Below are 55,519 nucleotides of genomic sequence, written 5' to 3'. Positions count from 1 at the left end.
GAGGGGAGGGGGGTGGGGGGATGGGTTAGCCTGGTGATGGGTATTAAAGAGGGCACGTTCTACGTGGAGCACTGGGTGTTATGCACAAACAATGAATCATGGAACACTACATCCAAAACTAATGATGTAATGTATGGTGATTAACATAACAATAAAAAATTTTAAAAAAAAAGCTTGCACTTTTCAAACTTACAGCTTCACTCAATTTTCCACAATAGAAGTTGTAGAATTTTGAATGAATGTGATCCTTTATCATTTAAATTGGAATAAAATTGATATACCATATAATAAACAATGTCAAGATGTTTGTAGTAACTAGTCTAATATTTTCAGTACAGTTAGGAGGTAAGAAAGTGATTTTATTCTTTTTAAATTGTCAGCATTGGGGTGCCTGGGTGGCTCAGTCCTTAAGCGTCTGCCTTCAGCTCAGGTCATGATCCCAGGATCCTGGGATGGAGCCCCGCATCGGGCTCCCTGCTCGGCGGGAAGCCTGCTTCTCCCTCTCCCACTCCCCCTGCTTCTGTTCCCTCTCTTGTTGTGTCTCTCTCTGTCAAATAAATAAAATCTTAAAAAAAAAAATTGCCAGCATCAAGATGCTTGGAAAGATATATTTTTGTCTATAGTGAAAAATATTGTATTTTAACTCTGTTTCTTAATTGGAGGGGTGGTGGATTTTTTCCTCCAGAAGACACTTTGGCAATATCTGGAGACATTTTTGGTTGTCATGAATTGGGGAGGGGTGCTACTGACATCTACTGAGTAGAGGCCAGAGATGTTGGTAAACATCCTGCAAACTTTAGAAACATCATTTAGGCCTTCATCTAGTAACTTTTTTTCTCCTTGTATTTGGGTTAATGGAAGTAACTCACAAAAGGAAGCATAAGAGATATAAGGGAATCAAATGTGTGCGCCTGTGTGTATGTGTAAAATCAATCATAAGATGTTAATATCTTTTGTTCCATATTCTGAAACTATTATTAAAATAAACTAATTTATCTTTTTATTAAGATGGCTAATGAGAAAGAATAATTGCCTTGTTGCTGGAGCACTGGGTGCATATGGGCTGCCAATCCAACAGCCCATGGTTAGTAAGTATAGGCACATTTTTTTTTTAAAAGGTTTTATTTATCTATTTGACAGAGAGCGAGCACAAACAGGGCAGAGGGAGAGGGAGAAGCGGGCTCTCCACCAAGCAGGGAGCCAGACTCGGGGCTTGACCCCAGGAGTCTGGGATCATGACCTAAGCTGAAGGCAGCCTCTCAATCACCTGAGCCACCCAGGCATTCCAGTACAGGAACATTTAAAACTCACTGTCGCTGCACGATGTTTCAGCCTTCCATTGCCTTTGTTCTCGTTATCATTAACACCGAAGCCATTCCCACTTGAAATCTTCTCAGCACCCCAGGGCCTATGTCAGGGAATCCAAATTCTTTGGCCTCTAAGATCTGAATCTAACCTGGTTTTTCAGATGCATCTACACCGATGCCTCCCCCATCCCCCTCTGAACTGCTAGTCCCCGCAAGTGGGCCTCATTCCACCTCTGTCCTTTGTGTGTGTTTCTTTTCACACTGCTTTCTTAAGTTCAATATAGTGAATTTTCATTTTTTACCTTTAAACGTCTTAGCCATTGTTCCAGGTCTATCTCAATTATCATCTCCTTTGAGAAACCTTTGTTTTGGGACGCCTGGGTGCCTCAGTCGGTTAAGTATCTGCTTTCTGCTCAGGTCGTGATCTCAGGCTCCTTGCTCAGCGGGGGCCTGCTGCTCCCCCTACTTGTGCTGACAAATAAATAAAATCTTTAAAAAGGAGAAAGAGAGAAACCTTTCTTTTGTTTTGTTTTTGTTACAGGTTTTAATTTGTTATTACTTGTTTTACACTTGTCCAATCCACTAACTTTTTATTCTCTCCTTCTCCTGGGTTCCCATAGCATTTTGTTCACATTTGTACATGCATCTATTGCCAACATGATTTACTTTTGTGTCCTACAAATTTTAAGTTTCTGGGGAGTAAGGGCTATATTTGGTTTAATTTTGCATTTCTCATGGCCCATGAGTATTTGATAAGAGAACTGAATTTACTTATTTGAATCATAAACTGACATTTGAAGAAGCTCAAGAATGCAGAAATAAAAAGTCATGAGGTACACTGCAATTTTTTTTTTTTTTTGCATTCCTAGTCAGAGAAAAGCAACTTCTAGTATCTGCTAAAGAAGGGACACTGGGCTTTGGAATATTTTTGTCTCCACTTCCATACCTCTGCCCTTTTTAAGATGAAAAGAAATCTGAAGCTACAGCATTCGGAAGGCTCATCAAATTTTGTAGGTTAATCAACAGCCATAACCATTACAAACTTAGTCTTTTTATTCACAGGGTAACATTTTTCTAGTTCAGAGAAAGTTAATCACTACTGCATAGAAATAAAGATTAATTTAGACAAGCTGAGTGAGTGTAATTCTGCCAACTTTATATTCTTAAATTAAAAACTTAAAGGACAGAGAGTATGTGCTATGGTGAGCGCTGTAAATTTTATAAGACTGATGAATCACAGACCTGTATCCCTGAAACAAATAATACATTATATGTTAATTTAAAAAATTAATTAAAAAATTTTAGTGCAAAAAAAAGAATTTAAAGGACAGTTTCTTAAATGGAATGCATGTGTGCTTGTGTGTCTCATCTCGTGCATGAAGGCCAACACATTAGGGGTGCCTGGGTGGCTCAGTACCAACACATTAGGGGTGCCTGGGTGGCTCAGTACCATCACATTAGGGGCGCCTTCGGCTCAGGTCATGATCCCAGCATCCTGGGATCAAGCCCCGCATCAGACTCCCTCTCCCACTCCCCCGGCTTGTGTTCCCTCTCTCGCTATGTCTCTCTGTGTCAAATAAATAAAATCTTTAAAAAAAAAAAAAAGACCAACACATTAAAATGAGTCTCAGGTAGTAAAAGCAAGATCTTACTGATATTTCTTCTTAGATGTAACTCTTTCCAATGTTGTTTGGGTGTTATATTAAGAGTTTTCTCATGGTTTAGGCAAGTTATAATTTTTTCCAAAATTATTACGGCCATACTCTATGAAGCAGTATTTTCCACCTTCTATGTGGCGAACAGTTAGTGGCACCCAGTCACATTTAGCCCTGACTATAGCTACTTATTTTGCCAACCTATATAAAAAGGTGGAGGGGCCCACTGGGCCATGTACCTTTCAGGTTAGATGCTCTCATTTTCCTAACAGAATCTTAAAATACCCTCATTCTAATGGATATACAAATCATATGAATTAATCAACATATCAAAGTTTCTGCCCTTAAATTATGACCAGCAACAATGATTCTGACCCTTCTACTGTCTGAAAATCCTCAACAGCTTATAGTAAGAACTGTTGTTTGTGAGGACTGCCTTAAAGGCATGCATGCAATACCTCTATCACTACAAATCAGAGATGCTAGATAGGTTGTTGCAGCCACTCATCCATCCTGGGCCCACAACAAACATTGTTTATCTACTACAGAACTTTTTCCTTTTCAGTGTGGACTCAACCACAAAGCTTCCCAACAGTTACTCAGTCAATTGACAAGTTGAAACTTATTTGCCATCATGGGGAATAATGATCTAAATGCTGCCCTGAATAAAGCCATACCACCGAAGGCCTGTGATCTCAAACGAACAAAAAAGTTTGGGTGGTTCATAGGATTGATTCAATACTTTGGGATCGTTGGCAACAGAATACATTGAGGGGATCTATATAAAAGTCCTTTTGGCACTTGTCTCCTACTTAATTCCCAGTGTCATCAAGATGAGGAATCAGGACTTCCCTTGGGACTAAAAATCAAGAAAACCTGCTTCTCAAAAACAACAAAAAACTAAACAAACGGATGGACCTGGAGGGCATTATGCCAAGTGAAATAAGTCAGACAAAGAAAGACAAATAACATAAGATCTCACTTACATACGAAATCTAAAAAACAAAAACAAAAAACTGAACTCATACACGTAACAGATTGTTGGTTGTCTAAGGCAGGGAATGGGGGAAGGGCAAAATGGGTGAAGACGGTCAAAAGGTACAAACTTCCAGTTATAAAATAAGTCATGGAATGTAATGTACATAATGGTAACTATAATTAATAATACTGTATTCTATATTTGAAATTTGCTAAGAGTAAATCTTAAAAAGTTCTCATCACAGGAAAAAATTATAGCTATGTATGGTGTTGGATATTTATTGTGATCGTTTCACAATACAAATACTAAATCATTATGTTGTATACTTGAAACTAATATGTCAATTATACCTCAATTAAAAAAACAGACCAGCACTTACCAAGCCCTTTTCTACCTATTCCAACCCCCTTACCACACCTTACTTTTCTCATCAATTCTTGTCTCAGCCAAACCCAGGTTGGAAAACTTCAGGCTGTAAGGTCCTTGAGATTTGTCTTGTCACTGGAACTTAGTACTCCATAAATACAATTTAAATGAATGAATAACTGAAAGGCTAATGGTCAGTGCCCTTCCCCCAGAAGTGCCCCGTTCAGAGATTTCTGGACAGGAAAAAAAAAAGTGGTAACCCCCTTCACTTTTTTCTTGTGGACGCAGAATTATAAACGGAGGGAGTAAACCTCTTTTCTTTAATCCCAGAACAGGGCGTCTACAGATGTCTAAGTGTTGTGTTGTCCGGACAGCCTCTAGACAGCAGGAGGGTACTAGGTGCTTAGAAAAAGTCTTCTGAAGAGGTCAGGAGGTAGAAGAATGTGCTTATTACTCCGTGCATCTGCCTAGCATTTAAGGTTGGCTGAAGGACTCATAAGAACACAGTCCCAGTCAGTGCCCAGTTATGTTTCCTATCCGGTTTCTGCTCGTGGAGTTGTGGTGTTTGGAACTGGAAAGAAATATGGATAAAGTCTATTTTTAGACGAGTATCAGGAATCCAAAGTCTCCTTCCACTTTATAAATGCCACTGACGTCTAGCTCTGAGGCGTGGGCGGCTTTCTCCGGAAACACAAAGGGCCCGGCCCGCTCCCGAGCAACTTCCCAGTACCGAGTTCCGCCAGCAGAGGGAGAGCATGACGCGTACACTGGTGAGAGCGGACCCAAAAGTGGGAGTCCTGAGAACCCAGGGAGTGGCCATGACGGAACGCCAGAAAATGCTCAAACGGGCTTGAGCGTGGCCAATGCAGATCGTAGGGTCGTGCCGTGTGGCGCTGGGATTGGCCATGACGTAGGACCCTGCGGAAAGCAGGGAAGGAACGTGACCCGGCGTGAGGGGCGGGGCCTGGACACCGTGGGAAGGAACGCCTGCGACGTTCTAGGCGGGAAGGGCGTGGCCTAGGCATAGCCCAGGGGCGTAACCTGAGAAAGCTGGACTTAGTGCGTGAAGGGCGTGGCGTGGCCGCTACAAGGGCACGACAAAGCTGGTCGAGACAGCGGAAGAGGTGAGCGCAGGCAAAGGGCAGAGGAATTGCCAGAGTGGAAAGGACGGACGTAGACACAAGGGAGGGATATGGGGTCAGAGGAATGAGCGTGATCCAGGGGATAACAGGGATGTGAAAAAGACCTGTGGAAAGGCGGGGCCTCAGAGTAGCATCCGGGACACATATTACGTAAGAGGAAGAAGGGCCGTGGTGTAGGCGGAGCGCGAGGGCGTGACGCATACGTGAGGGCGTGGCGAAGATGGTCCGGCTCGAAGGAGGGGTGACCCAGGCGGAAGGCAGAGGCGGGACCAAGTTAGTGCGCAGGCGCGTGGTTGCGGCTGCAGGCTCCGAGCGACGGCAGCAGAGGTGTAGCCGGGGCAGAGACGGGGTGCGGACCCAGGCTCTGGGTGGACGGAGAGAGATTCGGGCTCCGACGCGGTGAGTAAGCCCAAGATGGGACACTGTTTTGTCGGAGACTTGGGCTGGGGCGACGGGGACGTGATGTGCTTAAGCGAGATGACGTACCCGGCATGAGGGGCGGGGCGAGGCGTAACGGGACGTAGCCAAGATGGCCGCGCGCATGAGTCTCTCCCGGTTATGGAGCGGAGGGGTCCGCGCTCAGGGAAACATTCGGGTAAGGTCGGGCGGTGATTGGAGCATGAGGAGTAGGGGGGTACGCGTAGCCCTTTCAGAGAGGACAGGTACCGTTCTGCTCATGACCACGCTGTGCGATGGGCCCGGGAGCTGGGGCGGTTCCGCGAGGATGGCCGCAGTGTCGGCCGGGCTTTTCTGTAGAATGAAGACGAAGAGGCAGGGAATCGCTTTTTCCCTACTCTATCCCTTTTACTCCACTGTGTGGGTCACCAGACAGCTACATCTCCTTAGGGTCTTGTCCATTTAACGGTAGAATAGCTGTCTCAGAGACTTGGGGAGGTGGGGGAATTGCAGTTGCAGAAACCGAGGCGCAGCAGGCTGGGACTCACTCACATCTGCATTGTTGCTCTTCCCCCACTGACCATGCCAAAAGCTATGGATAGATTCACAACCACCCCCAGGGCAGGGGATCAGCAGCATAACTCTGTCCTGTGGACGTATCTGAGTTTTCTCTGTTCAGTTATTTCCTTTTTCATTTGTGCTCTGCCCCAGATCTGGAGGGAAAGAACCCACAAAATATGAACGTTGTTGGTAGCCCTGCTTCTTTGTGGCATGAGTTAAAAGCTACTGTTTGGAGGCAGCCGAAAACTCGTTATTATCAGTGTAATTCCTTCTCATTTATTTTTGCTGATAAAGCTTGAAAATTGTGGGATGATAACGAAGATGTGTACACTTTAATTTGGGTGGAATTAATTTCCTGTCAGCCCCCTGAAAGTCACATTATTTTCTGCTTTCCCTTCGTCCTTTACTGCGAATCTGGCCATCTCCACTCTGTTGAAAAGTCTTCTGGAATAAGGAGAGAAGTCTGATATCTCTGGTGAGAGAAACTGCCCCACACTCTACCCAAAACCTGCTCCTGCACGTCCCTGAGAACTGTCACTATTCTCAGCCTGCTTTGGAGTTTACACTGAACCAAAGTTCACCACACCCACCCTCCCTTCTGAGTCTTGGTAAAGAGCTGCACTATTCTTGAATATTTTGGGAACAAAAATATTCTTTTTAGCCTCATGGCCTCTGCTGAGCACCATAGCTGCCCTGGCAACTATCTGCTAGACTTTTCCTCTCGCTGTCCCCTTGGGCCTCAAATCCATAGGATTAGCAGGAAGACTGCCCTCTTTCCCTTCCCACCTGCTCCTTTTGCCGGCTTGTTTCTCTCTTCAGGCATTCATCCTCATTCTACCACCAGCATCATCCAGCCATAAAATCACGGGGCCTTCTTCAGCAACTACTTCCCTTCTCTGTCCTCCAGTTGAGTGCCAAATCCTACGTTTTTTTACCAAAATGGCAATCTCCTGAATACAAAGAACTTTGGTCCATCGCTACTGTCACTCTCTGGTTCAGTGTTTCATATTGTCTCACTTGGATTACTGGAATTTCATTTAAAACTCATATGCCCAAATCTGAGCTACTGATGTCCCACCCAAAACCTGTTCTGCACACTGTGGTCCTAATCTCAGTTCATGACAACGCCATCTTTCCAGATTAGGCCAAGAATCTTCTAGCCATCCTTAACTCCTTTCTTTCACATCTTATGGGCAGTCTCTCCAAGATGTAGCCAACGCCCAACCCCTTCTCACCACTTCCACCATGACATCTTTTCTTCCACAACCCTGGATTATCCTGAATGATCTCCCTGCTGCTTTCTTGCTTCCCATCCCAGTTGATTTTCAGTAGGGCAGCCTGAGTGATCTTTTAAGACTATAAATCAGTTGGTGTCCCTCCTGTGCTGCCAAAACTCCATTGTGCCCCCATTTCGCTTAGAGCAGTGGTTTCCAATCAGAGGTGATTCCCCTTTTCCAAGGCACATCTCCGGCATCTGGAGACATTTTTGGTTGTCACAGTTAGAGGGAGGTGCCATGGGCATCTAATGGGTAGAGGCCAGGGATGCTGCTAAACATCCTACAGCGTATAGGACAGCCCCCAAACAGAGTTATCTGGTCAAATGCCAATAATGTCAAGGTTGAGGAACCCTGAGTTGGAGAAAAAAGCTTTACAAAGTAGCCTAGAAATCTACATGATCTGGCATCCATGATCTCTCCACCTTCTCCCCTACTACCCTGCTCCTAGTGCGTTCTATTCCTGCCATGCTGGCCTCCTTACTATCCCCTTGTATGTGCCAGACATGCTCCCACCGCAGGGTCTTTGCACAGGCAGTTCCCTCTTCCTGGGCAATACCCTTCCTCCTGCTAGTCCTATTACTAATTCCTTCATTTCCTTCAATCTTTTGCTCAAATCTCACCTTCTCAGTAAGGCCTCCTTTGAGCAACTTACTTTAAATGCAACACTCCTTTCCCAGTGGCACTCCAAATTTACTTATCCTGCTCTGCTTTTCACTGAGTATATTTTAATTTAATTGTCTGTACAACTGACTTACGTATTACACTGCTGTTTATTGTCTGTCTCCCCCTACTAGAACGTAAGTTTCACAAGGGCAGGGACTTTGTTTTATTCCCCCAATGATCCTAGAACAGTGTCTGGCGTTTAATAGATGTTTGGTTGCTATCCTGATGAATGAAAGGATAACAGAGTGATGGATTGAATGAAGGATGGTTGAAGGAATCTCCTTGTCACTGACCTTTCCGGCTCCACTCTGCCCACTGCATTCCATCCTGTGCTTTGCACACGGAGTCATCGGAAACCGTCCTGTATGTACGGAATAATACCTAAGGGTCTTCCAGTCTCTGGGAAATGGATATTTTTCAAGTTAGTCTCAAATCCCCATCCAGCTCCACCTTCAACTGTGTCACCTGCATCTCTTGGCCAGATTGACACATAGAATTAACCATCCCAAGTAGAAAGGCCTGGAACAGATTCTCCCTCACAGCCCTCACAAAGAACGAACCCTACTAACTCCTTGATCTCGGACTTCCAGCCTCCAGGACTGTGAGACGATAAATTCTGTTGTAAAATTTCTGTTGTTTAAGCCACCCAGGTCGTGGTTCTTTGTTACAAACTAATACACTGGCCCTAAGACCCCACGTAGGGATTTAGGCCTGGAGGCGAGGCACCTATATGGGATTCTAAACTTTATACTAGACCCCTTTAAAGTGGTGGCCGTGTGTCATGGACTGAATGTTTCTGCTCTCCCTACCCCCATCCATATGTTGAAGCCCTAATACCCAATGGAACGGTATTAGGAGATGGAACCTTGTGAAATAATTACGGTTTGATTAGGTCATGAGGGTTGTCTTCCATGATGGGATTAGTATCCTTAGAAGAAAAAGGAGAGTCCAGAGCTTGCTGTCTGTTCCTAATATGAAGGCATAGTGAGAAGGTAGCTGTGTGCAAGCTATGATGTAGATGACCAGGAACCAATTGGCTAGAAAATTGGTCTTGGATTTCTAGCCTTTAAAACTGTGGGAAATAAGTGTCTGTTGTTTAAGCCATTCAGTCTGTGGTATTTTGGTCTACAGCCCAAGCTGGCTAACACGCTGTGCATTTTCACTCACTGCCTTGAGAGTGTTCATTGGCAAAGTGATGCATACAACAGAGTGTGTGGCAGCAGGTTGCAAGACTGGCTGTTTGCCACAGTTCACTTTACAATATTTGTCCAGACACATGGCTTATTGCTGGTTATAAAGGGATCTGCCTGGAGCCCGCATTTGTTCCTTTCAAGGCAGCAATAGGAAGTAACTCTGCTTCCTGCTTTTACTGGACACAGCTCAGGTGTGATTTTTTTTGTTCTCTCCTTTCCCTTGGGTGTAGCCTTCTCCTCTCTAGCTCCGATCTAGTGGGGTCAAGGGCAGCAGTACAGGGGAGAAGAGCTCTTTCACAGCCAATTAAAAGCAGTGAAGTACATGAAGAGAGGGAAGGGTGAAATGAGAACATTTGCCTCTTTGCTTAGCATTGGTAGGGATCCGCCACCGTTGCCAGACTTCTGAGTGCCTCCTTGAGCAGGCTTAAGGAATAATAGACCACTGGCTACCTCATTTCAGAATCTATGTCCTTTTTTCCCTTAATTTTTTATTTTGGCAAACTTCAAATTTGAACAAGCAGTGGAAATATTATAATAAAACCACCTATGTACCCAACACTTTATTTCTTTTTGTGACTTTGGGCCCCTCTCCTCCCCGCCACCATTGCCAGACTTTTGAGTGCCCTCTGATAGGCCAAAGGCAGAATCTGAGGAGTCGCGGATGGTTTTCCTTGCCATATGATGTGCATTTCCAGAGGCTCCAAGGGGGAGAGATTCATTGCACACCTGGAAGGTGGAGTTCATGCCTTGTTCCACTTTGCATCCCAGCAGCCAACATGGTTCCTGGAACAAAGGAAATGACCATAACTGTTGAAATGCAAACGTTTAGTGGCAGAATTCCCATCCCTGTGAGACTAGCTTCGATTTGTCTCTGGACATGGTCCTCCTTCAGATGGGCAGAGCTTCGGGGGTCCTTCAGATCTTATCGGTAGGGATACGAGGCCCTCCTCTTAAATGGCAAGCATTTAAAAGTGTTTCAGAAGTATAGATAACCACACAACGGGGTGATGGCGGCATCTAGGAAAAGCCCTTCCTACTGTGCAAGAACATGCCGGCAGTCACTTCACAGTGTGCGGTTCTTGGAATCGGGATCAACATCTCCCTCACCAAGGAAGTGTGCCCAGGTCACCGAGCTGCCCTCGCGGGCCAGGCACCGTGTCCCTGAGAGATGCAGCTGTGCCAGAGACAGACAGGGTCCTTACCGCCGCGGGGCTCGTGGCTGGGGAGGTGGCGTCCTAAAGTCCATTCTCGATGAGGTGTGCAACTGCACGCAGCACCACGAGGGAGACGAGGGCGCCAGGCTCGCCCGGTGAGCGCAGGGTCAGGGGAGGCTTCTGGGAGGTGGTGCAGGAGAGGAAGGCCTGCAGAGAGGGGAGGAATTGACCAGGCGGCGGGTGGAGGAGGAGCATCTGCACCAGCCCTGAGGCGGGAGGGAGCTTCTTCGGGAGCGAGCGGGAAGAACCCGAGTCCACGGGGCTGGTGTGCAGGCAGGAGTGGGAAGTGGACGGCACAGCAGAAGAGTCTGTCCTCCTGGGGTAGCCAGTGAGTTTCCGGAAGAGGAGCGGATTAACCACCGACTCATCCCCCCCTCCTCCCCTCCCCCTCCCCACCCCCAGCCCTGCCATGTGTACTCATAGTCTGAATGCTGTGGTCCTGCTTACAGGTTTCCACTTGATGGGCAGTCTCCGTTGTTTATAGCTTTGCCTCCTCTGTCCTCCTGCCTCTAGGTTATTAGGTTCCTGCAAGTTATTTGGGGCCCGGTCAAGATTTCAAGCTAAACATGGTGGCGATGAGTAGCCTGAGGGTCATTCTTCAAGCCTCTCCATGCAAGTCACTGTGGAGAAGATTGCAGACCGCCAGGTTCGTGCCAGCGAGGCCCTGCAGCCTCTACACCTGCACGTACAAAAGCCGGAACCGAGCCTGTGAGTACACTGCTGCCTTAAAGAGAGCGGAGGTGGGGGTGCCTGGGGGGCACGGTCGCTTAAGCGGCCGACTCTCGGTTTCGGCTCAGGTTGTGGTCTCAGGGTCACGAGATCGAGCCCCGCGTCGGGCTCCACACTCAGCTTCAAGTCTGTTTGAGATTCTCTCTCCCCCTCCCTCTGCCCTCTCCCCCCCCACCTCCCCCGCTGGCCCATGCTCTCTCTCTCAAATAAATAAATGAAACTTTTGAAAAAAAGCGAGAGTGAGAGGCTTGGTGTTGCATGACAATGACGTGTGTCCTGTGTTTATCCATACGGGTGTCGGTGGCATTGCAGAGTGGGATTATGTATGTGCCTTTAGAATGTGAGAATAACCACTTGTTTCTTTGTCTTCTAAAATAAATGTGGAAAATTCTTTTCCCCCAGGTTTATTGACATAGAATTGCCACCTAACATTGTGTAGGTCGAGGTGTGCCATGTGCTGATTTGATACACATATATATTGCAAAATGATTTCCATGATAGGTTTGGAAAGTTCTTTTCTTGACTAATTTTAACATGTTAAAATGATGTCGTGTCGGTGGTGCCTGGGTGGCTCAGTCGTTAAGCGTCTGCCTTCGCCTCAGGTCATGATCCCGGGGTCCTGGGATCGAGCCCCGAGTCAGGCTCCCTGCTCTGTAGGAGGCCTGCTTCTCCCTCTCCCACTCCCCCCTGCTTGTGTTCTCTCTCTCGCTGTGTCTCCCTCTGTCAAATAAATAAAAACAAAATCTTAAAATAAATAAGATGATGTCATGCAGAAATAGGATAAGAGAGGTGTCCCAGTTTCAAATACTCTGGAACCTGTTCTGTATCGTTCTTGTTAGCAGCAGTCTTCTTACTGACACTGATCCACAGACTGCGAATTATTTCTGTGAGTCTTTAACGTTCTGGAAGTTGCATGTTAATGTGTGTAAGCAGGTCGGTAGCTTCACGCTCTGGAATATCCTTTCTCAAGTCACAAATGGCAGCGTTCATTCCAGTTGACCAGCTTACCGGTGTGTGCTCTGCCGTAGACGCAGCATATCAAGCGAGGCGGCAGATGGCCTTTCCTGAACGCTTTCGCATCTCGTTCCCCTCCTGAAATACCAGTTCCCTGCCCCATCCCTATGGAGCAGGGATTGTGCACCGAGGTACTGCTGACAAGAGGGATGGGTCATTCTGTGTTGTTGTGGGTGCAGTGTACACTGTGGGGTGATTAGCAGCATCCCTGCCAAATACCCATTAGATGACAGTTGTATCCCCACCCAGTTGTAACAACCAAAAATATCAGCAGACATTACCAAATGAGCTCTGGGGGCACAAAACTGCCCCTGCTTAAGAATCAGTGGGACGGGGGCGCCTGGGTGGCTCAGTCGGTTAAGCGTTTGCCTTCGGCTCAGGTCTTGATCCCAGGGTCCTGGGATTGAGTCCCACATGGGGCTCCCTGCTCCGTGGGGAGTCTGCTTCTCCCTCTCCCTCTCCCTCTCCCTCTCCCTCTCCCTCTCCCTCTCCCTCTCCCTCTGCCTGCCACTCCCTCTGCTTGTGCTCTCTCTCCCTCTGTCTCTCTCTCTCTCTGACAAATAAATAAATATATATATATCTTTAAAACAAAAGAATCAGTGCGACGATAGGAGAGAATAATGTATTTATTTGTGGAGAGATGAGTTTGAATTTGTGGAGAGGTAAAATGGCTAAGTATGTTGTTAAAGAGGAATTTTTCGTATTTTCTGTTATTTTAAAGGAATTGACAGAATTTTCACGTGTTGCCTTCCTTTTGGGTCTAGGTTTCTCCACTTTTTCTCTTTGGGTTTACTCTCTTTTTTTTTTTTTTTTTTTTAAAGATTTTATTTTATTATTTATTGGAGAGAGAGAGAATGAGAGATAGAGAGCACGAGAGGGAAGAGGGTCAGAGGGAGAAGCAGACTCCCCGCAGAGCAGGGAGCCTGATGTGGGACTCGATCCCGGGACTCCAGGATCATGACCTGAGCTGAAGGCAGTTGCTTAACCAACTGAGCCACCCAGGCGCCCGGGTTTACTCTCTTTTGATATCATATGCACGTAATAAAGAAAGAAGGTAAGAAAGGAATGCTTTTAAATTAGTAGTGCTAACCTAGCTAAATCCAAGGATTTGGAACTGCTCCATAAATACATTTCTATTCCATATTTACTTTGTTTCCTCCAACAATGACAGTGTTCTCATTCAAGTGAACTGGTTGGAGTCATAACAGATTTCTGGTTGCTGGGTGTGGCTTCCTACCAACAGACCCACATCCTACCAGGACTGGCTTATTCTCAACACTGGCATTTTGTGGTCTGAGGCTTAAAATGGAAAAAATTAGTCATGTTCATGTAGTTACTAAAGTTTTACTTTTTTTAACAGAGAGTTGAAAGTTAAAGGTCTAAAATCCAACATACGAATGTCTTTAGGATGGTTTGTTTCTTCTAGGGCTGACTAAAACAAAAAGTGGTGGCTTGGGGAGATGTGGGCTTTCCGTGATTAATTTGTCACATCAGATGTTCTTGTTTTTAAGTTACTAAGAAAAAAAGGTAACAGACATGATTTGATTTGGCTTTTGGCATATTGCACCACCCCTCCCTTTTTGCAGGGGAGAATATTACAGTCTCTGCTGCCCTGAGCCACTGAGCATGTCGTGTTCCTAAATCCCAGACCCTCCACTGATCAGTTGTAAAAACAATACACGTTGTATCTGGCAACTTAAAACTCCAGCAGGAGGCCCGTTGTCTACTTGTGTGACAGAATGACCCAAGATCATTGAGGGTTAGAAAAGATAACATGGAAAGTCCTTAGCTGGTGCCTGCCACACAGTGAGGACTGTGTTGGCACGTTACTTCGAGTACTAGGATTATCGTCATCACCGTCTTTATCTAATCATCACAGGCTCAGTGCCTCCCTCAGATGTTTGTGTGGCCATTGTTAAGATTGGGTTAAGCAGAATGAGGAGTAAAGGAAGGAGGAGGATATGGCCGATTCAGAAAGCAGCATTTCCCTAGAGCCTGTCTGTGCTTTGTGCTTCACCTTCACTCCTCTCCCCTCCCCCCCGCCCCCAGGGAATCATTGGCTGTCCACGCACATTGCTGTTTGCTCTTATCTCAAGGAGCAGACGGTAAATGTTGACAGTCCAGTCCGGCATCTATTACCTAAGGTGCAAATAAAATCAGTTTCGCTTAGTGTATCATCTAGTGAAGTTTAGCCTAATTGTCACATGAAAAAAAAATACTAGGCAGAGATCTTAGAGCAGAAAAAAATAAATTCAATAATGTTAATTTTTAATTTAATGAAATATAAAGAGTATCAACTAGAATGAAGATGGTACAGATTTGTTGTTATTCCAATGATAATCTTAACGATCTCCCTGCTTTGAGAAGGAAAACAAACTTTTTTTTTTTCTTTTTAGGACAACGTGGAATAGAATGGCACTGTATAAAATCTAGCCACTGGCCCCATGTGTGTATTTTCACATAAATGTCAATTTATTATAATTTTATGGGCACAAGTTGCTAGCGCTCACCATATTGAAAATTTCCATCATCGGAGAAAGTTCTGTTTGACAGGACTGGTCTGTATCATAACTGTATTAGTAAATTGTTCTATTATTTCTCCTGTTAACTTTGATGAACACAAAGGCTGGACAACAATAGTATTAAGAAGCTTGTTGTTTGTGTTGGGCGCCTGGGTGGCTCAGTCGTTAAGCATCTGCCTTGCCTTCGGCTGGGGTCGTGGTCCCAGGGTCCTGGGGTCAAATCTCTAGAGACAGCGAGAGAGGGAACACAAGCAGGGGGAGTGGGAGAGGGAGAAGCAGGCTTCCCGCTGAGCAGGGAGCCCCAATGTGGGGCTTGATCCCAGGACCCTGGGACCACGACCCGAGCCGAAGGCAGACGCTTAACGACTGAGCCACCCAGGCGCCCCCGTAAATAAAAAAATCTTAAAAAAAAAAAAAAAGAAAAGAAAACTTGTTTCGCAATGTCTTCACAGAGAATTTTATTAATCCCTAGATAAAACAAACTGGGATACCCCGACTATGTTGTCTTCCATTAACTCATGAATAATCCTGAGAAACAAAGGACTGGTTAAGAACCCCTTGAAATTATGTTAATAGCCTCAGGGGTGCCAGTCGCTATAAGGAGCTAACACTTAGCCCTCAACACATGACCCCCAGGAACTGTGGGCTTTAGTCTCCTGTGCTGATAAATGCATGTGTATGCTGTAAGCTACCTGGGCTCAGCATCAAGGTGCATCTAACAGCCCTCATGCTCTGAGAAGACAGTTTGTGATTCTGAGATCATCCTTAACGTTTTGTCATTTGGGAGGGGGCTGTCCCTTTGTGTCACGTCCCTGTGCTGAGCCCCAGGCCTACTAGGGTGGTCTTCAGTTCCATGAGGAAATCGCACGTCTCGAGAAAAAGGACGGTAACAGGGCAAGGCGCGGGAGGAAAAGCCAATGAGGGTGTAGAACAACAGTGTCCATTGGAAAAATAACGTGAGCCACCAATATGAGCCATATAGGCGATTCTGTGTTTTCCAACAACCACATTTAAAAAAGAACAAATAGCATGTCAATTACATCTCAGTAAAACTGAAGGAAAAACAAACAAAATTGTTCATTTACGAAATACTATACAGGAAATATATAGATGAAATATACAGATGAAATTAATTTTACTAATATATTTTACCCAGTATATCCAAAATATGAATCACTTTTTTAAAAGATTTTATTTATTTATTTGACAGAGAGAGAGGGAACTCCAGCAGGGGGAGTGGGAGAGGGAGAAGCAGCAGGCTTCCCGCCGAACAGGGAGCCCGATGCAGGGCTCGATCCCAGGACCCCGGGATCATGACCTGAGCCGAAGGCAGACGCCTGACGATTGAGCCACCTAGGTGCCCCCGAAATATTACCACTTTAACCTGTAATTGGTGTAAAAAGTATTGAGATAGTTTACATTCTTTATTTTGTACTAAGTCTTGAAAGCGTGTAGGTGTTTTACACATTTATAGCAGATATCACTTGGAATGACCAAGGAGAATAGAATGGCAAAACCAGAGTTTGGGAAGAATGAGGAGACAGGAAATTTAGGTGGCTGAGGTGGGTTCCTGATAGGAAAACCTTGGCACTGGACACAAATTAGGACTTGACATAGAGACTTTAACGCAGGAACAACGTGATGAGTGGTAATTTAGGAAAACTGGTGAATGACAAAACATGGTAAAGGGTATTAAGACCAAGAGGCATGGTATGACGTCCAGGGTATAGGGCCCTGAACTGGGCTGCTGGTTATGGGCAAGGCAAGAGATAAGCCTGAAAGATCCTTAAAGAAAATATAATGTGATCAGTAAAGTAATAGGCATAGAGATGGAAAGAAGACTGGAACCTTCCCAGCAGTGCTCTTCATCTTATATGTTCAGTGAACAGGCAGTGATTAAAAGCCACTTCAGTTCTTCTTGGGGCTTATCCAACCCTGGGAGAGGCAGATAATTAAGCATGTATGCATAGAATTATTACGCCTGTGTGACAAATGTTTTGAAGAAAACAATGTTAGGATTTTTTTTAAAGGGGAGGATCATATAATAAGAGGGTAGTCAGAAAGGTGAGGAGGTGACACTTTTGCCGAAGAGGTGACAAGCCAATAATAGGAGCCAGCCCTGAGCTGAATGAGGGGAAATTGATTTCTGACGAGGAGGAGCAGGAACTGAGGGGCTAAGACAGGAACGTGCTTTCTCTGTTTCACGAGTTGAAAGAGGGACCCTCCTGAGGCTGGAGACACAGGGTGGTACAAAGACAAAATAAGTCAAAACCAGGACTAGTCCTCCAGATAAGAACTAGAATTGAGCACATTTTCGCTATGGAATCTACAGGTATTTTTGTTGCTCATCAGCAGTATAGGAGTGACAGCCTCGTAATGGGAGTGTGGCTCTGCTCACTGAAACATGGTGGGTTAAGATCACTGTTTCTGTTTATTTCACTTTCCCCATATGAGAAGAACCTGAAAATGAAGGCACTGTTGATCAGAATACTTAATCCTCTTCCTGTTTTGAGGGAAAGTATGAGCAACTACCAAGATATTTCAGTCTGTATTTTGTTAAAGTGGAGGAAGGAGATGGGAGTATTGGAGAGGAAAATTTTTCATTTACTCTTCAAAGTTCTAACTGGTCTAAGAATTAAATTGACATGAGACAGATCGACAGAAAAGAAATCCCAAAAGTTTAAGTACGTGCATGTGGAGGCTCAATAATACGGTTGTCATCCAAAGAAATGACCAAAGTGGCTAGCGTTTCTACCGTTACAAAGAAACAATAACAACGTGGGGAATTGGCAAGACAAAGAAAACGTATTATTCAGGATCTTCAGTTCGTAAGGAATTCTAAACAGAATTTGGGCTGGAGTAGTAAATTAGTAAAAGGAACAAGGGTTATCTATACAAACTTCTCGGCTCTGAATTTCCTATCTCTGGTGATGAGGTTTGTCTCTTTACCTCCCTGGTGCAGGAAGAGTACCTTTCACATGGGAGATTTATTTCTTGCCTTCTGGAGGCAAAGGGGGTTCCAAGTGTTCTTGCACTGGCTGTTTCTTAAGTAACTTTAATTCGAAATAATAAGCCAAAGTGGCACATTTTGGGGTGGCCTGCCCTTGGCACCCACAGGAAGAAAGAACAAAAGTGTCACTGTATCTCTCACGACAGTTTATCTTGCAAAACAAACCCTTGGGAAAAGCTGGCTTCACTAGGGTGACAGTCACTAAGGGGCCTTGGTCGGGGGATGGTCTGGGTTCCCAGAGGAGGAAGTGGTGGTGGGGGCAAGGAAACCTTCTAGAAGCTGAACTTGTGAATCAAAGGGCATAAATTGATAGGAGCGTTAAGGTCATAAAAGAGCAATGAAGGAAAAGGCCTGCTTCTCTTGGGCTAGTGTTTGCATGGGTGAGAGCAGATTCTGGGCATTTCCTGAATGGAGTGTGGGGGACGAGTCAAGGTGAAAGGAGGGATCGTCTTGGGGATCTGCTTGTTAGTTTCCTTCTTGCCTAGTCCTTACAGGAGACCCTCATGAATTGGGTTTGAAGAGTGTGAGTTGTCAAACCTTCAGCCATAGTCTGAGTATCTTAGAGGGGAAGGAGTTGCAAGGTCTCTTTGTGCCAGGCATGCTTACAACTGAATCAGGGTTGTTTGCCTGTGTTGGAAGGTGGGAGAAGGGTAGTAAAGTTTCCCCCAAACTGAGAAGACACTTTGAGACCGGAACACAAAGCAGGCCACTCCGTACAGTTTACACCGAGTTTTATTCAGAGTAACTTACTGCGGGGTATCAGGCAGGTGACGGCCGATCCAGACGAGACACAGCTATTCTTTGGAAAGTCTGGACCTTGGTCCACAGATTTTATAGAGCGAGGGGACTCTCAGGGGGTGCTGTAGTGAGGTCAGAGGGCTCACATGCATTTCACAGGGTTTGCAAGCACCTAATTGACAGCCAACATTGAACAGACCTTGTGGCACTATCTGTGCATCGGGAAGGGGCGAGAGACTGTGCTATCTCTGATAGATTCGTAGGAGACCAAGACGAACCTCTCCACATTCTGGCCTTGGCTGGCATTTCTAAGGTACAAATATTAATCTCTAAGGGGCCCATAACACATAGCCGCAAGACAGGTCAGCGAACAAGATGGAGGGCCAAAGATGGAGTCAGTATTGTCAGCACCCCTACAAGTTACTTTCTAATTTGCATTCCAATTAGATTATTATATTAAAATATCGTACCAGGCAAATGCATTTTCTGTTTTAGGTTTTTGAAACAAAATTCTTGTTTTCAAAGGAACAAGTTCTTTTATACTAAGAAAATCAATAAAAACATTGGGTTTGGATCTCTCCAGAGATAAGATGGTACTGTTTTACAGAAAGAAATAGTTAAAAAAAAAAAAATACCCTGAGTTTGCAGAGACCATGGTTTCTCAACTTACTGACATTTGGGGTCATACAATTCTGTGCATTGTAAGATGTTTAGCTGCATGTCTGGCCTCTATCCACTAGATGTCAGTAGCACTCTCTTCCAGTTGTGACAGCCAAAAATGTCTCTAGACGTTGCCAAATGTCTTCTAGGGGCAGCATCCCTCCTTCTGTTGAGAACGACTGGTCTACTCTCAGGAGAGCCCTCTGTCTCATTTTTAACCCCCGCAAAAAAAACCCATACGGCTAGGATTTTGAATTTATAGATTTTAGCAGCTACCCAAGCAAAACAAATGTCTCCTTTGTAAAGGTCAACCGGAAGCAAGTTTCTGGGCCTTTTTAAAATTTTTCTTAAAGATTTTATTTATTTATTTGAGAGAGAGAGAGAGAGAGAGAGAAACAGCATGAGAGGGGAGAGGGTCAGAGGGAGAAGCAGGCTCCCCGCTGAGGCGGGAGCCCGATGTGGGACTCGATCCCAGGAGTCCGGGATCATGACCCGAGCCGAAGGCAGTCGCTTAACCGACTGGAGCCACCCAGGCGCCCTGGGCCTTTTTTTAAATGAAAAAAGGTGTCTCTGTGAACCTGCCATACAGAGTGGGTTGACTGAATAGCAGCTACCTTATCACTTTCTCAGATCCTTACTCTCATAGTTCGTAGTGGGGTGAGGCTCAGAGGGTCATTGGTAATGATTTATCTCAATTCATGTTTCTTCTGCCTCTCCTACTGCGCTTGGTTCTACCCATCTGGGGTGTTTCTACGGGGCAGAGAACTGGAGCACCCCCAGTCATGCATGTCGTCCTATCCCTCATGCATGGATGTCTCATCAGCTCTCTGTTACAGGAAGTCCACTGAGATTTATCAGACTTCCCACGAACACCTGGTGCTTGATTCTTTGTAGAAAAATCATTATCAGTGATGTGTGGCATCTGTGTGGAGTCCCGGGCTCGAGTCCCGCGTCGGGCTCCCGGCTCGGCGGGAAGCCCGCTTCTCCCTCTCCTACTCCCCCTGCTTGTGTTCCTGCTCTCGCTGTCTCTCTGTAAAATAAATAAAAAAAGAAAAGAAATGACTCCTTCTCCTCGCCAGATTCATCGGTACCTTCCTTCATTTTTCCAAAACCCTGGAGTATTGCCCTCATCTCAATTGGAAGAGTGTAATATCGCATTGTATAAAGAATCCAGAAGTCTTCCAGATCGCAAGCTAAATTATAGACGCATGCCACGCAAGCCTTTATTCCTACTAGCCCGGCAATTAAAAGATTTACAGTGCTTTAGTGAACACTTGCGTTCCAAAAATTGTCCCTCCTCTTCCCCCGTGGCCTTGGTTGAAGAGAAATCCACGACGGAAAGTTTCATTAATTTGTACTTGTATGCGAACCTGGTTGGTGGGTGGGGCTCAGAAGATGATCAGTAAAGAAAGGAAACCCGTTTGAGAATCCCCTCCTTCCACGTGGTGCTAGTCTGCACGCATCTTACTGTCCTCAGGAGACTGGGCGGCACCTGGTTTAGGTGAGAGGAGAGGGTAGACCGAGCGGCTCGTGGCTGACAGAGCAGCAGGCTGCCCCTGCGCCAGGCGCTCTCTGAGCCGCCTCTGTCCCCTGCTTCCGTCGGGCCCATGAGCCCCCAGGTGGCTAATTCCTGAGACTTGGATTCCGTCACCTCGACACACGCCAGCACCGGAGTTGCCTGCCGTGTGATCCCGGATAGTGGCGTCTTGACGATGGCCCCGCTGTGCTTTCTCCTAGTGCACCCGCTCTGGGAGACCGTGGACCTGGTCCCGGGGGGGCGAGCGCCAGTCGCCCATCAACATCCGGTGGAGGGACAGCGTCTATGATCCTGGCTTAACACCGCTCACCATCTCTTACGACCCCACCACCTGCCTCCATGTCTGGAATAACGGGTACTCTTTCCTCGTGGAGTTTGAAGATTCTGCAGATAAATCAGGTGAGAGCCCGACTGGTGGTCTTGTCTGGAGTTAAGGGACAGCCTCGTGTCAGCCCAGGCCACACCACACCGCATCCACGGGCACGCAGACCGCCTTGGGCAGTGGCATGGGACTCACTGCACTGAGCTTTTCTTTTTTTAATGTGGTAAGATACATGTAACATGGAATTTGTCTTCTTAACCATCTTTAAGGGTACAGTTCCACAGTAAGTCCAGTCACACTGTTGTGCAACCATTCGTCTCCATTACTCTCCATTTTGCAAAACTTAAACTATACCACTTAAACAATAACTCCCCATTTTCCCCTTACCTCAGCTCCTGGCTGTGACCATTTTACCTGTCTGTCTGAATTTGACTACTGGGTACTTCATTTATGTGGAATTGTGTAGTATTTGTCTTTTTATGACTGGCTGATTTCACAGAGCAAAGTGTCAGAGTTCACCCATATTGTAGCAGATGTCAGAATTTCCTTCTAAGACTGAAAAATACTCTTGTATGGATAGACCACATTTTGTTTATCTGTTCACCTGTCTGTGGACACCTGAGTTGCAGCCACCTTTTGGCTATTGTGAATAATGCTGCTATGAACATGGGTGTCCAAGTATCTTCTGAGGTGTTGTTTTCCATTGGTATATACCCCAAAGTGGAATTGCTGCATCATCCTTAGAGTTTTTTGAGTGTATGAACCATGTCCCTTTTCATTTTCGTGCATGTTTCCTTCTGGTATGAGTGGTGTTTTCTATTCATATATATATATATATATATACACACACACACACACACACACACAGATTGTGTATTTGAAATTTTATTTAAAATTAGATATTTGAATTTATTTTTATTTGAAACCATATATATAGATCATTTGAATTTTATTTGAAATTTGTTTTCTGGTATGTGGAATGTGTGCTAATCTTCCTCTGTTTGCTGATGTTACAAATAGCTTCTATATTAAATAGTAATACTCTTTAGCCAGATTTTAAATGGTAAGATTGCAGTACATTGGAAAGGATAGGCAAGAAAAAGAGACTTTGTATTTTTAGTCACATTTTGTATTTTAGCCAACATGTATGTATTTTGTCAACCATTGATTTATTTATTCGTTCTGTATTTGCTGAGTGCCAGCCATGTGCCAGCCATTGCACCAAGTGCCAGGAATACTAACTAGATTCTTGATCTCCCAGCAAAGTGTAGTGAGAGAAGCATGCAGGAAATTAGAATTATAAAGCCAGTGTGATTTGAGGAAGGGTTTCTAAAAGTGCTGTGGGACCACGGAGGAGGGGATGATGAAGACTGCTCCGAGAAGTCTGTGATGACTTCACCAAGGACAGGTGTTGATGCAAAATGAACAAACCTAGAATATCTGGGGCGGTGTGGGGGGGGGGAGTTTTATTCGAGCCCAAGTGAGGACAGCTGCCCAGGATACACAATGTTCACAAAGAAGAGAGTGCTTCCTGTAAAGGTTCATTTGAGGTAGGGTTACATACATTTTATATACATAAGAGGTTACAACATTTTTAAAAAGTTACAAATAATTAGACAAAGAACTTTTCTGGAAGTTGCAGCCCTTAAGTTTCCAGTATATGCAGTGCTATCTGACTTTAACCTCTTGGGAACCAGGGAAGTTTCTTACTTTCTCTTATCTTTTGTGTTCAGAATGCACGTTTTTGGTTATTTTCAACAAAGCAGATACACAGTGTGTGCCCAGGGCAGATGTGGAGGGCATGCTCTGAGGTGTTGCTGAGTCATTTTGACCTTGGCAAGTGTTAAAGCAGAGCTTCCCTGGGACCCCCAGAGCAGGACCCACAGATATTAAAAGTTGAAGATTTCCTTTATCGGGGGACATTTATCTTGGGTATTGAAGGGTGAATTGGAGTTTGTCAAAAGGATTAGAAGGGCATTGGAGACTGAGGGAAAATCATGTGCAAAAGCAGATGTTCAGAAAATGGCCAAAAACAGTGACCAATGCAGAATGTGCATTTTGGGGAGAGACAGGAAGAATGATGATTGTTGCCGCTTAGGAGGGGAGATAGAAGACAGCTTCATCAGTACTGGTTATTTTTATACGACAGTGTGGTAGAGCATGATTTCATTTAATTAATAAGTCATTCGCTTTATTTTTTGAGATTAACCCAATCAGCACAGGTCCACAAGGTCAGATCAATCCAAGTGTGAGACGGTAGGAGCTTAAATGAAGGCTGTAGCAATTGAAGTAGGGAGAAGGCACGTTTTTAAAAAGCATTTCTAAAATAAAAGTGTCATGAGCACACTGTGAAGGCACACACAAGTTGTGTCTTCCCACAATGTCAGCCTTATTCAGTCCTAAAGGAAAGAGCAGGTCCAGGTTCCCAGCTCAGTGACATTTCACCACGTGGTTAACTTGGTTTCTTACCTTTCACACAGAGCAGGACAGAAAACAAACCACACAACAAAGAAGATAACACAGGGGGCAGGAAGTGAAGGAACCAAACACATAATCAGTCTACAGGCGCGTAGTTGAGATAAGGTGTCAGTCCAGGCCAGGTCAGCTCTCGGCACTCACTTCTGATATTCAAGCAGCGGAGGATCTCAGTGCTGTTCAGAGATCCATTGGGCACAGCTTTCAGCAACAGATGCCTTTTGTAAGTGGTTAGACATAGAGGGGTTATGTCTGAGGAGTCTGTTTGCTGCAAAAGCCCTCTCTTTTTAAAGGGATTGAATCAGTCCTGGGCCCCTGCAGACTTCTCTGCTTCTGCTTGTTATAAGTTCTGGGGTGTCATCGGTTGATGCTGCTCTCGGCGATATCTGGTAGCTGCAGTATGCTTAACTGCCTGTATCACCACTTGACATGGGCCCCTGCTTGACATGAGTGCCTCCATCTTGCTCTCTACAAAAAGCAACGGGACTTGGAGATGGACTCCTCTTCAAGTGAGGAGAAAGCGAAATTAACCACATCCTTGAGTCATCTCCCTTGGGAGGCTGGGGGGATGGTGATGCCAGAAAGGTCATGAATGATGGATGGGGAATAATTTGTAGGGAAGTATAGGGAGCACGTAAGGAAATAAAAAAAAAATTTTACAACTTTTCCCCTAATTTAATTTAAATACTACGTTAAAAATGGAAAGAAACACACTTGGAGTGGTTATCCATCGAAGAAGAATTGTGTCTTCACCTCCTGTTTAATTTCCATAGGGAGAATCTGCTTCTCTCAGGATAAGCATCTTTACTGCTTTTGATGCCAGTGGATTTTGGATTTTCATATTTCCTGCAAATCAAGATGGAAATGAACAAATGTTGATCCCTTACTGAAATGTTATCCTCTTTCCTATATAAATACTTTTTCTCATCAAATAAATCCCTTTATTTCAAAGTAATATTAAGTGCTCCTGCATAAATTTCTTCCTTTTCTTTATTTCTGTCTCATTTTGCATCAGATTGTCATATGCTTTTCCCAGTGGCTTTATTTTGCATGAGGAAACGTGTTTAAATATTGTAGGTTGAATAAGGCAGTCGATTTCTTTTGGAGCAATCCTATAGGGTCAGGCATTAATCCTCCTTTTTATCGTGTTTCAGCTGCACTTGGTGCATCATAATACAAGCAAATTTCAAAGCTTTAAGGATGCAACAACTGGAGGAAGATGGTTTAGCTATGATAGGATTTTTTTTTTTTTTTTTTTTTTTTGAGAGAGCATGAGTAGGGGGAGGAGCAGACTCTGTGCTGAGTGTGGAGTCCAATGCAGGCCTCAGTCTCACAACCCTGAGATCATGACCTGAGCCAAAATTAAGAGTCAGGACACTTTTAACCCACTGAGCCACCCAGGTCCCCCTATGATAGGAATATTTTTAAAGGTAAAAAAAAATCTTACCAACTTTAAATGTATACTAGAATCGAAAGATGGAACATTACAATGTTGTTATTTAAGAATATTGGGATCAATACATTGGTAAGATAAGCAATGCTTAAAATACAAGATTGTTAAAAATACATCCCAAATGATATAAAATGGTGCTGTCCAATATGGTATCCATAAGGCATTTGTGGCTTTTAAGCACTTGAAATGTGGCTAGTATAATTGAGGAAATGGATTTTTTATTTTATTATAATTTGAATTTGAATTTAAGAACTAATAGTTCAGTTGTTAGAAAACTTGTAAGAATGTTTAGAACAAGTTGAGTATGTGTATCTATATTTTCAAGTAAAATATGAATCAAATATTTTTGATGAAAATTTAACATCTAATTTGATATGTGTTGTGTGAGTAAAATACACAACAGATTTTTAAGACTGGAAAAAATGGAAACTCAGTAATTTTTCATGTTGATTACATGTTGAGATGGCAATCTTTTCAATGTATTTGGCAAAATAAAATATGTTATCAAAAGTAGTTTCACCTTTTTTAAAACTTCTTAAATGTGGCTCCTAGAAACTTGAAAATTTCCTTTGTGGTTTGCATTACATTTCTATTTTTTGGCACTATTATAAAAGGATGAGGGCAAATAATGGTTAAAATGTGAGATCAGTTACTATATTCTAAATGGCATAAAAAGATAAAGGCAAACAGCTATGGGAAATGATCTGGAAAGGAACTGCTAAAGGAACAGGGCTGCTCTGGGTGCTATGTAACTATGTATTTGCTAAGTGCTTCATTTGTCTTCTCCAGAGGTCTTTGATGACGATACTATCATCTCCGTTTTTCAGATGAAGTGAAGCTCCGTGAAGTTCACTGCTTCCTTGCCAGGTCATACAGCTGACAGCTGGAGAACTGGGTGGAAAATCTGCAGACCACACTCTCTGCAGGGTCTCTGAGCTCCTGGAGGCTCAGCAGGTGCAGGCCTCCTGCAAACTCTGGAGGCGGAGTGTTGTCAGGGTGCCCCAGGTTTGTTTTCATCAGGTATGGCAAGACACACAGACATGGGAATGACTGTTGTGAAAGAAAAATTTTATCCTACAGTCCCTAAAGCTGGAAGGCAGGGCCACATGGGGAAGCACCAGGGATGGCCAGGAGGCAGAGGGAAGGAGGAGAAATGGTGGATGAGAGCCTGTTGTGGCCTGGGGGAAGGAGCACATAAAGTAGTATAAGCGGACTGAAGATTGGCTACTTTGAATAACCTCAGTAGGTTCTGTGGTACAGAGGTTGTCCCTGGTTGTCTGCCACCTGGTCCTGGGGCAGGTAGGGCACAGGGACAGTGTCCCAGCATGTCAGAGCCCGATAAAGGAGCTGCTTGGGCTCTGGATTGGTTGATTTCCTTATGAAGGGCACTCTCTCAGTTGTTTGTTCTCTCTTCGAATTAGCTCACCCTGGGAGGGGCAACCCCCCTAGTGTTGGGAAGCCTCAGATGTCAAAGCATCAAACACAGAAACTGGAATACATGGTTATTACACTGAGGCTCCAGGAATGAGCCCCTGAGGACGTGGGTGTGCGCTGAGAGCTGGGCCTTACCCACTCCGTCTGGCTGGGACAGCTTTAGCCATCAGTGTCCCTGGAGGCCAAGCAGCAGGGAGGCTGGGGGTGGGGGGGGAGGTGGGAGGCTAACAGAGCAGGGGCACCTTTTCCTGCACACAATGGGCTTCAGCCTGTCCGCAGACCACCTGCCTGTTTGTTTTGTATGTGCTTTCATTCAGTGATGTTTATAACATCCTGAATTCTCAGTTTAAGTGCAGTTTCAGTACTGTAGATTGTTTTTAGGTAATCACCAATTGTCTGATAGGAATTCACATTCTGTAACAATATTAGCATAAGATCTTATTTTAAAAAATATTTTCTCATTTATTGTTCTTTAGCTACACATCATGAAGAGCTACAGAAATTGGTGGACACTGTGCCGTCAATTAAGCATAAGGTAATTTTTTTCCCTAAGTCACTTGAAATACATGTTATGTTTAATCTCAGAGTAGAGACAGAAGGCACGTTGCGAGTTGTCGTGAAAGAGCACTTGCCACTTAATATGCGTGTGTTGAGAGCCCCCAGCCCTGGGACACCTTACAGGGGCGGAAGTGGTTCTGTGGGCGCACGCTGACCGCTTTGGTTTTGCTGCCCTGCCCTAGCACTGGGGGACTCGGGAACCCAGTGCTTTCCCCTCCTCTGCTCCTTCTGAGTCCCTGTGGAAACACCCAGAGCAGCCCTGTTGACTCGACCTCCCATCCCACGGGCAGGGAGCAGAGAAGCGTTTGACAGAAACGTGGCTTGGCTGGCTGTAAAGAACAATGACCCAGGGTGCCTGGGTGGCTCAGTCGTTAAGCATCTGCCTTCGGCTCAGGTCATGATCCCAGGGTCCTGGGATCGAGCCCCACATCGGGCTCCCCGGTCCGCAGGAAGCCTGCTTCTCCCCCTCCCACTCTCCCTGCTTGTGTTCCCTCTCTCGCTGTGTCTCTGTCAAATAAACAAAATCTTTAAAACAAACAAACAAACAAACAAAAAACAATGACCTGTATCCTTCAGAATGGATACCTTTGTCCAGGCCCCAGGACTAACTGTTCATGATTCAGAATCCCGAAGGGGCTGTTCCCTGGAGGTCCGCATCTTCTCTCTCTCTCCCCCCCCCTCCCTGTTTATCTCCCTCTTTTCCCTTCCCTCTCTTCTGTCTCCCCTTTTTGTCCAGGAGCCTGGCTCCCCCAAATTTGCATTGTGTTTTCAGAAAGGAGAATTCTGTTGGTTTCTCTTGAAAAAAGGAAATCTCCTTGTTCGTGCACCAGCTACTGCCTGATGCCTCCCAAAGAGTTCAGAGGGGACTACCTGCAGTAAACTTACAGAATGGAGGGAGGAAGTGGTTTGTGCCATGTTCCCGTGGAGGACTATCAGAACTACACTGTTGCCAATTATATCTCAGTTTAAAAAAAAAAAAATCAGTTATGTCTCAATTTTAATAAAGAGAACCTTGCATAGTTAATCATATATAGAAACAAAGCATGGGCTTGACTCTGTCCTAAGGCACCCGGAGTTACCTGCAATTCCTCTAGACCAATGCTAGTCCCCAGCGCCCCCAAGAATCAATGCCTTGTCATCTAATTCCTGAGTGGTTTTCAGCACCGAATGATAGTTTGGGTGACCTCTTCTCTTGGCCAGGACACCCTTGTGGAATTTGGGTCGTTTGATCCTTCTTGCCTGATGCCTGCCTGCCCAGATTACTGGACCTACTCGGGATCCCTGACTACCCCGCCACTCTCCGAGTCCGTCACCTGGATCATTAAGAAGCAGCCCATAGAGGTTGATCATGATCAGGTATGTTCTTTCCACATTTCTGTCTGAGGAAATCCTAGCCTCCCCATTTAAAACAAAGCTAAGCTCCAACTTTGGCATCAGTTTTTAACATCTCATAATGCTTACGCATTTTTATTAAGATGTGCTAACATCTTATCTCAGTTTGGACATGAATTTGGAGATATGTCAAGTTAACCAGAGACAGGAGTTAAAACATAGAAGAACATAAGCTGTTAGCTTTCATTTTTGACAGTAACATGTTATTTTACTTTATATCCTTTGTGTAGAATCACTATAAAAATTAAGATCTTTAAATGGAAAAAAATGAAGGCTGGAAGTGGATGTGTTCAAACTGGTTTGATACTTATTTATTACTGAAGTACAGTTGACACACAATGTTATATTAGTTTCAGGTGTACAGCATGGTGATTTGACAACTGCATATGTTCTGCTGTGCTCACCCCAAGTGTAGCTCCCATCTGTTACCATACAAGTCTATTACAATCCCATTGACTCTTTTTCCCTGTGCTTTTTACCTTTCATCCCCGTGACTTACTAATTTCAGCACTGGAAGCCTGTACCTCCCACTCTCCTTCATCCATTTTTCTTATCCCCCCCCATTCCCCTCCCCTTTGGCAACTATCATACAGAGTTTGCTCTCTGTATATGCAAAAGTCCTTAATTTTCTTAGGAGAAACTTACTGTGGAATTTCAAAGGAAAGACAGAACCCAACAATGTCTGTACAGAAATTTTATTCTAAGTCAGAAGTTTTGACTTGGTATTTGTTTTTCAATTAGAAACGAAAGTTTAAGTGGTGGTTACTATGTCAACACACAAAATGTTGTTTAATTCATAAATGAACTAAACTAATAATAATGGCTTTTACTTGTTTAGGAATTTTATTGATTAAAAAATTTTTACAAGAACAAAAGCTTTTAAGTTCTTTTTTATGAAGCCAAGATAACAGTGAAAGGAAAACCCACCAAAGATTGGACACCCCCCCAAAGTAAACACTAAGTCCCAAAAGTAGTATCTCTCAAGAATATTTAGAAAATATTCCACCCCCTAAAAAGTAAACACTAAGCCCCAAAAGTAATATCTCTCAAGAATATTTAGAAAAAAGGAAAGCTGGGGCACGTGGGTGGCTCAGTCGGTTAAGCGTCTGCCTTCGGCTCAAGTCATGATCTCAGGGCCCTGGGATCGAGCCCCGTATCAGGCTCCCTGCTCAGCGGGAAGCCTGCTTCTCCCTCTCCCACTCCCCCTGCTTGTGTTCCTGTTCTCACTAACTCTGTCAAATAAATAAATAAAAATCTTTAAAAAGAAAAAAGGAAAGCTAAAGAAAATACTAGAATCTACCAGTACATCACATAGGATTTTTTCTAGTAGGATTTGTCCATGTAGAATTTTTGTTAGTAATGTAAGGATCATTCAATATTAGGAATGATATAGTTACGATTAATAGGCTTCATCCCATCAGGGGATGAAAAGGGAAAACTAATATTTTCATTTTCATAAATTCCTAAAATATATTTCACAAAATTCATAATATATTTTTTAAAGCCACCCAGGCACCCCGTTTTTGTAAAATTTTTTAATAGAATTAAATGAGAATTCCCTGAGTTGATAAAGTAGACTGACCAATCTCGGCTCAGGAGTAAAGAGTATGACTAAAATGGAAAGGATATCTAGTAACTGCACTATAATTAGCATATTAAATTTTAAATTGACTAAATTCTGGTAGCAGTCAATAAAGTTAGACAAAAAAAGATAAATGAGAGAGACATTAGTGGAGTACCATACTGATTTATAGACATGAATTCTTTTGACATGTAAATCACAGGATAGAACGGAAGAGAGAACCCTACAATGGAAACTAATAAACTAAAATACCTTGGAATGAACTTAAAATGTTAAAAAGGAAACTGTCAGATGTTCCTAAGGGACACAAAACACTATTTGAAATAAAATTCATACCATGGTATTGAATAGAAAGGTATCCTAAAGACCCCTTTGATGTCAATTTTTAGGTTGTAATTTTCCATGAGTTGTTTATTTTCCCTAAATTTTATCTGGTCCCAATAAATAAATCAATAGTTACATTGTGGAGGGCTGTCCTGTGTATTGTAGGATGTTTAGCAGCATCCCTGGCCTCTACCCACTGGATGTCAGTAGCCCCCCAGCAAGTGACAACCAAAACTGTGCCCATACAGTCTCTGATGTCTGGTGCAAGCTCACCCCTGCTCAAGCACCAACTAATGTGTGCTAATCTCTAATATCCGCTAACACATGAAATCCTTTACCACCTAGTGTGTGAAAAGAAACATTGTCAATGGGAAAACGGCTTTTAATTAATCAACACATTGGTTTACTAGTAAAAGCATAGGGGTGATCTACTTATTACTGCCTATAGCTCACCAGCAGAAGACTGTTCTGGAGGATTCTTTACCTACAAACCAGAATGACACCCACTCGTTATGCTGCAGATGTGAGAAATTCTGTAGACATTTGAAAGAAAAAGACATTATAAGAAATCAGTACACGGTGGCATGAGACCGTCCAATCTCATGCTGTGATCACCTGAAGACATACGTTAGGTATGTATGAAGAGTTATTTCTACCATGAAAAATGTCTTTAAGAACTTTCTATCATAGGAACTTCCTTTTAAAAATCATCTACCTGGAGATCATTCCTTAATGAATTGGCCAAAAAAAAAATTTAGCAGTGAGTAGTGAATGTTGGGGGTCTCATTGCCCTGCACCCACCAGTTAACCACACCCCCTCATCCTGAAACACTCTGACTTCAGAAGACTTCTGGTGCTCATAGTGATCTGAAGAGGCACCTGCACCCCAGTGTTTATAGGAGCAATGTCCACAATAGCCAAAATACGGAAAGAACCCGGGTGTCCAACAGATGAATGGATAAGGAAGACGTGGTGTGTATTGGGGGGGGGGGGGTATAAAATGGAATATTACTCAGCCGTCAAAAAGAATGAAATCTTACCACTTGACAAGGATGTGGATGGAACTAGAGGCTATTATGCTAAGAAAAATACGTCAGTCAGAGAAAGACAATTACGATTTCACAAATGTGGAATTTAAGGAACAAAACAGGATCATAGGGGAAGGGAAGGAAAAATAAAATAAGACAACATCAGAGAGGGAGACAAACACAGAGAGACTTTTAACTTATAGGAAACAAACAAGGGGCGCCTGGGTGGCTCAGTCGTTAAGCGTCTGCCTTCGGCTTGGGTCATGGTCCCAGGGTCCTGGGATCGAGCCCCGCATTGGGCTCTCTGCTCGGCAGGAAGCCTGCTTTTCCCTCTCCCGCTCTCCCTGCTTGTGTTCCCTCTCTCGCTGCGTCTCTCTCTGTCAAATAAAATCTTTTTAAGAAAAAAGAAGGTTGCTGGAGGGGAGGTTGGTGGGGGGATGGGCTAACTGGGTGATGGGCATAAGGTGTAATGAACACTGGGTGTTATGTGCAACTGATGAATCACTAAACTCTACCTCTGAAACTAATAAAAAAAGAAAACTTCTGGTGCTTCTTCATTAAGTTATATTGAGTATCCTCACCGTTGAGCTGTCCACCTCTCAGATCTGGATGGAATCTGCAGCCTGCTCTTGGACTCAACATTGGCTTCTACTTTCTCTCTCTCATCCCATCACTGAGGACAGCCCAATAGGTGCATTTCTGCATGGGCTTTTGAGGGAAATTTTCACCAAGAGATTGATTCAAAGAAATTAAATGTTAAACCTAAACACTATAATCAGTTACCCAGCAGCCTTTAAACAGTGTTTTGGAAGTCAGATGTTATCAACTGTTGTAAATGCAAAACATGACTCACTCTACTCCGACATTACCAGCAGAAACGAAAAACAGAAATAGCATTTGCGTTCACAAAAAACACATTCTAGGAATGGAAGGAGACTGAAAATTATAGGAGAGTCCACATAACTCAACGTTGTCAGGGCTAAAACAGAAATCATGAATGGCATTCACCATTTTCTTAAGAGCACAATTGCAAAAAGTGACATTAGCAACCATTATGGAAGATGGAAGCACACATCCCCTTCACTAATAAACGTAGATTCCTCTTCCTTTTAAAGAGCATTCAAGTGCATTATGTTCATTTTTACAATAATGAAGGAGAGTGTCATTCCGTCGGTTTTCTGTAATTTTCAGGACCTGATCGAAATGCCTACATTTTCTCCCTTTCAGTGTCAGGTACAAAAGCCGAAGCCCTCGTGGCCCCCCTGCCTAGAAGCCAAGCGTCTGGGACCTGCAGTGGGAGCTGGAGGTTCCCCTGTCCTCAGCGGCGGGCACCCGGGGCAGTCGCTGTGTCCGCGGGGCCCTGGCCTGGCTCATGCCGGACCCGTGTCCAGAGCGTTCCCCACGTGAGACTCCATGTGCCGCCCTCGCGCCCTGATACCAACAGTCGCTCTTAGACCTGCGAGTTCCCCGTCTGCCGACACTTGGGGCACTTGTGAAGGCCGGATTTCCCCGTCAAAGGCCCCAACCCCGCCGCACCGCGAACATGGGCAGCTACCTGGGCAGAGCCAAGGCCACGCTGCCACGCCCCTCTTGGAGGCGCCAGTCCCTGCGGCCCAGGCCAGCCCACCGCCCCCTGGGCCCGGTTCAGAGCCAAGTCATCTCCATTCACGGGGAGCGCTGGATCGGGAGCCGGCCCCGCCCCACGTGGACCACCCCAGAGTCCAGAGGGCGATAGTCCCCAAGGCCTGGAGGCGCTTTCACAGCAAGTCACCCCTCCACACCTTCCCGGGGTTGGATTTCTCTAGCAACCGCAAGAGTTTCATGAAGCAGTGGCTTTGGAAAGCCCAGAACCTCCTAAGCATCTGCAACATGGTGACCATCAAAATCACTCCTCCTGAGCGCAGTGGGAGCTTCAGCAGGGGTCCACCCATCCCGGAGCAGCTGGACTGCTGTGCCAAGGAGACCCGGCTGAGGGCTCGGAGCCCATGCAGGAAAAGAAAGAGGATCCACAGACCTCTCCAGTTTGAAGCCACCCCCCCGAAGAGAAGGAGGCCAAGCCCAGGGGCCAGGCCATCTGCCTTCAAGCCTGTGTGGAAAGATGGAGTGGTCCCTTCCTTTGTGCCCAGGCCGGGGCCTCTGAGAAGGGGCCTCTGCTCCTGGCATCCTGGTGACGGAGCGGACGCCCACCCCGGGCCTGACCTGCTGCCAGACCACCGCAGAGTCCCAGGCCTCGACTGAAGAGCTGATGATCAGCACTCCCCAGGGCCTGGGCCCTCCTGCAGCCTGGGGTCCCCCTTGACTCCTCAGCCAGAGCCCTACCCCCACCACTTCCTGAGACTCAAAGCCACAGTTCTTTTACCCTGCTGACCCCTGCTTGACCCCTGCATGAGTGACTGACCCCACCAGTCAGCCCTCACCACCCCAGCATGCAGCCCCTCCAAGCACCCAGACCCACCTCCCCTCACCCTGCAGAGTCCACACTGAAGAAGCACCGTTGCTTTCAAAACCTCTGCCTTCCTCCTGCCCACCCACTCCTCCTGCCTTTTCCCTGGAAACACTCTGAGCAGGAAGGCATGCTTCTCCCCTATATTCCCAGTTTCTAGAGTGAAAACTGGTGTTCTTATTTTTAAAATAATAACGAACAACCTCATTGTCATACAGAGTGTCTTTGTCTTTCTTGCAAAGGTACATATATTAGGATTTCGTCTACACCATGAATTCTCTACCCTGGCACGGTAAACATGTGGGACCAGATAATTCTTTTGTTGTTCGTTGGGTGCTGTCCTCTGCATTGTAGGGTTTTAGCAGAATCCCTGGCCTCTATCCTCTAGGGGCCAGCAGCATACCCGCATTGCGAAAGTACAAAAAAATATTTCCAAACATTGCCATATATTCCAGAGGGAGGTGGAGGGGGTGGGGGGGCGCGGGAAGCACTCCCAAAAAAACCAAAACAAAGCACCACATTGGTGGAAAACCACTGAGGGACAGTGACCTCTACTGGCAGAAACAGTCAAGCTTGGTCTTTAAGATTTTAAAACAGCAAAGATACAGAGACGAATAAACCGAAGTGGTACATGTTTGGCGAAAACATTTCCCCCAGGATTGGAGAATGCTGTGGATGAGTGTGAATGATTCAAATAGTTTGGCAATATTAATAATCAGAAAATGTAAATTTAAAAAAAAATAAGCTACTCTTTTAAGCTTCTCAGGTTGCCAAATGAAAATGCTAAATACTATGAAATGCTGGTAAAGATGCTGAGGATTGGAACCCCAGGCGGTGCTGTGGGTGTGAATCTGCAGCAGGACTTGGAAGTTTTCCTAGAGCCGAGTGTGACTATGAGAAACTCTCCTCCACGTGTGTGTACACACACGCACACACACACACCGCATACACCACACACCACATACACCCCCCCACACACACCCCCCACAGACCCCCCCACACACACCATACATACCCAACACACACCACAAACACTACACACACCCCCCCCAAACCACACGACACACACACACACACACACACACACACCGCACACACACAGATGCACACACACCGCACACACAGTGGTGAGGATGTTCTTCCCAGCACTCTGTCGGAGCGGAGAACTGGAACAACCTAAATGCCCGCCCACAGGGGGATGGATAAAGCAGACACGCTACGTGCTATCAAGGGAATACTGTTCCACAAATTGAAGGAAAGAAGGAGCCCAAGGATTCTCCACTCGTGGGCTACTGGGCCACATAATTCTGTGCACCGCGGGATGTTGAGTGGCATACCGGGCCTCTGTCGCCCGCATATCAATAGGACCAGCTCCAGTTGTGACAGTCAAACGCATCTCCAGACATTGCCAAATATCTCCAGAGGGACAGACATCACCCCCAGTTGGAAATCACTGAACTCCATATTTTTAACGACAGGTTACATCTCAAAATACACTGCTGAGTGGAAAAGATAGGGAGTGGTATATTATGTGTAGCACACGCCATTTGTAGAATTGAAACAAATGCAAAGTAATATTGCTGGAATAATGGGGAAGCCAGGAACCGGGTAAGAGGTCATCTGGACGCTTTGCCTGCACTGTTCTTTCCATCTAAAGCCTCTTTAAATCCTGTTCAAACATGAATTTCACGGCATCCCCCTTTAGAGAGTCGGAGAATAAACAAAGCAAAGTCTCTTCTCCCATGAAGCTTGCTTTCTAAGGGGGTGCAGAGAGAAGATAAATAAATGGACACACTAGCAGGTGTGGAGAAGTGCTATAAGGAAAAATAAAGAAGGAGGAAGGACACATTTAAAAGTCCACCAACACAACCGTGACCCCATATACTTTCCTGTGGTGTCCCCATCACTGTGGAACTACACCATCCTTTACCACAAATTCAGGTTCTTTACTCAGGGTTTCCATTGGTGGCAACTCATGCTTTCGTGTAGCACCTCGGCAAAGGGATTGCAAATATTTTACCTACCTAGATACAAAGATTTCTAGAAGATTCACATTGTTGCTGAAAATATTAAACTCAGCATTTTCAGTGTTGACAGTTACTGTTAGATACAAAATGTCCTGGACTGAACCTCTAGAAATCAAGTTTGTGTTTTGAAGTTTACTACCTGCCATTTGCTAGACTTGAGACAAGGCCTTTCACTCTACGTGAGTTGCTAGAAAGGGCTTGAGATCTAGTGTGTCCATGAGGGTGCTGGTGGTATTTTGAGTAGGAGATTCCTTATTACATGGGACTGTCCTGAGCTTAGCACCATGTTGATTATCTCTCAGCCCTGCCGTCTAAATGCCACAACACTGTCCAGGCATAGATGTAGTCCAAAACACACCACATTTCCATATGCTACCTGGATGGGGTCAGAACCGTACCCACATAAGAAACACTTATAAACCTCCTCCAAAGTGTCAAGGTCCTGAAAACCAAGGCAGACCAAGTTCATGAAAACCAAAGGAAGATGGAGAAACTGTCTCCATCACTGGAATGATCACCGAGGAGGTACAGATTCTGGAACAGAAGAGGGACAGTGAAAAGGGGAAGTAGATCTAAAAATTCCATTAGCTTAATAATATTGAAATAATGATAGGTCCTTAATTTTGATATATCTATCATGATTATTTAAAATAATAGCGTTAGCTGGAACACATCAAAAACTAATGATGTAATGTGTGGTGATTAACATAACAATAAAAATTATTTTAAAAAATAATAGCATTAGGGAAATGAGTGAAGAGTCTAGAGCAGTTTCTCAGACTCAGCACTATTAACATTTCAGACTGGATAAGTCTTGCTTGTGGGAGGCTGTCTGTTCTTTTGTAGGATGTGTACCACATCCCCAGCCTCTACACGCTCGAGGCCAGTAGCACGTCCAACTGTAATACCAGAGTACCTCCAGACAGTTCGAAATATCCTCAGGAGCAGTGAAGGGAAGAAATCCCTCAAGGTTGAGGACCGTTGATACACAGGATCTCTCTATGCTATCTCTGCAAGTCTTTTGTAAATATATCTGTATTTTTTCTAATTAAATACAAGTACAGGAGCAAAGCAGGTGGTTGTAAAGTAGCCTGGGTACAGTACTATGATCTACAAGAATAAAACAAGGCAATGGATTAATAATAGTTTTACTGGCTTCCTTGATAAAGAGATAACATACAAATGTACTCTGAAAATAAGAGTCATATTCAAATGAAGATACTGGCATCCATCAGCCTAACAGTGATCTTATGGTTATGTAAAATTTTTGGAAATTAGTTGTGTTATGTGTTCAAATGTATCAAGGGTTTATCAGGGAGCCTCCCACTGTACTAGTGTCCTGTGAAGCACTGTTTCCATCACCTCTCCAAGATTCACAGAGTGAAAAGGGGGAGTAATATTCACTGCTGAGGGTCTTCAACTAGAGAATATTAAGTATCCTCCCGACATAGTAGTTCCTCCGGTAAAAGAAGTCTAGGATTTTTAGAAAACAAAAAGTAACCTTCTGCTCAACAAAGACCAACCATAGAAATACAATGACTGAGAAGTGTTTATATTTTGTTCAGATACAGGCAGTTGAAGTAGTAATGAGTAAGCCCACTTCCTAAAGGAACAAGGTTGTGCGAAAGGCCAGGGGAGAGCACACGCTGCTTCTGGAGACAGCTGTAAGGCAAAGGCTGTAGAAGAAGACAGAGAAACCATGGGCTGGTGCTTCCTCCCTGTTTGGATGATGCTCTGAGAAATGAGCCATGATGTCTTGGTTCCCCCAAGAGTGAGGAACTGAACCAACAGGAGCTAGAACCCAGGCAGTCCAGAGCTACTTCTGCTATGGCAACTGACACCAGATCCAGCAGGAGAGTCTCCACTGTGGTAGAAGAGGGAGAAACGGGTGGGTGGGCACTGATTCCGTGTGCCCTTGGTTTAAGAGCCTGGATGGTAAGCATGCTTCACTCACTCACAAAAGTGTACTAAGAACTAGCATAGATTAGCCAACATGGTTAGGCATGGTGAGGAAAAGAGTTCCTACTGCAAGGGCTTTTAGAGCCCATGACGCTTCCCCTAAGTGCAGGAGTGTAGTGCTAAGACCCTTGAACACCAAGGTCACAGTGTCTTGAGCCAACCAGAAGATTAAAAACCAAAGTAGAGGCCAATAATTCCTGAGATGCCTGGATTGGCTCACAAGATTCCATACCCCATCTGAGAATAGACCCAGCACAGTCGGGAGGGCAAAGGGCTTCTAGATTTCATGCGGTTTGTCGACAGTCCTTGTCACGAGGGTCTCTAATCCCTGCCCTGAGATGAACTTCATTGTCCCCAAGCAAAGAACACCCTTTTTAATTTTATCAGCTGCAGAGTCACCTGGGAGACTATCAAAAATACTTAGTTTATCTGCAACACAAGCCTTCTCTGGGCCCTGGGACATGAGGGCAAGGCCCAAGCCTGTGCTGCACTGTGAGCCCCTGCATTCCTGCAGTGTGGCCCATGTGGACACTCAGGGAGGGGTTGTGAAATGGATGGATGGATGGATGGATGGACGGATGGATGGATGGATGTGTGGATGCATGGATGGATGGATTAATGGAGGGAGAAATGAACTCCATTGTTTCTATGATATTCCAAGAGTGACAAACTGAGAAAGTAGATTGGGCCAACACCAAATAGGAAAGGGGGGAATGAAAGGAGGGAGATTTCTTCTCCAAAACATTGTTTACTCAACCACAGCTATTCAGACAACACAGCAATACCCAAGCGCTCTAGCAGAAGAGCACTCCCGAATACAGTGCAGATAGGGGTAGCCCAGAGGAAGTGTCAATGTGAGGGAAGTTGGTACTAAAGCAGAAGTAGCATGAAGCCTGATCCTATAGACCCGTCGTGATTTACATACCAACAAAAGGGTATAAATTCTTCCCATTCTTGGGTTATGTACAACTAGTGTGACTTCTCCCTGGTCTTTCTTCCAAATGTGACCACAATGAATGTCCTCTAAGATTTACACAGAATGAAAACTTTAAACAACAAGCAGTTACTGAGCTACACTTGTCTTTGTCAAGTTTCTTTTGATGTATTCAGTAAGCTGAAATGCCTAAACCTAAAAAGTTCTCAACATAAGAACAAAAATTCTAAAACTATGTATAGTGACAGAGGGTAACTAGCCTTCTTGTGGGGATCATTTTGCAGTCTATACAGATATCACTTCCTTATGTTGTCCACCCGAAACTAATCGAATGCGGTAGGCCAGTTATACTTCAATTTAAAAAACTAAGTAAATAAACTGAAATGCCAGGAGCACAACTAAATAGAAATCCTACATTTTCAAGATTGTAAATATAGGTGGTCTGATGGAATTACTGGAATTCACTTCAATAATCATTTTGTACAACTGTTTTACAAAGTACTAATATTTATACATATTCAAATGGCTTCTCAAGCAAATCCCTGAAAAGGTAAAAATGTCTATTCCCTTTCCTCAAGTGTGGAAAGCCCTGGTTTTATATTAATCCTCTACGATTTGGCTCCACTGCCATTTCTCATCAATGGCGCCAGACAGGGCCAACTGCATCCAAGGGGTGGTAAGAATCAGGCTCTTGTTTCTGGAAATCTAAGGACTAAATAGGAGCTGCGATGCTGTTTTACAAGCACAAGACCATTAATCCCCTTACTGTGGATACAACAGCACGTTGTTCCTTTTAGATCACAAGACTTATCCTTGAATAAGTAGGCAGAGGAGGAAATCCATTCCATGCCCTACACCATGGAATTCAGAAAGAAAATGCCATGCCTGGGTTAGACTTCTCCCTCTCTTGCTAAAAGTGATAAATTACCCTAAAAGCCAACACTTGAGCAAACGAGGCCGGTACATTTCCCGACTTACGTGGGAAGTAGACCAGGATTTAACCTTAGATTACATTTCCCTAGTAACTACCTTCAACATTTAAAAGTTTCTCTGAAACTATTTTACTAAACCTGGCCTGAACCTTATTGTAATAACGTGAAAACACCTAGTTGGCATCTTCTTCAAATTCACAAGAAATCTTCAAATAACCTGACCTCATGAAACCAGAATGTTGTATCATTGAAATTTTTCCATACATCTTCCATTCTGCTTTTAAGGAAATCCGGGAAGTACCAAGAAAACCACTTGATACCAGGATTTAAGTAAGGACTTCAAAAGAATTGTCTTGTTTTGGTCACATTTAGTCCACCTTCCTCTCATTTCTCCCAGGCCCAGCTTCCTCGGTGTGGGCGCTATGCCCTGTGAGACCTGGTTTTATCCATCATCCTAATCTCAGGGCCAAGCATGCAGGAGGCTTCAGTAGAGGTTCTTCAATTCTATGGATTGAGCCGCAGCCATGCAGGTCAACAGGCTGGCCTCAGTAGCCTGCAATGCACAAAGAGGTTTCTGTTTCTCACACCTTTGCCTTGGGCTGCTCTATCAGTTCTTTCTCCTTCATTCTTTGACAGCATCTCAAGTAAATGGTGTAGCTTTCCAGTCACTTGTACTTATTAAAGAGTTCAGGGCAGTCGAATCAAAACTCGGATCAAAACTGTCTTCCTGCCTCTGACACACAGCTGCTCTCCCTCCGGCAGGGATGTACTCTCCACTGATGTACTCTCCATGCACACTACTTCCCCATGTCTCCCCTTCCGTCCCCCCCCACACTTCATTCTCGCTCCTTTAGGGATGGAAAGGAAGATGGGAGAGGGCTGTGGGCATCTAAAGAAGGAAACAGCAAAGTTCTCTTTCCTTAGCCAGGGTTCTTTGTGGATCCCCCAGGCTGTTCCACCATCTGGGGTCCTCTGCTCCGCTGTGGCGGGCGTCCTCAGGTTCTCCATTCAGACTGTCTTGTGGAGCCTCTGCAGACCTGTCTGGGCACCTCTGCACTGCATCCTCCCTGATGCGGATGATGCACTCTGACCAACATCCTCCATCCCACCCTCAACTCGGCCTCCAGTGGGGCACTTCCAGCCTCACACCCCTGCCTCCTCTTGGCCCCGCAGCTGATTCTCAGCCCCAAAGGCAGGGACTCCATCCAGCTCCCTCCAGCAGCCTCCGCTTGGTCCCAGGGATACATTGGAGGGCAGGCTGCTTGCAAAGCTGTCCTCTCTCACCCAATCACTGGAGCTTGAATCAGCCTTCCACCTTTAGACTTCTCCGGCTACAAGGCAGGCCCCAGTTTCTGTTCCATGGTACACCCTCAGTGACTGGCTTCACCATCGTGCACGTTGGGGAGCATCCGACCAGGAAATAATATGCCAGTCTCTCCTCTATGGACAACTCCACGCTCTGTGTGCAGTTCTCGGCCTGACTTGAGGTAGACGGGGACGCAAGCAAAGGTATCACTCAAAGCACGTAATCGCTAGTGTGGCGTGGGCAGCAACTCATCCGAATGGGCCCAGTTGTCAGCACCCCACCTGGCTGCATGTGCAGATGCGCTGGACCCCGTTCCCACCCGGTCCTGTCCTATGGGGAAGGGAGTGGAAATGCCACAGCCCTCTCTGCGGGCCCACACCCCCTGCCTCTCTGACCCTCTAGCTGTCTCTCCCACTGCCCGCTGGGTGAGGGTGACTGGACCAGTTCAGCTGCCCCATCAGTCCTGTGTGGACGCAGCCAGGACCTCTCACTAGGATAAACATCCTCCTGTGTAGCCAGTCAAGGTTATACTGGATCAAGGATCTGCCAACGCTAGGTTGCCAAGTATGCAAAAGCATCGTCAGGAGATCCTGAGCTCTGTCTCACTGGAGGCGGTCAAGCCCGATGTAAGAGATGTGGTAGTAAGGACTGGGTAGAAGGTGGAAGTAAACGAGAGTATTCATTATTCTGATTATGATTTGATTATCCTTAGTTACTTTTTACATTTTTCAATTCTGTACGTCTCAGGATCTTCAAGTTTTCTGCAATCGTTGTAAAATAAGCCGTGAGGAAAAAGAAGGAAATAAACAGTGATGTTCCAGATCTGGATCCCTGAAGCCATCCTGGAAACGGATACTTGCTGCTGGGTTAGTCCGCTAGGGCTGCTGTAACAAACACTACAGACCAGGTGGCTTAAACAACAGAGATTTATTTTCTCACATTTCTGGTGGCTAGAAGCCCAAGTTCAGGGTGTGGTCAGGGTTGATTTCTTCTGAGCCTTCTTTCTTTGGCTTGTGGATGGCTGTCCTCTCCTGTCGTACCTGGGCTTTCCTCTGCACATCTGTGTCCTCATTTCTTCTTGTAAGGACACCATTCCTATTGGGTGACAGCCCACCTCTATGACCTCATCATACATTCATTACCTCTTAAAGGACCCTATCTCCAAATACAATCATGTGATGAGCTACCAGGGCTTAGGACTTGAACATATGCATTTTGAGGGGATGTAATGCATCCCACAGCCGCTACCATGCAGAATTTATTTTGTCCCTCACTGGCACCAGAAGGCCTTTCTAAGGCAGAAGAGTTAAAACCTGAGCCAGCTGCCAAGCCCCCCGGCGTCTTCCATCCACCCACCTGCTGGAGAGCCGCAGCCTCTTTGCAAAGTCGTTTTCAGTCCCATCTTGCATTCTGTGGTGCCCTTTCCCACAGGGGAAGCCTGTTCATGTAAGGATGCAGCCTTCTTTATGGCAGCGTATGGAGAATGGGGCTCAGCATTTGAATTGCAGCTTAAACACATCCCGATTCGTGAGGCAGCCCTCATCACTCAGACCTGATGGCAGTACTGTTGGCACTCATACTGCCTGGCAGCAAGATCATACCTTCACTCCACTGAGGGCACCCTGCCGAAAAGCCAAGTCTTCCTGGAACATTTTTCCCCTTGAAGGCTGCTTCTTGCTAATCCAGCTTCTGCTTAAATGGCATCTCTTTAGAGAGGCCTTCCCCTGATTACTCAACATAAAGAAGTCCCTACCTCACCCTACGGTGATCATGGTAGTGCATTCCTTTCCTTCCTAAGACATGTTTACCACCTATGTCTCCACTAGTCTACAGACCTCATGAAGAGCATTTCCTCAGGACATTCACAATAGTCCACCATGTTGCCCATTTGAGGTTTGGGAAATTTTGTCCACCATAGGCCTAGCAAGTGCTGTTCTCTCTGTCACTTTGGATGTACAGTTTATTGCTACTTTTTCATGCCACTTGACACAAGTAAAGATGTAATTATGTAGACGGTAGTGGCCCCATGGGATGATTTGTGGGGGCGGTGCTTTATCCTATGATTATTTCCATCAGTACCTTTCATTGTACTCTATGTACATGTATGAAGTTAAGGAGAAGGGAGCTGCCTGTCAAAATGTAACTTCAACAGAAGCCTGTCATGGCCTCCCCACCCATCTATAGACAAAATTTGAAGCCAACGCTAAGACTTTCTCATTGACAGAAAACCAGAGGGAATGTCTCCTATGCCAGTAATGGCTATTTTGCTCCAGCATCAGCATGTTCATTTTAAAGATTTATTTTCCAGTAGTACTGTGCTTTCTTTAGTATCAGGCCCTTCCTCATGGTTATCCTAAGCTTGAATTAATTATTCCAAAGACCTCACTGAATGCTCCAATCAAAAGACATAGGGTGTCAGAATGGATAAAAATACAAGACCCATCTATACGTTGCCTCTAAGAGACTCATTTTAGACCTAAAGACATCTGCAAATTGAAAGTGTCGGAATGGAAAAACATTTATCATGCAAATGGACATCAAAAGAAAGCTGGAGTAGCAATGCTTATATCAGACAAACTGGATTTTAAACCAAAGACTGTAAGAAGAGATGAAGAAGGGCACTATGTCATAATAGAGGAGTATCCAAAAAGAAGATCCTACAATTGTAAATATTTATGCACCCAACATGGGAACAGCCAAATATATAAAACAGTTAATAACAAACATAAAGGAACTCAATGATAATAATACATTAATAGTAGGGGACTTTAACACCCGACTTAAACCTCAATGGACAGACCGTCTAAGCAGAAAATCAGTAAGGAAACAATGGCCTTGAATGACACACTGGACCAGTTGGACTTAACAGATATATTCAGAGCATTTCATCCTAAAGCAGCAGAATACACATTCTTTTCAAGTAGACATGGGACATTCTCCAGAATCGATCACATACTAGTTCACAAATCAGGCCTCAACAAGTACAAAAAGATCAAGATCATGCCATGCATATTTTCTGACCACAACACTATGAATCTTGAAGTCAACCACAAGAAAACATCTGGAAAGAACACAAATACATGGAGGTTAGAGAACATCCTACTAAAGAATGAATGGGTCAACCAGGAAATTGAAGAAATTAAAAAGTACATGCAAAACAAACGAAAATGAAAACACAACAGTTCAAACCTCTGGAATGCAGCAAAAGTTGTCATGGGAAAGCAAGTACATAGCAATACAGACCTCAAGAAGGAAGAAAAATCTCGAATAAGCAACCAAACCTTACACCTAAAGGAAGTAGAAAAAGAACAACAAATGAAGCCTAAAGCTAGCAGAGGAAGGGAAACAATAAAGACTAGAGCACAAATAAATTATATAGAAACAAAAAAACACAGAACAGATCAATGAAACCAGGAGCTGGTTCTTTGAAAAAATTAATATAATTGATAAACCCCAAGCCAGACTTATCAAAAAGAACAGAGAAAGGACCCAAATAAATAAAATCACCAATTAGGAGAAATAACCAACACCAAAGAAATACAATTATAAAAGAATATTATGAAAAATTATATGCCTACACATTGGATAATCTAGGAGAAATGGATAAACTCCTAGAAACATATAAACCACTAAAACTGAAACAGGAAGAAATAGAAAAAGTGAACAGACCAATAACCAGCAAAGAAATTAAATCAGTAATCAAAAATCTCCCAACAAACAAAAGTTCAGGTCCAGATGGCTTCCCAGGGGAATTCTACCAAACATTTAAAGAAGAGTTAATACCTATCCTTCTCAAATTATTCCAAAAAATAGAAATGGAAGGGAAACTTCTAAACTCATTCTATGAAGCCACCATTACCCTGATTCCAAATCCAGACAAAGACTCCACTAAAAAAGAGAACTACAGGCCAGTATCCCTGATGAACATGGATGCGAAAATTCTCAGCAAAATACTAGCAAATCAAATCCACCAGTACATTAAAAGAATCATTGACGACGATCAAGTGGGATTTATTACTGGGTTGTGAGGGTGGTTCAGTAGTCACAATTCAGTGTGATACATCACATTAATTTAAAAAAAGGATAAGAATGTAGAAAAAGCATTTGACAAAGTACAAGATTCATTCATGATAAAAACCCGCAACAAAGTAGGGATAGAGGGAAAATACCTCAACATCATAAAAGCCATATACAAAAGACCCACAGCTAATACCATCCTCAATGGGGAAAAACTGAGAGCTTTTCCTCTATGGTCAGAATAGGACATGGATGTCCATTCTCACCACTGTCACTTACCATAGTACTGGAAGACCTAGCCTCAGCAGTCAGGCCACAAAAAGAAATAAAAGGCACCCAAATCAGCAGGAAGAAGTCATACTTTTACTATTTGCAATGATATGATAGTCAATATAGAAAACCCAAAAGACTCCACCAAAAAATTGCAGAAGTGATCCACGAATTCAGTAAAGTCTCAAGATACAAAATCAATATACAGAAACCTGTTGCATTTCTATATACTAATAATGAAGCAGGAGAAAGAGAAATCAAGGAATCAATCCCATTTACAATTGTACCAAAAACCATAAGACACCTAGGAATTAAACCTAACCAAAGAGGTAAAAGATCTGTACTCTGAAAGCCATAGAACACTCATGAAAGAAATGGAAGAGGACACAAAGAAATGGAAAAACATCCCATGTTCATGGATTAGAAGAACAAATATTGTTAAAATGCCTATACGACCCAGAGCAACCTGCACATTTAATGCAATCCCTATGAAAATACCACCAGCATTTTTCACAGAGGTAGAACAAACAACCCTAAAATTTGTATGGAACCACAAAAAACCCTGCATAGCCAAAGCAATCTTGAAAAAGAAAAGCAAAGCTGGAGGCATCACAATTCCAGACTTCAAGTTATATTACAAAGCTGTAGTGAACAAGACAGGATGGTACTGGCACAAAAACAGACACACAAATCAGTGGAACAGAATAGAGAACCCAGAAATGGACCCACAACTATATGGTCAACTAATCTTTGACAAAGTAGGAAAGAATATCCAGTGGAAAAAAAGATAGTCTCTTCAACAAATGGTGTTGGGAAAGCTGGACAGCAGCATGCAAAAGAATGAAACTGGACTACTTTCTTATACCATACCCAAAAATAACTCAAAATGAGGAGCGCCTGGGTGGCTCAGTTGGTTGGTCATCCAACCCTTGATTTTGGCTTGGGTCATGATCTCGGGGTCGTGAGATGAAGCCCTGAATCGGGTTCCACGCTCAGCATTGAGTTTGCTTGAGGTTCTTTCTTTCCCTCTCCCTCTGCTCCGCCCCCTGCTTGTACTCTCTCGAAATAAATAAATACATAAGTAAATAAAATCTTAAAAAAAAGTAAACTCAAAATGAATGAAACACCTAAATGTGAGACAGGAAATATCAAAACCTTAGAGGAGAACCAGGCAGTAACCTCTCTGATATTGGTCCTAGCAACTTCTTAATTAGGTATGTCTCTGAGGCAAGGCAAAAGCAAAAATGAACTATTGGGACTTCCATCAAGATAAAAAGCTTCTGCACAGCGGAAGAAATAATCAACAAAACTGAAAGGCAATCTTCGGAATGAGAGAAAATATTTGCAAATGACATATCTGGTAAAGGGTTACTAGCCAAAATCCATAAAGAACTTACAAAACTCAACATCCAAAAAACAAATAATCCAGTTAAAAAATGGGCAGAAGACGTGAATAGACATTTTTCCAAAGAAGACATACAAATGGTCAAAAGACACATGAAAAGATGCTCAACATCACTCATCATCAGGGAAATACAAATCAAAACTACGATACCGCCTCACACCTGTCAGAATGGCTAAAATCAACAACAGAGGAAACAAAAGGTGTTGGTGAGAATGCAGAGAAAAGGGGAACCCTCTTACACTGTTGGTGGGAATGCAAACTGGTGCAGTCACCCTGGAGAACAGTATGGAGGTTCCTCCAAAAAGTTAAAAATAAAACTATCGTACTATCCAGCAATTGCACTACTAGCTATTTACCCAAAGAATACAAAAATACTGATTTGAAGGGATACGTGCACATCAATATTTATAGCAGCATTATCTACAATAGCTAAATTAATGGAAACAGCCCAAATGTACATCGACTGATGAATGGATAAAGAAGATGTGATATATATAGACAATGGAATATTACTCAGCCATCAAAAGGAATGGAATCTTGGCATTTGCAATGACGTGGGTGGAGCTAGAGTGTATTATGCTAAGTGAAATAAGTCAGAGAAGACAAATACATGATTTCATGCATATGTGGAATTTAAGAAACAAAACAGATGAACATAGAAAAAAAAAAAGAGGGGCAAACCAGAAAAAGGACTTTTTAAAAAAATTTTATTATGTTAGTCACCATACACTACACCATTAGTTTTTGATGTAGTGTTCCATGATTCATTGTTTCCGTATAACACCCAGTGCTCCGTGCAATATGAGCCCTCCTTAATACCCATCACTGGGCTAACCCATTCCCCCGCTCCCCTCCCCTCTAAAACCCTCAGTTTCTCAGAGTCCATAGTCCCTCATGGTTTGTCCCCCCCCGATTCCCCCCCCTTTTTTTTTCCCTTCTTTCTTCTTCTTTTCTTTTTTTTTTTTTAAACATATAACGCATTAGTTGTTTCAGAGATACAGGTCTGTGATTCATCAGTCTTACACAATTCACAGCGCTCACCATAGCACATACCCTCCCCAGTATCCATCACCCAGCCACCGCATCCCTCCCACGCCCCTCCACTCCAGCAACCCTCAGTTTGTTTCCTGAGATTAAGAGTCTCTTATGGTTTGTCTCCCTCTCTGGTTTCATCTTGTTTCATTTTTCCCTCCCTTCCCCTATGATCCTCTGTCTTGTTTCTCAAATTCCTCATATCAGTGAGATATGATAGTTGTCTTTCTTTGATTGACTTATTTCACTTAGCATAATACCCTCTAGTTCCATCCACATCGTTGCAAATGGCAAGATTTCATTTTTTTGGATGGCTACATAATATTCCATTGTATGTATATACACCACATCTTCTTTATCCATTCATCTGTTGATGGACATCTGGGCTCTTTCCATAGTTTGGCTATTGTGGACATTGCTGCTATAAACATTGGGGTGCATGTACCCCTTCAGATCACTACATTTGTATCTTTGGGGTAAATACCCAGTAGTGCAATTACTGGGTCATAGGGTAGCTCTATTTTCAACTTTTTGAGTAACCTCCATACTGCAGAAAACAGACTCTTAACTATAGGAAACAAACTGATGGTTACCAGAGGGGAGGTGGGGGGGGTGGGTTAAATGGTTGATGGGGATTAAGGAGGGTACTCATGATGAGCACCAGGTATTATATGTAAGTGATGAATCACTAAATTCTACACATGAAACTAATATTACACTGTATGTTAACTAACTGGAATTTAAATAAAAACTTGAAAAAGAAAAAAAATTATCCCAAAGAGCTCAATTTGATGTTTTATTAAAGTAATAATGGATTGAAATGGAGATCGTTAATAAAATGGCTTTGCTTATTTGATCCGTAGTATAGGCTAAAAATCCAAACTGATGAACAAATATATACAACTAGTATGTGTCTCTTCATCTGTGAAACCACACATGAAATGTAGATTTGATCCGATTTCACATTTATTGAGCACCTACTATGTGTCAAGTATATGCACAACAGGCAGCTAAGCTGCTATGAACATTCTTGTCCATGATTTTTCCATATGTTTTCTTTTTCTTGGGTATTTACCCAGGAGTGAAATTGCAGGTCATAGAGTATACGTATGTTTAGCTTTGTAGCTCTTTCCTTATCCTCTCTTATATTGTACACTTTGATTCCTTTATGCACCGAGCCTATCTCTCTGAAATGTTTTGAGTGCTGTAGTAGCTGTATGCTTCATTCACTGCACGGGCTTTCAATCCTTTAACATTTACCCAAGTACGTGGCTCCATTGACAAGATATGTAATCTAGAGCTCTGTCAATCCTGTTCTGATCTGAATAGCTTGAGGCTTTGTGCTGTGACCCAAACTCAACTCCGAGGCATCACCAGCCAGCTCACACTCTTGAATTTAAGAGGAAGCAATGAAAAGACAGGATATCAGGTCAAATTATCCCCAGCATCTGAAAGACAACATAAATTCATGCTCCAAGGACAGCTGGTTAGCACCTTCCATTTCCATGCGCTGTGCTGAGTTTATCGTTCTCATCTGCACGAGCCGGCCTGTCACCATATCAGCATTGGTAACAAGCCTTTCCTGCGTAAATCGTGTCTATGTTGATTCCTGATCAACAATGGTCTTGCTTTTTAAGTTTGTAGATGTGAAATCCTTCTACATTTCAGCTCTTTAAGCTGGTCTGATACTATGCTCACTTTAAAAGCATTTTCTTGCATAGGAAATGGTTTTGGTCAGTCCTAATGTCTGGTACTCTGATGAAATCAGTGTTAATGATAAAGAGCAGTGCCATCTAACGGAACTTTCTGCAATAATGGAAACGTTCCAGATCTGTGCTGTCTAGCATGACAGACACTAGACAGAGGTGGCTATTGAGCCCCTGAAAAGAGCAGCATGTGGTGAGAAATTGTGTCAAACAGTATTCACTAAGTGCTAATAGTTACTGCCACTTCAATAACCAGAAAACAGAACTACAAATATTCAGCCCCAAACACTCTGGAAACTTTAACATCAATCATCATAGGTGATTTTAATAGTTGTTTTCCAAACTCATAAAACAGGGGCTCAACTTTCAAGCCATGACACTTCTGCAAATTTAGAAAGTTACCAAGTTCTTTAAGTCCAAGACTTGCCAATCAGACGACTGAAAAATGTAACCTAATTTCAAGTTTCAAGGTGACATACCTGTTCCACAGAGTTCGGTTTGAATAGTAGTCACCAGGAAAAAGAGGCCATAATGTTCTTTCAGAGTGCAAAACATAAGGCAAAAGGAGGGGAAAAAATCCGCCCTCCACTTAAAGCTGCCTTAGCCATTCTGTGACCCGGATTAGAATATCAGAGAAACAAGCCAGCCCCCACCTAGAAGGTTTAATGATTAAACCCCATTATTCGGGTTAATATTTAAGGAGAAGCAGCCCATCTCCTGTCAGTTATTTACGAAAATCTGTTGGGAAAACAGATTAGTTGTCCTTCCTGAACTGTACCTCCAGAGACTGTTTCTTCTGCTGACTCCAAGTCAGAATCCTCCCCCGCCCCTTCTGTTGTGGCCCAGCTAAGCGCCCCTTGGAAAGAACTGAGCCCTCTCTGGACGGTTTCCTCAGCCTCAACTTTCCATCTTTTCAGGGCTAAAATAGCCAACTCCTAGATAAGCTATCTTAATTTGGAAAACAAACATCACCCCTTTCTTTCCCTGGTGAACAAAAGACGACCTTCCAAGAATGGCCTCACCTGACTCTCACCTCCACAGATATACATCCGTAAACATCCGGGGAGAGTTTCCACCTCAAAGGGAATCGTTTTGGTCAGCCCTAAGTTCTGGTGGTTGTGTAAAGTCAGAGTTAACGATACAGAGCAGTGCTGTCCAGTGGAACATTCTGTGATGATGGAAATGTTCTCTATCTGTTCTATCCAACACGGTAGCCACCAGACCTTAGGTGGCTATTGGCCACCTGAAAGGGGCCTGGTGCTGCTGAGAAACTAAATTTTCTATTAATTTAATTTATGTAGAAACATGTGGCTAGCGACTCCGTTGGTCAGTGCAGCTAGAGAACAGTCATTAAGAGCTTCCTGCCATGAACTAGGTTTGCTGGATTATCTCTCTCGTCCTCAAAACAGCACCTCACAGTTGCCGTTGTTATAAGCATCTTACACACCAGGAAACTGAGGGTCTGGTGGTTAAGGCATCGGTGCCAATGGGAAGGAGTGGAATGGGTGTCACTTGAACCCTTCTGCACCACACCGACCTGCACTGGGTCTTCACTGGTCATCACTGGTCAAAACTGAAATTGCAACCAGGCCTCAGAGATGCTCTGAGGATGACCATAAGGAGTGGAAGAGAGTCTCCCCTAGTGGGCATTCTATGGATGTCATTAGAAGCCCCCCAGGCAGGTTGATGTCAGGGCTTTCCTCTCTACCACATTGCCTCTTCGTGATTTCAGTCCCCAGATTCCACCTCGTTGCTTGAAAACCATGTAGATTGGGTGACCCTGATGTTAAATAGAAAATTTGGATTTTCAAAGCAACCGTGGGAAAAAGATCAACAGCTACACTTCTGCACCACTCTGAGAGTCCTATCATTTCCCTCTCCTGGGTAGGGTGATATTTTACCATAGATGACCCATTTCTGTTTGGTGACTCCACCCGAAGAAGCTTCTCTCCTCTCCCTCGCCTTGGTTGCAAGGGCACAGTCAGGAAAAGTTGGATTTAGAGGGAGAGGCAGCCAAAAGTTAGGCCCGTCATTCTAGCAGTTTCACTATTAGGTGAAATGGAAATTTCCTAGAAGGGGGAGCTCACATAACTTAGCCCTGAAAAAAAGTCAGACTAGATGAAGTTATCTTGAGAAATGTTAGACTAGATAAAGTCATCATGGGAAGGAAAAGCCAGTAGATGGAGATGATCACAAAGCTAATTATTTGCATCAGGGAACAAAGCCATATTAGAGACAAATCTAATTCAGCTTTAGCCTTAAACTTCCTAAAAGTATCAAACATCTTTCTTTCACTCTACTTACTCACTTATGTGACCAGAATTGAAGACAGTAAAATGCCAAATTGTAGTGTAAGCCATTCATTTGAAAAGAAGAAAATATCTTCTCTTTTGAATTATGATTTCCTGATGTCTGTTGTATCATTTTTTAAAGGTAGAGAAAAGAACAATGCAAGTTCTTTTTTTTTTAAAGATTTTATTTATTTATTCATGAGAGACAGAGAGAGAGGCAGAGGGAGAAGCAGGCTCCCCCCGCAGAGCAGGGAGCCCGATGCGGGACTAGATCCCAGGACCCTGAGATCATGATCTGAGCCGAAGGCAGACACTTAACCGACTGAGCCACCCAGGTGTCCCAATGCAAGTTCTTTATAGAGAGTAGCAGAGAAGGCAAAAGAGAGAGGTAGAAATCACCTGTAATTCCACCAGCATCAATGACCATTGTTAATTTTTTCTAAATATTTGGAACCTATTTTCCTTAGTCTTGGGTGTGTGTGTGTGTGTGTGTGTGTGTGTGTGTGTGTGTGTGTGTGTGTGTGTGTAAATACAGATAAATTTCTTCTTACAAAATAACTGGAAATAGAACGGTAGCTCCCAGGGACTGGGGGATAGGAGAATTGAGGGAATGGAGAGATGTTTAAGGGTACAAACTTGCAAGGGGAACATAAATAAGTTCTGCAGATCTAATGCACAGTGTAGTGATTATAGTCAACTATGGCATTTTGTAAACTTCAAAGTTGGTAAGAGACTAGATCTTACTTGTTTTCACCACAAAAAAGAAATAATTATGTGACATTATAGAGGTTTTAGCTAATGCTGTGGTGGTAATCATACTGCACTATATCAATGTATCAAATCACATTTTATACCTTAAATTTACACACAGTTATATGTGGATTATATCTCAATAAAAAACTGGGATTATACTATTATGAAACTTTGTCACCTACTCCCTTGAACTTAACAGTATATTTTGAATGTATTTCCACATCATTAAATATTCCTCTATGATATAATTTTAATGATTGTTGAATATTGTGTTCATTTTATGGGTATATCACATGCTTTTAAATCTTTCTTTTTTACCATAGTAAAAAAACTGATAAATATTCTGGAGGTTAACAGCTTTCTGCTCATTTGTAATAATCCTTTTGGTATAAATTCTTAAAATTTAAATTCTGGGGTTCAAAGTTATACAAAAATGTAAGGTTTTGATACATGTTAATTTCCTTTCAAAAGTATTAAATCAGTGTACGTATTTTTGGCAGCATAGGCATGTTCATTTGCCACTATCCTGCACCAGATATTATGGTTCTCAAAACTCTTTGGGCAGTACAAATGGAACAGCAGTATATAAATACTGCTTTGATTAGCAATTCTTTGTTTCATGTACAGCTGAACGTTTGACATATTGAACAGCCATTTGTATTTCTTTTTTGTAAATTGCTTATTTGATCCTTTACCCTTTTTTGTGCCAAAGTGTTCATTTTTCTCGGATCTTTTGTGTTGTACATTCTTTGTCAGTTATTAGTGTCCCCTTTCAATTTGATATGTGATTATACCCTTGCATTTTCCTGGAAAGCAATCCTGTATTTCATATTATGTACACATACTTTAAATCCTTTCTTTTACTTTTCAACAGTAATACCTAGCTGATGACGACATTATTCTTGTTTGTCTCACTGTAGTGGCGCTATCAGAACAGCCTGATGTAATGGCACTATCAGAACAGCCTGATGTAATGGTGGGAAGACCCTTGTCTTCCTCCTCACCCTGATGGGAATGCTGCTTTTCTGCAGGATCTTGTGAGTCCTTTTAAATATAATGGATCTCTGGTTTACTAAAAATTCTTTTTATCAATAATTGATGTTGAGTTCTATCAATTGCCTCTTCAGTATCTGTTAGTATGATCACTGGGTTTTTACCATTTGGTGCATTATACTAATACATTTCTTTACATTGATCCAGTCCTTAGATAAACTCAGTTTGATTATTTTTAACATGCTACCAGACTTATTTTGCTACTTTTTTCCCTCAGATGTTTAGACCTATTTTCATAGGAAGAATAGTACGTGGGCTCCTTTTCAGGTGCTAAATCCTGAAGATTCTGTCTTTTTTTGTCATTATAATATCACCTTGAAAATCATACAAAAATATTTCCAACATTTCCTATGTATAGAAATATTCAAAAAGCATAAAAATTAAAAAGTTACAGGTAAATAATCTGGACATGCATATATGGGGCATGTTCTCTGAAAACTCCATTTCTTCCATTGTTTTAGTTATTTCAGATTTAATACTTCTTTCTGAATCCATTTAGATTCTCTACAGTTTCTAAGAATTCAGGTTTTCTAGTACTCTCATGAGCTTTATTTTTTTAATTTAAATTTATTTATTTTTATTTAAATTCAATTAACATATAATGTATTTATTATTGCTTTCAGAGGTACAGGTCAGTGATTCATCAGTCTTATATAACACCCAGTGCTCATTACATCACATGCCCTCCTTAATGTCCATCACCCGGTAACCCCATTCCCCTACTTGTCTCCCCTCCAGCAACCCTCAGTTTGTTTCCCATGCTTAAGAGTCTCTTATGGTTTGTCTCCCTCTCTGATTTTGTCTTGTTTTATTTGTTCCTCTCTTCCCCTATGATCTTCTGTTTTGTTTCTTAAATTCCACATATCAGTGAGATTATCTGGTAATTGTCTTTCTCTGATTGGCTTATTTCGCTTAGCCTAATACCCTCTAGTTCCATCCACGTCATTGCAAATGGCAAAATTTCATTTTTGATGGTTGAGTAGTATTCCATTGTATATATATACCACATCTTTTTTTTTAAGATTTTATTTATTTATTTGATAGAGATACATCAAGAGAGGGAACACAAGCAGGGGGAGTGGAAGAGGGAGAAGCAGGCTTCCTGCTGAGTAGGGAGCCCAATGTGGGGCTCAATCCCAGGACCCCGGGATCATGACTGAGCCAAAGGCAAACGCTTAACGACTGAGCCACCCAGATGCCCCTATACCACATCTTCTTTATCCATTCATCTGTTGATGGACATCTGGGCTCTTTCCACAGTTTGGCTATTATGGACATTGCTCCTATAAACATTGGGGTGCAGGTGCCCCTTCAGATCACTACATTTGTATCTTTGGGGTAAATACCCAGTACTGCAGTTGCTGGGCTGTAGGGTAGCTCTATTTTCAACGTTTTGAGGAACCTCCATACTGTTTTCCAGAGTGGCTGCACCAGCTTGCATTCCCACCAACAGTGTAAGAGGGTTCCCCTTTCTCGCATCCTCGCCAACATCTGTCGTTTCCTGACTTGTTAATTTTAGCCATTCTGCCTGGTGTGAGGTGGTAATCTCATTGTGGTTTTGATTTGTATTTCCCTGATGCCAAGTGATGTTGAGTCTTTTTTCTTGTGTCTGTTGCCCATTTTGTATGTCTTCTTTGGAGAAATGTCTGTTCATGTCTTCTGCCCATTTCTTGATTGTATTATTTGTTCTTTGGGTGTTGAGTTTGATAAGTTCTTTATAGATTTTGGATACTAGTCCTTTATCTGATGTGTCATTTGCAAATATCTTCTCCCATTCTGTTGGTTGTCTTTAGGTTTTGTTGAATGTTTCCTTTGCTGTGCAAAAGCCTTTTATCTTGATGAAGTCCCAATAGTTTATTT

General features: G+C 43.6%; 1 pseudogene across 1 annotated transcript; it reads left to right on the top strand.

The window, feature by feature from the left end:
- The first annotated feature begins 5,962 nt into the window (after nucleotides 1-5,962).
- Nucleotides 5,963-32,945, top strand: LOC148163139 (carbonic anhydrase 5B, mitochondrial-like; annotated as a pseudogene). The gene is made up of 7 exons (XR_015769489.1): nucleotides 5,963-6,044; nucleotides 11,267-11,461; nucleotides 21,164-21,362; nucleotides 26,041-26,233; nucleotides 27,124-27,182; nucleotides 28,406-28,561; nucleotides 32,759-32,945. The product of XR_015769489.1 is annotated as a carbonic anhydrase 5B, mitochondrial-like (transcript).
- Nucleotides 32,946-55,519: the final 22,574 nt, after the last annotated feature.

The sequence above is a fragment of the Eumetopias jubatus genome, unplaced genomic scaffold, assembly GCF_037043125.1.
Source record: "Eumetopias jubatus isolate StellerSeaLion01/CBP00866 unplaced genomic scaffold, mEumJub1_p1.0 scaffold_11, whole genome shotgun sequence".
Lineage (NCBI taxonomy): Eukaryota > Metazoa > Chordata > Mammalia > Carnivora > Otariidae > Eumetopias > Eumetopias jubatus.
The sequence above is the reverse complement of the archived record's forward strand: the minus strand, read 5'-3'. Positions and strand labels throughout refer to the sequence as shown.